Raw genomic sequence first — 67,603 nt, forward strand, 5'->3', positions numbered from 1 at the left:
TTCTTTCTTGGCCGTCAGCTCTGAACCCCCACCATCACCCCAAAAACCCCATCATTAGTGCTTTAAACGCATTAGCTAACTCAGTCCTAACAATAATACCTAGTAGGCTGTTGCAGGCTGAATTGTGTCCCCCTACCCCACATTCACATGTTGAAGTCCTCACCCGTTGGTACATCATAATGTGACTGTATTTGGAGATAGAGTCTTTAGAGAGGTAATCAAGTTAAAGTGAGGTCACTAGGTGGGCCTTCATCCAATACGACTGGGTCCTTACATGAGGAAATCAGGACACAGACACACGACAGGAACACCATGCAAAGGTGCAGGGAGAACGCGGCCAACTACAAGCCAAGGAGACAGGCTTCGGAATAAACCAACCCCGCTAACACCTTGACCTTGTACTTCTAGCCTCCAGAATTGTGAGAAAATAAATTTCTGTGGTTCAAATCGCCCAGTCTGTGGTCATCTGTTACAGCAGCTCTTGAAAATTAATACATCGCTATCCCAATTGTAGAAATGAGCAGAAGGAGGCCCAGGAAGGAGAAGCGCGTTGCCTAAAATCACACAGCCCGCATACGACAGAACTCACTTTTAGGGTTTGGTCTGTCTGCTGAGAGTTGGGACCACGACATCACTAATGGCTTATCTGTAGGCGTTTAAGCAAATAGCTGGAGGAGGGAATGTAGCCGGTCATCAAATGCCTCCCAGTCTGCGCCCAAACCGGGTGAAAGAAAGGGAAAGCCAGAGGGGCTTGGGTGAATTTTCTTTGTGTCAGGCCCTGGACCATCAGGGCAGTAGTGGCCCTAAGCGATCAGTGATTCAAATCATTCTTGACTTCATTTAAAATGAGCAACAACTTGGAGTGCCTGGGTGGCTGACTCAGTTAAGCGTCCGACTTCGGCTCAGGTCATGATCTCATGGCCCGTGAGTTCAAGCCCCGCATCGGACTCTGCGCTGACAGCTCAGACCCTGGAGCCCGCTTTGGATTCTGTGTCTCCCTCTCTCTCTCCGCTCCTCTCCCTCTCACGCTCTGTCTCTCTCTGTCTCTGAAAAATAAACAAGCATTTACAAAAAAATTAAAAGCCAACTTTTTGTTCTTAAATTCTTAAAATGTCCATTGACTTTAAAGCATGCTTGCTTGTCCAAAGATACCACAGAGTAAAAAAGACAAGTTGCAAACCGGGAGAAGACATTTGTGACAATGTCACTGTAGCTGAAAAAAGATTCGTAGGTAGAATACGCTCTTTCAAAACGGTCACACGCCAGTAAGAAAAAAGCAGACAACCCAATGGAAAGATGGGCAAAGTCTTGAACCGGCCAGCATTCCACAGAAGAGTCTATCAACCTCTTTAGCGATCTGGGAAATGCAAATCAAGATCACACGATGCCAATTGGTATGGACTGGACTACTTCTTCCACGTTAAGAGGTCTGGTGCAGTATGTTTTTAAAATGGAATTTCAAAGGAAATGGAATGGAGTACAGGTGCATGGCACAAAATAGGTAAAACTTTAAAATTGACTGGAAAGGGACACCTAGGTGGCTCAGTCGGTCGCGTGTCCGTCTTCGGCTAGGCCCGTGTCTGGCTTCAGATCCTCTGTTCCCTTCTCTCCCTGCCCCTCCCCTGCTTGTTCTCTCTCTCTCTCTCTCTCAAAAATAAATAAACATTAAAAAAATTAAATTGAGACTGAAAAAAACAAAACAAGTTGCAAAAGACTATGCACAGTGTGAGCTCATTTATCAAAAAATGAAAAGAAAAAGCTAGCAAAACTCAACAACGTATTGTTTTAGGGAAGCATGCCCTTACGACAAAATTATTTTTAAGGTGAGGAACGTTCAGGAAAGTGGTTCCCCCCGGGGTCAGAATGGAGGAGGAGATAGGGAAAGAACACAGAAGTAAATTATTAAACAGTATTGGTAATGCTCCAACTCTGGAGTTGAGTGGAGAGTGTTCAGAGCCATTTTTTTTTTAATGTTACATATTTTATTTGGTATTTTACAAATATAACACAGTATAGCGGGGGTGGGGGAAACTCCTGGCAATACGGTTAGATTGTTGACAGAAGGACTTCTTAAGAGCTGCTATGCAAAAAGACAATGGAGTAATATTCCAAAGTAATGGAGGAAAAGAACTCTGAAACTAGAATTTTATCTCTAGTTATACTGTCATTTAAATACTCGAGTAAAATAAATATTTACTCAGGGCCTCAGAAATGTTGCCACATAAAAACCTTCTTTGAAATCACTCCTAAAGAAGAGAACTGAATGCAGAAGAAAGCAATGACATATGGGGGGGGGGGGGCGGTGGTAAAGGCGAATAAATGACTTAAACAATTTTATTAGTGTCTAAAAACTTGAACTCTTCCCCACCCCACCCCCCCCAAAAATCTAAAATATCACAGATTCTAGAACTAAAACTCTAAGTGCCCTTTCTTGGTAATCAGAGAAATTCAAACAAAAGCAGCAATTAGATAATATTTTATAACCATAATATTGCCAAAAAATTAGAAACCCAAGATAATTCAAAGGGCCCATAAGGATATGGAGGAAACAGGGTATTTTCCACTAATTGCTGATGGAGGTAGAAACTGTGTGTGCTTTTGCCCTGTTTATACCTGGAGGTAGAAACTGTGTGCCTTTCTAAAAGGCAGGCCTTCTGGCTGTACTTAGTCAAATTGAATATAATGTGTGTTCTATGACTCAGCAATTCTACGCCAAGGCATAAAAATGTTCCCCCTTCTCCACCCCCATACCAAAAAGACCTCACATACAGATGAGTAAGGGTGTATATTTGAGAATGTTTCTCTTATTTTGTGTGTGTAGTTGGATCTGGAGGCAAACTGTGTAGATGATGGATGAGAAGGGGCGCCTGGGTGGCTCAGTGGGTTAAGCGTCCGACTTCAGCTCAGGTCATGATCTCCCCGTCCGTGAGTTCGGCTTAGGTCACGATCTCACAGTCCGTGAGTTCGAGCCCTGTGTCAGGCTCTGTGCTGACAGCTCAGAGCCTGGAACCTGCTTCAGATCTTCTGTCCCCTGTCTCTCTGTCCTTCCCCTGCTCACTCTCTCTGTCTCTCTTAAAAAATCAATACATACAACTTAAAAAAAAAAAAAAGAACACTGTATTTTTTTAAAGGCACATTCATTCATTCAATTATGGATTCGTTAAGTATTTTCTCATTATTTGTTATGTGAGGCACCACCCTTGACATTGGGAATACAGCAGCAAACAACAAAATTCTGGTTTTTATGGAGCTTCTATTGCAAGAAGACAGATAATCAGGAAAAATTAATGAGGTACACGAGACGGACACTGTTGATGAACAAGATGTACTGTTTTGACAAAGGGTGGCCATGAAAGTCCTCTCTGATAAAGTGACCTTTGAGTCTGCTTTGAGAGGAGGAGCCACACTGTGGCTAGGTGGAGGAGGAGAATTCCAGGCAAAGAGAACAGTAGGTGCAAAGGTCCTGAGATGGGCGTGTGTTTGACATGTTTTAGAAGCATTAAGGAGATCAGTGTGTGGCTGGAGTGGAGTGAGGGAGGGAGGTACAGGAAGTGAGAGAGGTTACGGTGGCTGGGATTTTGCTTGGAATGAAATGAGAATCCTTTAGAGGCTTTTTAGCAGGGGACTGAAGCGATCCAGCTTAGATCATCGTGGTTACTGTGCAGAGGCAAGACTAGAGGCCAGAAGAGCAGGGAGGAGGCTATTACAGTGACCCAGGACAGAGGTGATGGTGATTTAGAGTAGGGTTATGGAAAAGATGTCAAAGGTGAAAGGAAAAGAAAAGAGAAGAAAAGAAAAGAAAGAGAAGAAGAGAAGAGAAGAGAAGAGAAAAAAAAGAAGAAAAGAAAGAGAAAAAAAAGAAGAGAAAAGAAAAAAAAGCTTCAGGAGAGTATCTTTAAGGACTAGGGATAGGGAATACCTCTTGAAACAAGATGGTTTTAAAAGTGCTAGCCATAAAAAAAAAAGACATTGATAAATATGACTACAGTCTGTTCATCAAAAGATACCACAAAGAGGAAAAAGACAAGTTGCAAAGTGGGAAAAGATACACAATTTAAAAATAGAGCAGATGATTTATTAATGGGTGGGTGTGAGAGAAAGAAAAGAATCAGGGATGTGGCTGAGGGTTTGGGCCTGAACAACTGGGAGAACCGAGTTGCTCTTCACAGGATGGGAAAGACTGGGGAGAAGTAGCTTTAGGTGGAAAAGCAAGAGTTTGCTTTGGGCTGTTTGAGATACGCGTTAGATATCCAAGTGGCGCTATTACGTGGTTCGTTGGCCATTTATGTCTAGAATCTGGGGAGAGGTCCGATGATGCTCAGTTGAGAGTTGCGGCATATAGATGGTACTTACATCACGGGATCAGAGGAAGTCACCAAGAGAGTGAGGACAGACGGCAAAGAAGTCTGAGACCAAGCCCTGAGGCGCTCGTCATTCAGAAGTTAGGAAGGTGGGGGCACCTGGGTGGCTCAGTCAGTTGGGCGCCTGACTTCAGATCAGGTCATGATCTCACGGTTTGTGGGTTCAAGCCCTGCATCGGGCTCTGTGCTAATGGCTCAGAGCCTGGGGCCTGCTCGGACTCTGTGTGTCCCTCTCTCTCTGCCCCTCCCCTACTTGTGCTGTCTCTGTGTGTGTGTGTGTCTCTCTCTCAAGAATAAATAAACATTAAAAGAAGAAGAAGAAGAAGAAGAAGAAGAAGAAGAAGAAGAAAGGAAGGAAGGAAGGAAGGGAGGAGCCAGCACGGGAGATGGGGAAGGAATGGTCGCTGAGGGCAGAACTAAGAGAGGGAAGGGTCCTGGGGGCCAAGTGAGAAAGTATTTCCAGCAGGAAGGAGTGATAGGCCATCCCTCATCCTGCTGTGAATAGAGGAGATGAACAAGGAGTAGATCTGGCAAGGATAATTTCTGTTTTTATTAAAACAATTTTTTTTTAATGTTTATTTATTTTTGAGAGAGAGAGCACGGGCGGGGAAGGGGCAGATAAAGAGGGAGGCACAGAATCTGAAGTGGGCTTCAGGCTCTGTGCCGACAGCTCGGAGCCTGGAGCCTGCCTCGGATTCTGCATCTCCCTCTCTCTCTCTCTCTGCCCCTCCCCTGCTTGTGCTCTGTCTCTCTCTGTCTCTCAGAAATAAATAAATGTGTAAAATATTTTTTGTAAATCTCTTTCACTTTCAAGTGACTACCAAGGCAAGAACTGGAAAGCTGCCAAGAAGGAATAAGTTGGTAATTACATTTCTCGGAGATCAATTAAGGCATCACAGCATTCTTGAAGGGGCCCCACTAAAATTCATTCAAGAGGAGATTTTGAGCCGGGAGGGAACGCTCTCTGACAGTGCCTGGGCTGTCCCCAGACCGAGGGGTTCATATCACTAGAGATCTGAAGGTCAGTCATGTTTCTACCTGCTTCACCCAAACGTGGGCTGACTGTCAGAGTCCGGGACAGTACTATCTGTTCAACCACAGCAGTTTTCTTCTTTGCCAGGAAATTTTCTGTGCAGGGAATGGGTGTCTTGGGACAAAAGGCTACAGAGCTGACACAATGCCCCTGCTGTGTGCTCCCATCCAGTGGGCCCCAGGCCATTCCTGGAGACATTTTTGTTGGGTTACTGCACACCCACGAAGAGCTACTTGAAAAAGGGAAAAGCACAAAGCTTTACAATTAGAGGGCTATTTAGAAAAAGCATTTAAAAACTAACAGATACACAGATGCGCCTGTTACTTCTTGCAATGGACTCGAAATTGTTCTCCCGGCCTCCAGTCTCTCCCACGCCAACCCATTCTGCACACTATAGCAGGATTAGTCTCCCGAAAGCACAGATCTGATCTTGTCACTCCAATGCTCAAGCACCTTCAATGGCTCCCCGCTGCCTTTAAAATAACCACGCATTGAAGATCCTTCATACTGGAACCTCTCTTCTCTTCCCCGCCCATCTCCCACTGCTCGCTTGGACCTGTGCTAGGCTAAAGCTTCTCTGCAGCAGGGTTCTCGCTCTCTCTTTCTAAATTTCCACTCTTCCCTGGACTCACTCCAGTTCAATCTTTTGCTCTTAGTTTACATGTTATTTCTTCTGGGGAGCTCCGCTCCCTACCTATCAAACTCCGAGCTGAACTAGGTACTCCAGCGAGAGGCTTCTATAAAACCCTGAAATTCCTCCTGTCGCAAAACTGGTGGTTCCAAATTGTATTCGTCTGCTTAATTGTTTGTCTTCCCTGCTACACGGTAAGTTCTGCGAGGTCAGGGACCATATCCATCTTGCTTACCGCTGGATCTCCAGGCTCTGCTATGGACTCATGAATGCAAGCAATCAAGAAAGAGCAAGTGAACTGAACAGTCTTCCTTGACGCCCAAGTTTTTCTTTCCCCTACCTGACCATTCCTGTCCATAAAATTCCTACCCAAACCACATGTACTCAGTCCCTTGATTCATGAGAAAGTTCATGCTGCAGTAAAGCACCGGAAGAATGGTGTTCTCAAAAAACATTTCTGGGTCAATAGGACGTCTATATGGAAGAAATGAATCTTGACTTTGCCTTGCACACACACCAAAAACAATTTCAGGTGGACTGTATATTTAAATAGGAAAAGTAAAGTACTAAGACTTTTGGAAGAAAACGTATGGGAAAAAAAAAATCTTCAAAACCTTTAGGTAGGCAACGATTTCTGAAACAGGATACAAAAAGTCCTTAAACAGGATACAAAAAAGGAAAACACTGGTAAATTATCATTCACGTTAAAAACTTATTTTCATTAGGGGCGCCTGGGTGGCACAGTTGTTTAGGCGACCAACTTCGGCTCAGGTCATGATCTCGCGGTTTGTGAGTTCGAGCCCCAGGTCGGGCTCTGTGCTGACAGCTCAGAGCCTGGAGCCTGTTTCAGGTTCTGTGTCTCCCCGTCTCTCTACCCTTCCCCTGCTCATGCTCTGCGTCTCTCTGTCTCTCAATAATAAACGTTAAAATTTTTTTTTTAACTTATTTTCATTAAAACACACCAGTAAGCGAATTAGCAAGGCAGACACAATAGAGAAATAACAATCAACAGAACCAAAAGTCAGTTCTTTATAACAATTAATAAAATTGACAAAACTTTAGATGAACTAAGAAAAAAAAAAGGCTCAAATTACTAAAATCAGAAATGAAAGAGGAAACATCACTATTGATCTTTCAGAAATGAAAAGAATTAGAATACTATAAAAAATTGTATGCCAACAAACTAACTACCTGGAGGGAATGGACAAATTCCTAAAAAGACATGAATTACCAAACTGAAGAAGATATAGAAAATCTGAATAAATCTACAAGTAAAGTGATTGAATTAGTAATAGTAATTAAAAAACAACAGCAACAACTTCCAACAAAGAAAAGCCCAGACCCAAATAATCAGATGTCCTCACTGGTAAATTCTACCAAATGTCTAAATAATTAACATCAACCCTTTCAAAAAACAGAAGAGGAAACACCTGCCAACTCACTCTATGAGGACAGTATTATTCTGGTCCCAAAACAAAGACACCAGAAGAAAATTATAGACAACATCTCTTAGAATACAGATGCAAAAATTCTTAACAAAATACTGCAAAAAGGATCTAGCAACAAACATATAAAAAGGATCTTACACCACGATTGAAATTTATTCCAGGAATGGGAGTTTGGTTTAACATATGAAAATCCATCAATGTAGTATATACGCCATATTAATAAAGGACAAAAACAATATAGTCATCTTACAGATACAGAAAATCATTTGACAAAATTCAACTCCCTTTCCTGATAAAAATACTTAAGCTAGGAATACGAGTAAACTTCCTCAATGTAACGACGGCCATCTATGAACACAGCTAACGTCATACTTAATGGTGAAAGACTGGCTGTTTTCCCCCTGAGACCAGGAAGAAGACAAAGATGTCTGCTCCCAATCCCTACATTCAAAATAGTACTGGAAGTTTTAACCAGAGCAGTTAGGCAAGAACAAGAGATGAAAAGCGTCCAAACTGTAAAGGAAGAGGTAAAATGATCTCTATTCACAACGGCATGATCTTATATGTAGAAACCCTAAAGATGTTACACAAAACACTATCAGAGCTAATAAACAAATTCAGCAAAGTTGCAGGATATGAAATCAACACACAAAAAATCAGTTGGATTTCTACACACTGGCAATTAACAACCTAAAAAGGAAATTAAGAAAACAATTTCATTTATAATAGCATCAAAAACAATCAAACACTGGGATAAATTTAACAAAATGAGTGTAAGACTTACACAACGAAAACTACAAATTTCATTGAAAAAACTTAAAGAAGACCAAAATAAATGGAAAAGCATCCCATATTTATGGATCAGAAGGTTTAATAGTATTAAGATGGCAATACTCCCCAAAATGACCTACAAGCTCAATGCAGTCCCTATCAAAATCTCAGCTGCCATTTTTGAAAAATTGACAAGCTAATACTAAAATTCATGTAGACATGTAAGGGACCCAGAATAGCCAAAATATCTTGGGCAAGAAAAAAAAAAGTTGGAGGACTCACCCTTCCAGATTCCAAAACTTGCTACATATCAAGACAGTATGGTACTGGCATAAGAATGGAAATATAGATCAATGAAATAGAATTCAGAGTCCAGAAATAAACCCTTGTATTTATGGTCAATTAATTTTTGACAAGGATACCAAGTCAATTAAATGGGGCTAAAATAGTCTTTTCTTTTTTTTTTCAACGTTTTTTTTTTTTATTTATTTTTGAGACAGAGAGAGACAGAGCATGAACGGGGGAGGGGCAGAGAGAGAGGGAGACACAGAATCGGAAGCAGGCTCCAGGCTCCGAGCCATCAGCCCAGAGCCCGACGCGGGGCTCGAACTCAGGGACCGCGAGATCGTGACCTGAGCTGAAGTCGGCCGCTTAACCGACTGAGCTACCCAGGAGCCCCTAAAATAGTCTTTTCAACAAATAGCGTTGGAACAATTGTATATCCATGTGCAAAAGATGAAACTGAATACCTGTCTCACACCATATACAAAACTTAATTCAAATTGGGTCATATCATTAATTTAAGAACTAAAACCATAAAAGTCTTCTAAGAAAACATAGGAGTAAATATTCATGACCTTGGATTAGGCAGTGGTTTCTTAAATACGATACCAAAAGCACAAGTGACAACAGGAAAAAAAGATAAATTGAGTTTTATCAAAATGAAAAACTTTTGTGCTACAAACGTGAAAGTTAAAGAAAGTGAAAAGGCAACCCACAAAATGGCAGAAAACGATCGCAGATCATAAATCTGGTAAGGGATTTGTAACCAGAATATATAAAGATTTCTTAAAGGTCAACAATATTCATTTAAAAACCCCAAATAACCCAATTTAAAAATGGGCAAAGGATGTGAATAGGCATTTCTTCAAAAGTGATATAAAATGGCCAATGTGCATATGAAAAGACACCATTAATCTAAACTAAGACATCATTAGTCATTAGGGAAAATTCAGGTTGAAATCATAATGAGATACCATTCCATAACCACAAGTACGGCTGCAGTAAAATAAAAAAAAGATGGACAATAAAATGTTGGCAAGGATGTGGAGCTGTTGGAACCCTCATAGGGCTGGTGGAAACATACTTCGGAAACCAAGTTTGGCATTCTCTTAAAAGATTAAACAGAGTTATCCCATAATGCAGCGATTCTACCGCTAAGGTAAATGCCCGAGAGAAATGAAACGTCTACACCAAACTTGTAAATGAATGTCCACGGCAGCATTATTCACAATAGCAAAAAAAGTAGAAACAATCCAAATGTCCGTCACCTGGAGAATGGATAAACAAACTGTGGGATAGCCGTATAATGGCATAAAATTCATCCACCACAAGGAATGGAGTCCTGTTTCATGCCACAACATGGATGGATCTCGAAAACATTAAGCTGAGTGAAAGAAGCCAGTCATAAAAGGGCACGTATTATATGACTCCATTTATATGAAATGTCCAGAATAGGAAAGTCCATAGAGACAAAACGTAGATTAGTGGTTGTCAGGGTCTGGGGAGAGGGGACAATGGGAAGTATTTGCTAATGGGTATGGAGTTTGTGATGAAAGTTTTCTGGAATTTGATTCGTGGTGATGGCGGCACAGCTCCGTGAATACACTCACAACCACCCACTTGTATATTTTTAAAGGGTAAGCCTGATGGCATGCAAATTATATCTCAATAAAGCTGTTATTTGAAAAATGGTAACGGGGGCACCTGGGTGGCTCAGGCAGGTAAGCGTCCAACTTTGGCTCAGGTCACCATCTCACGGCTCACGGGTTGGGCTCTGGGCTGACAGCCCAGAGCCTGGAGCCTGCTTCCGATTCTGTGTCTCTCTGCCTCTCCCCATGCTCCAGCTCTCTCTCCCCCTCTCTCAACAATAAGTAAACATTAAAATTTTTTTTTAAAAATCCTACCCATTCTTCCAGGTCCTTTTAAATACTTCCTCGTTGACAGTCACAAAGTCTCCGAGATACATGTGATTGGAGGCAACTCTACCTTGTCAACATAGCACTCTGTGGACCCCTTGATCACTTAGCCTCAGCCGGAAGCATGTGTAAGGAAAGAGCGAGAGCTTTGAAGACCCGGGTCCTCGTGCCAGCCACTTCCGAGGTGGGTGGCCATGAGCAAGCCACACAGTACTTAGGTACAAGCAGCAGGAAGGGAGTGCTGATGTAAGCAGAGGAGGGAATGAGCAAGTTGCTGGAATTGCCAGAAGGCTAGAACCTTCACTGGTATGTCAGGTATGGTGCCTAAAGTCATACTAAAGAACCAGTTTGGTACAGACACCGTGGCTGCTGTGGTCAAACTAAGCTCACGTGGCCAACTCCGTGGACACTGGCCTGGACTCAAGAATGAGGCTGCCGTTGCCGCCAGAACCCCTGATGTGGCGGCCTCTCGCAAGGCCACGTGCCAACACACCAGCCCAGAGCATATGTCGCACGAGGCGTATCCCTGGATGTCACCAACTTCTCGATTCAAAGTCCATGGCGGGAGTGCCCCCGATCAGCAAGGCCTGGGCGCTGTGCCCTCACCCTAGCAGCAGGGGACTCCAGGAAAATGAGTGTTTGTCCTCTACAGCTTTAGCAGGAGGTGTTCTTGCCTCTTAAAGTAGTGGATGCTCCAAACGCAAGAATGGCCACCAAAAGAGTGACACACGTCCACGGCATCACCCAATGACAAGCTACCTCCCTGAGCCCGTTTCCTTATCCAAAAAAATAGAAATAATGATGGCTCCTACGCATGGGAGTTGTGTTTAGAGGAGCTGGTGGGTATAAAATGACTATATATATATATATATATATATATATAGGCACACACACACACACACACACACACACACACACACACTTATATACCTGGTACACATTAGGGAGGAGCTCAGTTAACGGTAAACATCATTATTAGATAGGACTTAGATTGCATTCTAATATGTCTACTTCTCTCTCAGCGGTCCCCAAACTTTGACACCTTAGTTCGTCTCGTGTTTAACAGCAGGCTTTCAAATGAGATTCCTTTTCTAATAGTTAATCAAATTAACGAGTTTCCTAACTCACAGAAGGCCTGGCAGCCCACCCTTTCCATCGGCCTTTAGGAGCGACGGCACAGTTTCAAAACAGCTCAGGCTTCCCTGCAGAACCCTATTTACAGTGTCAGGGAAAGGGAGTTCCTAGGAAAGGTATTTGTTAACTCTAAATGAAATCGAAGTCAACTCAAGGAATGTTTGGTTTGAACCTCTTTATTTTTAGACATTTTTCTTTAGATGTTTAGTATCTTTTATTGACTCCGTGGCCCAATAAGGCAGCATCTGCGCTGTTAGGAAATGCACCTGTCAGAAATGAAATAACTCTGCGGTGTTGCAAGATCCCTGTCTCGGGAGACCGGCTGCAGACTCTTTGAGAACGGGGACCATGACTTGATGTGTTTAGTGGCACCTCAACTTCCACACAGGGGCCCATAAAGGATTACTGAGTTATCTCCATTAGTTAAAAACAAAACACTAAAACCCTTTTCTTGGTCTTCCTCTTTCCTCTTTCCCTCTCCCCCCTCCTTCACTTCCAAGCTTTCATTTAGCAGAACAACATAGACCAGAGGATAATTCCTCTGGTCGGAATTACTAGATTTCACTATGGGCAGAAGAGTTTGGTTTTAGGGCTGGAACATTCCCAACGTCTTTTTTTTTTTTAAAGCAGAATATCTCTGGGAAACGTATCTATTTGGGGTTTGAGCCCTTAAGGAAATGGCTTTGCCCTGGTTGGATGCCATTCTACCCCTTGCTCCTTGGGGAAAATGTTAGGGGAAATGAGATGAGAATCTTTAGGGCTTCCATGGGCTTAGAAAGGGGTCCTTTGGCTCCAATCATGGAAGCCCAAAGGAGGCTACCAGAATGGCTTTGTCCCCGCTGTTAGTTTGGAAGCTAGATTCCTGACTTCGGCTCAGACACATGGACCCAGCCTGTCCTCCTTTTGTTTGGCTCACACTCTTGTGTTTTGAGCCAGGAGGTTAGGGAATAATTTGGTACAACAGAGAGAGAGGGACTTCGGAGTCGAAGAGACGTGAGTTTGAGTCCTGTCTTTGCAACTTAATAGCTGTGGGACTTTGGGCAAGTACCTTTCTCCTTGAGTTTGCAATTCTCAGCTGCAAACAGAAAAAAATAATACCTCCCAGGATTATTAGGAAAAATAAATCCTATGGGACAATTTATGTGAAAGCATCTTGCCAAGGACCTGGTACTTGATGGATATTTAAACACAGTAGGGACAAATGTTGTCTGGGGAGGAAGAATTTGCAAGCATTTTTCCAGACATATTCAAGCGAGCATTTTTATCGTGGGATGGCAGGACTCTGTGACCCTGGGTCAGTCTTCTTACCTTCCTGACCCTCGATTTCCCCTCAAAGGAGATTTCTGACTCCAAGAGGGAGACACTCCTAGAATGTGAGGTTAAAGGGCAGCGTGTGTTACTTTCTAGAACAGGATAAGGATTTATTACCTTGCTTCCAAGATGCCTTCAACGGTAAGATGCACAACTGGTTAAAAACCAGCTTTTTGAGAGAGAAAAAGTACAACTACGTTAACGGACCCATCGATTTTAAGACATATTCTGACTGCAATAAACAATGCTGGCTGTCATTTATTAAGCATCTGTTGGTGCTGTGCACTACCCCAGGTGCTTCACTATGTCCGTGGCTGATTATAGTAACCCCGGGGGGGGGCAGATGTCATCATTCCCACTTTGGGGTTAGCAAACCGACTATGGAGCGCTCAAGTCACTCTTCCAAGGCCACACGACCAGGGGGCAGGTCTTGGGAGACAAGTCTTCTTAATCTCAAAAATGCTTTCCCCTCTCAACAGATTGTTCTCCAGGCTAAAGAGTCGAAAAGATCAGCTCTGTGCAGAGACACGGTGTGCGAATGTGGTGCTGAGAACGTGCCCTGAATCTCTGCAAGGTGACCGGGAAGGGCGCAGGTAACATACACGGGGCTGTAATCTTATCAGTCTCTAATACTGCTCCTTGGAAGGAAGGTTTACCCGGACAGAGAGGACTGCTGGGAATCCAGATAGAGGAGAGCCAGGAAATGAGGCTGAGTCAGGCTAAACGCAGCCCCAAAGGGAGAAGAGGGGCTCTGACTAGCCCCAGACTCATTCAAGGCCCAGCGACACAGCAATAAGCTTTTGCCCTAGAGGCCATCATTCCTGGAGTTCACCCTAGTCCCTCTCGGACTCTTTACAAATGAAGTAGAAACCTTTCAAGAAGAATTTAGTTTCTCCCATAGCGTTTCTTAAAGAGGGTGAAACGTGCCGACCGGTTGTCATGAGCTAGCTAGCGGTCATCCAGTACTGGAACAAGTTATAAATTAACAAGCTGGTTTTCTGGTTAGTTAGCCCAAGTTAGTTCCCCTGTGCCTGATTAATGGGACTGAATACTTTGCTCTGCAAAGCCGTGGATATAGATGGCACTCATTCTGATCTGACCCCAGTGGCAGACCCTGTTGTACACTCGGGGGCATGCCCTAACCCCTGCCTCCTGACCAGAAGACTCCTGGGCTATCCGTCTGTCTGTCTGTCTGTCTAGCAACTGTGTTTGGGGAAGACAGCCACATCCATTTCAGTGGATTCCCAACCTGGGTCTACCTCATCAGATCGCAAAAGAATGTTCCATAGCTTTTTGTAAGGGGGGGCAATAGGGATATGGACATAGCCAGGGTGGTGCGGGGCGGGACAGGGTATAAGAGACGCCCCTGTCGACCAGAAGGAACTCATAATGAAGCTGCCAGAGGAGAAATGTGCTTCTGGGTCTTGACGGGAGAAGGCTCTTTGGATGGTGGCCAAGATAGCACCAGGGTGGGGGTCACCGAGTCTCCATGTGGACGTCAACAGGGCTGAAGGTCACAGTTGCAGGGTGTTGGCTGCTGTTGCTGTTTGGGCCCAAGGCAGAAGGGGAGGATGGCCTGGGCCCCTTGGGTTCCAGTTCCCGCCTTGTCCTCATTTTCCTGGAACGAGATACGCATGCATGTTGGAGTCTTCTGCCCCATGGACTCAATGATTTTGGCTCTGACGGGATTAACGTGGGTCATCGTTAAATCACATAGCTTGATGGCCAACTACAGAATTTTGCAAGTGGGAGGGACCTTAGACTTCAGCTCGTCTGACCCTTCCATTTTTTGTGTAACCTAGATTAGATATTTAATTGTATTTTTTTCCCCTGTTAACGAATGGTGTCAGATAGGTGACTATTCTTAGAGACGAAATGAAGACGTTATGGTTTTTTTTCTGTCCAAAGTCGTAGCGTGAGTTACATTTTGCAGTTTCATTGTGCTTCCCAAGTTTATTGCTAGAAATATTTGAGAACTTTTTACGTAGTTGAAAAGAGAATGGACTCAAAACGTATATCCAGTCTTTCATTTTATATGCCAGAAAATGCAGTGACTGGCAACAATCATTAATTCTAATGTCTGCATGAAATTTCATCTTGTTGACTTAACATAATTCTTTTTTTTTTTTTAATTTCAAATGCTCAGAAAAGTTGCACAAACAGTACAATTAGTATCTGAATATCCTTCATGGAACAATTTTCTGATGGCTAGCAGTTTGCCACATTTGCCTTCTCTCTCTCCTGCCCCCCTCTCTCCATTCACACACACACACACACACACACACACACACGCGCGCGCGCGCGCGCGCGCACGGTTGTTTTTTTTAAATCATGAACCATTTGAGTTAGTTGCAAAGGTCGTGCCACTTCACCCCTAAATATTCCTCAAAACAATGGCATTCTCGATGTAATCATCACTCAGTTATCACACTTGGAGAGCCTTCCACTTTAAAGATGACATAATCAGGGCGCCTGGATGGCTCAGTCGGACAAGCACCAGACTCCTGATCTCGGCTCAGGTCATGATCTCACAGTTCATGAGATGGAGCCCCGCATCAGGATCCTCGATGAAAGTGCGGAGGCTGCTTGGGATTCTTTTTCTCTCCCTCTTTCTTCCCCTCCCCTGCTGCTTGTGTGTTCTCTCTCTCTCTCTCTCTTCCCCCCGCTCTCTCTCAGAATAAATAAATAAACTTTAAAAAATAAAGATGACAAAATTGAGGCACAGAGAGGTTAAATGCCTTGGCTGCCTTTAAGAGACCAAAGACTGAACCCTGGTCTCTCCATTTCAGCCCAGGCATCACTGTAAACTGGTGACTAGAGTCTCCATCCAAATCACACTCCAGAAAACAGACTCAGAGCGCCAGCAATGATGGAAAGGAATGAAGGGCAGACATTGTGGTTTGATGCCACTTCCTGGTCTGGGATGGATCCAAATTGCAATACCCACCCCCCCCCCCAAATATTAATAATAACTCATTAAGTGTTATTATTACATGTAATGGTGGGAGCATTTTCTTTGAAACCACACGTACTAGCTTTGAATCCCAACTCTGTCACGGAGGGCTGAGTAGTTAGCTCATTTCCTGGTGCCTGTTTCACACCTACAAAATTGGGGGGTATAAAATTACCCCCTTGTGGGGTTGTTGTGGGGGATTAAATGAGTTAATACATACAAGGAGCTTGGAATCATGCCTGGCACATATTAAGAGATCAATATATGTTATATAATATATATGAGATATATATTATATAAAATATATACATAATATATAATATAAAACATATAATACATGTTTTATAAATAACATTAACATTATTATAAAAACAATGCATCTTGGGGCACCTGGGTGGCTCAGTCGGTTAAGCGACTGACTTCAGCTCAGGTCATGATCTCGCGGTTTGTGGGTTCAAACCCCACATCAGGCTCTGCGCTGATAGCTCAGAGCCTGAAGCCTGCTTCGGATTCTGTGTCTCCCTCTCTCTCTGCCCCTCCCCTGCTCACGCTCTCTCTTTCCTTCAAAAATAAGTAAACATTTAAAAATAAATAAATAAAAACAATGCATGTTTACACCTCCTCGAAAATAAATAAATATATGCACCTCTGCAAAAACCAACCAATGAACCAAATAGCAATCCCATTGTGCAGACACACTGGTTGTCAATACTTTGCTGTGTATCGTTTGAATGTTTCTTGAGTGTGTGTGTGTAATCCACATGTATAGTCATAACGTATACATTATTTTTGTAAACTGACGATATACTGTAAATGGTTGTCCTCATCAATAAAACTGTTCTATAATATCTTTTTTTTTTTTTAACGGCTTCCAAGTCTGCTATGATGTGGTTGTGTTTATAGTCTCTTTATTTTAATTTCTTGCCTGGAAAGAATACCTTCTAGCAAAGTTGCGACTTAGAGGTGCTAACACATAAGGTGATAACACAACATTTATTCTTTATTTAAAAACATTTTTTTAATGTTTGTTTGTTCTTAAGAGAGAGAATGACAGAGCCTGAGCAGGGGAGGGGCAGAGAGAGAGGGAGACAGAGAATCTGAAGCAGACTCCAGGCTCTGAGCTGTCAGCACAGAGCCCGACGTGGGGCTTGAACCCATGAACCGTGAGATCATGACCTGAGCTGAAGTTGGATGCATAACCGACGGAGTCACCCGGGCGCCCCAACATTTATTCTTTATGAAATCAAATTATATTTTGTCTTATTTGGTCCCAGAAAGTGGAGCTGGGGGTACAGGCATGCCAGTATTTGAAACCTCAACTACTTACGTAGTCTGCTCAACACAACCTAGCAGAAGGCTCCCTGAGAGAAAAGGATTGAAATATTCCTCTATTACTGTAAGTTACATACGAGGGCTTCCCACAGTGCTCAAGGCCATTATCATTGTCATTTTGATTATTATATGTAAAAAATATTTCTCCAGATGCAAAAATATTACCATGAGGTTTCTACAGCAGAACAGATGTCAAAAAAGGATACCCAAAGGGTTAGAGCGCTTGACGACGGACTTAGGGATACCGCTGGGCACGCGACTGGCACTCACAGTGTCAGTTCCCATTCATTCTGACATCACCGACGGGACAAGACCATCTAGAGCCCAGGGCGTCCCGTACCTGTTGTACATCTTCAGCAGGATCAGAATCACAGTGAAGATGATAATGACAATCACGACAATGGCAGCAACGATGGCTCCGGAACCTACGAGGAGAGGGGTGGAAATGGCAAACGTGTGAACTGAAATAAAGAGAAGTGTTCAGAGACTGGCAGGGGAGCTTACACAGGGCATACTGCATCCTCATTGGATCAAGGGGGGCAGAGAATGTGATGCCCTGGGACCCTGACTGCTGACCCCAGGACAGAGACATGCATATCTACAGGGGCAGAGTACCCCTACCCCCAATGGGGCTTGAGGGCAGGGTCCTCAGCACATCACCTGCCAAAATTCTGTCTCAGGCCATCCTGTTGTTATCAGTCCTAACATAGCATCAAGCTTCCTGTGTCAACAGGCAAGCAAAGCGCCTGTCCCTCTTCTTGATGGCACAAAAGTAATATGTGATTTTTGTAGTTATATTTTGAAAATATAAATACAAGCAAAAAAAAGGGTGGGGGAGGATAAAGAACTCTTCGCCCCAGGAACTGTTGATCATCTACACATATGGACGTTCTCCAGTGTGATCATGTATACGCATGTATGCATATTAAATACCTATCTACCTGGTCTTTTTTGAATAAAGGTATTAATCCTATGTCTGAAAATCCACCTCAAGGAAGTAGTCATAAAAGTGGGAAAATGTGCACTTGATAAAAATGGAACAATGTTCCATACACAGTTTTACAACACTATCCTAATCATCTTTCCATGCAGTTGCATTTTTTCCATGACTTTTGATGGTTATGTAGCACTCCATTGTTTGGACTCGTTTACCAATTCTCTATTAAGCATATTTATGTTGTTTTCAATTTTACCCTATTAAAAACAAGGCTATGGTGAATGTCCTTGTAGCTTAATATCTCAGATTCTAATTTCAATATCAATGCCCACGCCCAATGTCCACCTCTAAGTCCATGTTCAAGATCAACATGCTTGTCAGAATTGCTATTGAAAATACAAAAAAAAAAAAAAAAAAAAAAAACCACAAAGGGGGAGTCATACTTTAGGCCAATCTATTTGATTCTGGGGAGTTTATCTTAGGGGATAATCCTAAATACAGAAAAAGCTAGATGAATGACGATGTTAGTTACGATACTATTTATATTCCAGATATAGGACTGCTGTGAGAGGTCAGAACAGCAGATTCCCTTGAGCAGGTGGGGATCGTGTGGCAAGGGGTGCTGGGACTTCTGGGAAACTGGTGGTGGTTCGTTTCTTGATCTGGGGGCTGGTTACACAAGCGTGTTCACTTTGTGAAAATTCATCCAGCTGTGCACTTAGGATTCATGCATTTTTTTTGGAAGGTATGCAATGCTCTTATAAAAGGTTTACCAAACAAAAACAAAAACAAAACTACGTGCAAATATTGACAGGAAGTAAGACTGGAAGGAAAGAAAGAGGGGGTAGGGTGGGGGATCCATCATAGAATAGCTTGGTTTTTTTTCCTTCCTGTGGAGCCCAGCGATAATACTTTTAGTTCATGGTTTTTCAACCTTGTCTGGAAAATCCTTTGTTGTGGGGACTGTCCTGTGCATGGTAGGATATTTAGCACCATCTCTGCCCTCACTAGATGTCAATGACACTTCTCCCTCCCCACCAGCTGTGACAGGCAAGTGTCCAAACATCGTCAAATGTCCCCTGGTAGTCGAGTGGCCAGATGAAGTATGGAATACCTATTTAAATGAGAATTTCTGACAAATCATGAATTATTTTTTTGGCGTGTCCCAAATATTGCTTGGCACATCCTTATACTCAACAAATATTGGGTATCTTAAGTTCAAATTTAACTGGGTGTCCTGTATTTTATTTTCTAAATCTGGCAATTTTATCTAGGGGGCAAAATTGCCTAGCTGAGAGTCATCACTTTTAGTTAAATGAAAGCAGAATTATTCCCATCTTGCTGACGAAAATTCTAGCTCCCCTACATTTCCCTTGAGAACTGTTGTGAAATACTTCAGCAGGCTTCTGAAGGTCCCCCCACCTGGCATGAAGCAGGCTAATGTGGGACCGTGTCCCGAGAGTGATGTTTTCTGGGTCTCCATGGAAGAGACACATCCTGCCACTACCATGGTCTGGAGCTGTTCTTACCGGGGAAACACTTCAGTGTTGGGAGGCCTGTTCCATGTGCAGAGACATCGACAGAAATGACAGAAATGGGCCCAACTTCCCCTAATACAATTCAGTGGTGTTCTGAAGAGCGGTCATCAAGTTTTTCTTTCTGGGGACCTCTCGTTCCTGGCAGGTGTCTCCCCAGACTACTCCCAGCTTTACTCATTTACTCCTTTGTGAATTGATGGGATGTTTTCGCCTTACAAAAGTGGGATGAAAGTAGTTACGTTTTAAGGTGACTCATTTAAAGACATCTCACGTGAGAGTCAAATGTCCGTTGCCCTCTAGACCCCCAAACTCCCTGATGATAATAACAGTAATAACAGTAATGATTATAATAATACTCATCAGGTACTTTGTGTGCCTCGAGACTATTCCAAGCTCTTGACATGGATTATATTGTTTCGTCTTTCCATCTACCTCATGCGGTAGCTTCCGTGATATCCCCATCTTGCTGACAAAAACTCAGACACAAAGCGGTGAGGTCATGTGCTCGGGGTCACGCAGTGGTCATGTCGGGCATCTGGTCGAACGGAGACTGAGACCCAGGCAGTCCCATCTCCAGAGCCCATGCTCTTGACCTCTACACCATGAGCTGCCCCTGGTCCTCTTCCCGCCATTCCCTCCCCCGGTCGCCAAGCCAAGTTGACCTTACTCTTGTACAGAAAGTCCTGTTCTCTGGTGGTCACGTTCAGTGAGAAGAAGGTAGTCCCCCCCAACGGGGTGGCCGTGGTCATCTCGATCCTGGTAAGAACAAAGATGACATTTTGTTTAAAACCAGAGTGAGCTTTATAATCCCTGTACAACGCCTCTTTCGTTCTTCACCTGGATGACGGGAGAATATTCAAGCACGCGGTTTCTCCTCGCAGCAAGTAAATAAAAGGCCTTTCGCTATCTCCTAGGGAGAATTAAAACTAATGCCTGACATTTGTGAAGAACTTTATGTTTCGAAGCAGTTTAAATTAATTCAACAATATTTATTAAATGTCTCCTGGGTTTCACACAGAACGTCTAAATTGGTCTTCTAGAAACTCTGCGAGGGAGGCTATTATTGCCATCTTCCGGATGAAAGTGAAGCCCCCAAAGCTTCATGGAGCCCCAAGTTAGAACGTAACCCAGGGCGCCCGCCTCCCATGCCGGTGGGACTGTCAGAAACCCCCTACAACGCTTGAAATGATGTTCCCTGTTTTTGGAAGTTTCCAATCTAAGGAGGCGAACATAAACAAGTAAATAAGCAGAGGAAAACCTTGACTACTATTGTTAAACAGCCAGTGACATGAGCCATCATTGGGTCGTGACTGACGATTTCGAGGAAAAGCTAAATTGGAATGGGCCTTGAGGGACGGGCCCGGTTTGGGAGGAGAGGAGAGAGGACGAAGGCCAGGTGGCACAAAGCCCTCGGCAGGAGGACAGATGATGCGTGTTGAGCGACCACCAGGCTCTGTCACAGGCACCTTCACATGCTCTATCAGCTCACTCATTAATCTTCTCAAGCATCATCGCATTTTGCTGCTGAGCAAACTGAGGCTCAGGGCGGTTGAGTGACTCGACGAAAGTCCCACAGCGAGGAAGACGTGGAGCTTGGGCTCAAACATACTCGCCGAGTGCACGGTCTTATCCCCTCGCCCCGAAAGCGACAGGAATCCAAACTCACACCCCCGTGGTCTTACACTTGAGGAGTGAGCCTGGAGGTACGCGGCTAGTACCTCATACCCCCCAGAAACAAGCATCCGGACCCTCCCGCCAGATCCCTCCGGAATCGAACCCCTACTCAGTGACCGACGCTGTGCTAGGCGCTGGGAACAACACTACGAGACACGAGACAGACTCCCTGCCTCCAGAAGCTCACATTCTAGTGAGAGAGGCCGTAGGTTTGATCACGGCATTCTTGGGCTCAAACACAATTGTCTCTCAGCGCCCATACTTGCGTATCTGGCAGGACAAACCCTTCCCTGGCTGTTTCCATGCCCTCTTCCTAGCCTCTTGCCTCCTCATACCAAGCTCTGCCCAACCTCTGTGACAACGGACCGCTCCATCCTCCCCCGTCGTTCCTGGTCTTTGCGGTCGGCGGACTGGCTGCCCCAGGCTTTGGCCTCCCCAGGTCCCCCCAGTGGGCCTCTCCTGAGAGCAGCTCCCCAGGCCCCCAGCTCCTGATGGAAAAGGGTCAGTGTCCCTCCATTTGGGGGGGGGGGACAGGTCACTGCACCCAGGCTGGGGCTCTGGAGGCTGTGGCTTGCCCCGCCCCGTGGGGGCCTCAGACTCAGAAAGACCCCCTCTGCCTTCACTTTCTCTGCCCTCCTTTAAGCCATGGGGCCCTGCCTAAAACCCCCAGTTCTTGTCTGTCTCTTCCTACCAAAGACCCTAGGGCCTTAGGACCCACGCAGCTCGGGCTCTCCCGAGGAGCCCTGCAGGGCTCTGCCTGACCTTCCCGCAAGGGCCAACCTTTCTTCCTGGCTGGGCTTCCTGTCTCCTGACTGTCTGAAACAGGCCCGCGGGCCATGTTCCACTGCCTGCTCCCCCTCCAAAATGAACACATCCTTCAAGATTGAGCCCAGCCACCCCTAGGCGGACTCCCCGTCCCCCAGCCGGAATCAGCCATCTGTCCTCTGCCCCCACGGCAGCGCCCTGCCAAGAAGCCACCACGGCATGTGTCTCAGTCGCTGTGTCTGCTGGTTAACCTTCCGTGTTCACTGTCGGGGCCCTGAAGGTAGAGGCTACTCGGGGTCTTTTTCATATCCTTCTACCTCTCCCAGATAGAGCGCCTGGCTCTTCTCACCGCTGCCAGTTAGAAGTTCTGGAGCGAGTGACTGGACTTCTCCCAGCTTGGTTTGCTGCACATTTGTAAAACGAGGTAGCTTTTCCCAAGGGAGCTGAGGGTTCGAGGTTAAGTACGGAAAGTGCTTTCAGTGCTCAATAAATGGTAGCTCTCAGGATTGTAGTGGGTATTAGCAAACATTTGCCGAACTCAATGAGAAACAGGTGGATCTGGAGGTCAAAGCAAGAAAAAATTCTTTTTCCAAAAATACACAGGGACCCGTAGGGGAACATGGGATGAAAGTCTTCCCCCACCCCCTGCCCCCCCACTCCCACTCCCAGTGAGAGGCACCTGCCCCCGCCTCCCCCACTCCCCGTCCCATCGGAAAGAGTTTTATTACGCTTTGCCTAAACCTTCTGCTTCTATCCCTACCAATATCAAGCTGAGAAGATTCACCAATAATCCTTTCTTCGAATTCCTTTTAAAAACAGAAGAGAAGCAAATAGGTGGCCACAGATCAAGGATCGCTTAGTGACAGAGACATGGCGTAATCCCTGGACAAGCCAACCCCTGCCTGTGGACACATCTGCCATTGAAACAACATGCACAAAAATGACAGAAGCCATTATCCAAGTGCCTGCTATGTGCCAAGACCTTTTGCCAGGTTTTTGTTTGTTTGTTTTTTAATCCATGCCTTGATTCAATTAGCAAATGCATTGCAAAACAGGTTTTCCTCTTGCCTTGATCAAATGAGGGCCCCAAGGCTTGGGGATATCAAGCTCTCTCTCCCTGCTTATACAGCCTGGAAGATACAGACCTGGCATTTGCACCTGGCCCTGCAAACTTCAAAGCCTGTGTAATTCCCACGGCATCAACCTGCTCTTGGCACCTGGGCATCTAGAGGGGGTCATGACAGGTAACTACAGAAATATGCACACGTGCACATGTACACACACACACACACACACACACACACACACACTGACCAGTAGTGCAGCTGCCTAAGGCCACCAGGACACAGATTCCTCTGCAGGCCCTTCAAGGTGACCTCGGGGGTGCCCAGTGCTGGGTGCAGACCTCCTTACGGATGGGCCGGCTACTCTTCCTTCTGAGGGAACAGTGAGTAATCTCAGGGCATTTCTTGCCTTATGTCCGGACCGGAGGCTCTGAATGACATCTCTGTTCCTGCCACATCAGAGAAGGTGGGAGGGAGGGTGGTGGAACACTGATGGCCAAGGATGTGGGTGTTTTCATGTGTGGGACCCAGTGATTCTTGTTAACCAAGTGAGGTCCAGCAGGGGGATTTCAGTGTCAAATGTGTCTGTGACCAGGTTCACGGCCATAGAAAAGCAAAGAGGGTGCAGGGAGGGGGAGAATGGTTTTCACAGACAGAGGTTAATTTAATAATAATAATAACAATAATAATAATAAATCGTGTGCCAGGCATGGTGCTCAGTGCCTTATGCAGGGAGGTCTCATTCAGTCCCCATACCTATCAGGTAAGGAGGGCGCAATTACTGCCCTTTCTACAGATGAAGAAACTGACACTCACAGCAGAGAAGCAATTAACCTAAACCCACAAGGCTAATATGTAGCCAGGCTCAGAGTCAAGCCAGGGGCTGTCCTATTCTGCACCCCCTTCTCCATAAACCCGCACTGGACTGCCTCCGAGGGAACGCACAGGACACAAATGGCCCAATACCCAGGGCCTAAATCAGCGTAACGCTTTGATGAGAAAACTCACACAGGCTGCAGCTCAGCCCTTGCCCCAGACCCCAGACCCCTGACTGGTCCTATCTCCTGGCCCCTGCCCTTGGGCACACTCTGAACCTCTGTCTTCAGCAGAACCTTAATCACATTTACAGAATCTACAAGGAACTGTTGTTCCCTTGGGTTGTTTACAAACGGTCCTGTGTGGGAGGTTGGTTTGGGAAGTGACGGAAGGTCAGGACCATTTACTCTCTGAGTCATTCCTCTCTCCCTAGCCCTTGGTCAAGTGTTAGAGCCATATCTGGAAGATAAACATTGCCAGATCCCACTGGTCCCAAATATTTCCCCTACTCCTCTGCCTCAGTGGTACCCTCTTTCCCTCTGGCCTGGCCTAAAAGCTCCCTCCTGGATAAGATGACAAAGACACGACCAACACTGGCAGACCGCTATGCAACTGGCCAATGGTAACTCAGAGTAGGTCACCCATGAATGTCCTACACCCACCAAAACACTGGGATCGATTTCCCCCCACCTCCTGAACCATGGAAAACTCGGCATGACGTGGTTTCTTGCACAGACTTGAGCCCCACTACTCCCAAGTAGCCTCTTGAGTTTGCGGGATGTTTTTTTCAGAAAATTAACCTTCATGTTGAAACCAAAATATCCCACCTTGTAATTTTCACCCATCAGTCCTAATTCTCTTCCCACGAAGGTAAATGTGCTACCTCTTACACATGACACCCTGAGGGGTTTAAAAGCACCTCTATGGGGGTTCCTGGTGGCTCAGTCAGTTCAGCACCCAACTTTAGCTCAGGTCATGATCTCACGGTTTGTGAGTTTGAACCCCACGTCAGGCTCTGTGCTGACGGCTCGGAGCCTGCTTCAGATTCTGTGTCTCCCTCTCTCTCTCCCCCCACCTTGGCTCGCGCTCTGTCTGTCTCTGTCTCTCCCTTAAAAATAAATAAACATTAAAAAAATAAAAAAATAATAATAAAAGCACCTCTACGTATGAACGGTGAAACTCAAAACTTCAAGGATAGAACAATGACAGCAGCCGATATCAGCACAGCAATTTTACCTCCCACCAATAGGTGGCGATAGCAGTTGGCTACAGTATACCCTGTTTAACCCCACCCAAAAACGGTTGGTAAAAGTCCTGCGAACCCAATCTGTTTTTAAAGGAGCCTTCTGCCCTTGGACACGGCAGTGATATGTTCTCTGGTTATTTTTTTCCAGGATAAATATTCTAAGCTCCTTCAAACAATCTTTATAATGACAGTTTCCTTCATGGTTTCCTCATTTCGCTGTGTGTCAATGTCTCCCTTAGACAGAGCACCCCAAACGGGACACATAACTCCAGAGGGGGCCTGAAATGTCCAGAATGACATTTGTCTTGATACTTATCAGACCTGAGTGTGAATTCTAGCTATGTGGCCTTGGTCGACTTTCTTTACCTCTTGGTCTTCTGATCTGTAAAACAGGAGTTGCAAGCTCCACGGGGTCCGCTGTGAGAATCAACAGAGATAAAACATGTAATATATTTGGCACAGTGGCTGTGCACAAAGTCTGTTGAGATTACCCTGGGTTAATGCAAACAAATAGCTCATTATCGGCAATCACCGCATACTGTTCACACACCCCCCTACTGATACAACCCCAAACTTTTTTCGGACTTAGTCTTATGCTCGTTTCCAGTCAGTCAAAGCCCTGAGGTTGGTAAGAGGAAAGGCTTTCTAAACTGCAAAGTGCTTTGGAAATAGAAGGCAAGAGCAGCTGCGTTGCGATGCGGACGATATTATGATCCGCTGCTGCCCAATAACCAGGTCTCCACTACGCTCTTGTGCAAATGTCATTTTGAGCTCAAATACAAGACTTTGCATTGGCCCCTGGTAACCTTGATCTTGTTGATGTGGGCCCTCAGCTCCTTCTGGGTGGCTCTTGAGAACTTGTGGTGCCCTGTCATAACAGCGCACGTTGTCTAGGAGCTCATGACCTGGAGAGGGCTTTGGGGTCAGGTAGATCTGGGTTTTGATCTTGGCCTCATTGCTGACCAGCTCTATAAGCCAAGGCAGTTTTGTGGGCCTTGGTGTTTCCATTTGTAAGACAGGGATGACACCCTTTATCCTGTAAGGTTGTGAGAATCAGTGAGATATAATTACCCAGCAGGGTGCCTGGTGGATGGTGGGTGAGCGGTAAATGTCAGTTCCTGGCCCCCCTTCTTTTTTTCTTCTGACATCAGTCTGTGTTCTCCCTGCTCTCCTTGGCCCTTGAGCCCCGAGTCCTCTACCTGGTCAAGTGTTTGCTGCATTTGGCCAAACTGAAGTATGAACAGGGAGGTCAGAGAATCAAACCATGAATATGGTGTCCCAGGGAGGGGAATGGAAGAGGGATTCACTAGACTTCTGGAGGGTTTGACCTGCTCTTGCATTTCCACTGAGGAACAGTAAAACCTCTGCCAGGAAGGCAAAATCCTAAAGGGACTGGTAGAGCATGAGGGTTGCCAGATGGGGTGGGGAAGCGTGTGCCACAGATTCGTAACTTGGGGTGAGAACCAGGAGACCAGGGCTTCCATTGCCACTGACTGGCCATGTGACTCTGGAAAGTCCTCTCCCTTCTCTGGACCTTGGTTTTCCTGTCTATAAAATGACCCAATGATCATTGGGTCCTTTTCCTGTCTATAAAATGACCCCCCTTAGTGATCACTAAGGGATTTTCAAATCTGTGGTTCTATTTATTACACTGCAGCCATTCATGGCTTATCTTAAGAACCAGTGTTTTCCAAAAGCCCGTTCTTCTTTGCAGATATTGACTCTGGAGATGTTAGGAGAGAGAGGAGAGTGGGTGCAGTTCAGGCTGGAAGGCAGGAATCCTTCCTCGAAGGCAGCTGAGACTGGGAACAAACCGAGGAGAACACAGAGGCGTTCTGACTTGTCAGCAGCATTGCGTACAGGATGCTTAGGAATGAGCCTTCAAACATTCTGTTGACCCAAGTCTAGCTGAACCCTAAATGGCCACCACCTAGACTCTCCATTCCTGTTAGGTTTTGCATCATCTCCCCGACCCCGCCTGCCCTATCTGCATGACTCTGTCCCATTGTGTGTCACAGCTCCCAAAGGTGGGGTCTGAATTGGCTTAACACTCTCCTGAATTTGGGGTCATACACAATTACATGCTGAATCCTTCTGGTTGGTTCCCTGAAACTAGGAAGCAAATTTCTTATGTCGTGTATTTATCCATTCTTTTACCCACTCATCCACTCATATACCCGGCCACCCACCCTCTACTATAAACACATTCATCCTTCCACCTGTTCGTCTGTCCATTTCCCCTGTCATTTATCCAACCAGGCCCACCGTGTACATCGCGCTAAGAGGATTCAAAGAAAAACCATGGGGATCACGTCTCCAGAGCTCAGACACAGAGGATGAGAATGGAATTATTTCCTTTAAGAATCTTTCCTCCAATCAGTATTTAGTGGGGATCACCCCCCCTCATGCTTCGCCCAGCACTGATCACTGGGGTGTCTGATCAATATCATACGAAAGTCCTAAGGAAAAAGCGGTGAGTAGCCTTTGGATCTGGAAGTCTGGGTTTCAAGCCCACCATATCTTTTAAGTCTTTTTTACCCATCCTGCCACATTCTGGCTCGAACCCCCTTCCTTTTTGATTTTTGTGGCCCACACTGGAAAGAAAGGTGTCCCAAGAGCTTCCAACCAAGACCTACAAGCCTGGGAAGTTCCATGTACGAAAAGTTATAAATAGAAATCCCAGAGGAAAGGGGTCACAAGGCGGATTTTTGCCTCGGGCCAGAAGGGCAGCACGGGCCGTGCCAGGAGTCAGCAGGAGGGAGACCTGTGGGCGTTGTGGTGGAGACCGACCTAGAGCTGGAATGTGACCCGTGGCTTCCATTTGCCCCTCGGTCGTGGGGCCCAAGCCAAGGGCCAGCTCCCAAAAGCCCTCAAACCACGTCCGAGCCCTCATGTAAGTCTCCGTGTGTCCCACTGTCCCGAAGGGGGAAGAAGTTTAAAAGGTTAGAAAGTTTATGCCCCTACATGAATACGTCAGAGGGAAGTAATTAATTCCCCCTTGACCTTCTAGTCAGGAAGGGAAGGGAACGACCATTTAAGGGGACACCGACAAAGCGCGAGGCACCGGGCTTCCACGCGTTTTCTCATCTGATCAGTACAAGGCAGGCCTTCTCGTCTCCACTTTGCTGACAGGAAACGGAGGCTCAGAGACGTGAAGCGACTCGCCCGAAGTCTTACAGCGAGCTAGTGGAGAAGCTGCGTCTCAAACCCACACCTCCCACCTTGAGGCTGCCCGTGGCCGCCAAGCGTCGCAGGAGGTAAGCAATATTCCTGGGGACACTCTGAGGGGCACCTGCCCTGTGCTCACTCTTCTTTCTACTCGTTAACAGTTGGGCCCAAGAGCCACAACGAACCTTCAGCAGATGGCAGGGCTCCTCCACCGTGGCACGGTTTACATTCGACAACTCTTTGTTGCGGGGGCTACCCGGGTCTTTGGCCGGCATCCCCGGCCTCTACCCACTAGATGCCAGCAGCACCCTTGGGGTGTGAGAGCCAAAAATGTCTCTAGGGGCACCTGGGTGGCTCAGTCGGTTGAGCGTCCGACTTCAGCTCAGGTCATGATCTCGAGGTTTGTGAGTTCGAGCCCCGCGTCGGGCTCTGTGCTGACAGCTCGGAGCCTGGAGCCTGCTTCGGATTCTGTCTCCCTCTCTCTGACCCTCCCCCACTCATGCTCTGTCTCTCTCTCTCTGTCAAAAATAAATAAACATTAAAAAAAAAAAATGTCTCTAGACTTTCCAAACATCTTCTGGGAGGCAGATCGCCCCAGGCCGAGAACTACCGGAGTCGAGCGATCGGCCCGCGTCTTGACAGTTCCCTATCCTTGAGACCCAAGAAAGTCCAGGCAACAAGGGAAATGTCCCGTCTGTACTTACGTCTGCGGACAGACGCTCAGTGGTGACGACGACGGTGACGATGACCACAAACACAACAGCTGCCAGTTCATCCAGGGCTTGCTGTATACCCACTCCCACGCCGAGGACTTCCCATGTACTTCCTCATGTATATTACCTGTGTCTTCCAGACGAGGGACCTGAGGCTCAGAGAAGTTAGGCAACCAGCCCACGGTCTCAGTGCTAACATATGGCCGATCTAGGTGTTCGTTTCCTAGGGCTGCTGTAAAGAATTACCACAAAGGAAGTGACTCAAAACAACACAGGTTAATTTTCTGACAGCTCTAGACATCAGCAGTCTAGATCAGTCTCACTGGGCTAAAAACAAGGTGAGGGCAGGGCCGTGGTCCTTTTGGAGGCTCTAGAGGAGAATCTCGTTTCCTAGTCTTTTCCAGCTCAGGCAGGTCACTGGCATTCCTTGGCCCTCCAGCTCGACCCTCGGTGGAGTTCCCTCAAGTTCACAGTGTAGCATCTTCCTGTCTCTCTGTCCCTGACCTCTGCTTCCATCATCTTGCCTCCTTCTCTCTGGCTCTCCTGCCTTGCTCTTCTAAAGACTTTTGATTATATCGGCCCCACCCAGGCAATCCAGGATAATTTCCCCACCTCATAACCATTAATTTATTTAAAAATTTATTTATTTATTTATTTATTTATTTAAAAAATTTTTTTTACGTTTATTTATTTCTGAGACAGAGAGAGACAGAGCATGAGTGGGAGAGGGGCAGAGAGAGAGGGAGACACAGAATCCGAAGCAGGTTCCAGGCTCCGAGCTGTCAGTGCAGAGCCTGACGTGGGGCCCGAACTCACCTCGAACTCACAAACCGGGAAATCGTGGCCTGAGCCAAAGTCAGTCGCTCAACCGACTGAGCTACCCAGGCGCCCCTAAAAATTTTTTTTTAATGTTTCTTTCTTTCTTTTTTGACAGAAGAGACAGAGTGCGAGCAGGGGAGGGGCAGAGAGAGAGGGAAACGCAGAATCTGAAGCATGAGATGAATCATGAATCATGACCTGAGCCGAAGTTCGATGCTTAACCGGCTGAGCCACCCTGGCGCCCCTCATAACTGTTAATTTAAACTCCTCTTTGCCATGTAAGGGAACATGATCCCACATTTTGGGGGGTAGGATGTGGATCCCACGGGGGCCATCACTCAGCCCAATACATAGAACTTAGACTCTCATCTCTCTGGCCCCAAGGTTTGTACTCAGTCTACTCCTGCCTCCCCTCCTGTGCCTGAAGAGATGTACCTAGCCGCTGTGGGGGATGTGGAGGTGGGTCACGTAGCCAGAGATTGGTGGGCACCAGCACACATCGGGAAGGAGTATGTGAGAAATGCTTTGGAGAGGAGCAGACCAGGTCCTGGGGACCCTGGGTCAGCGGGGACACGGGCGCGGATGTGGGCTCAGGTGGGCAACTCCCGCCACGCAAGCCGATTTCCCATAAGCCTCAGCACCTACCTCCAACCTAAGCTTCAAATACATCCAGCTGTAGTTCGTCTGTCCCGAAGGACCCCCCCAGCCCAGCCCCTGCCAGCTAGGATTCGGTCCCATCTGCATGATTTGTTTGCCCAGTCAACTGGCAACCATTCTCAGTCTGTCCTTGCCAAATCTCCCCCCTGCCAAGGGCTTCGAAAGCCTTCAGTCTTGTATAATCCACTCCCTGCCCTGCTCTGATGTAGAAACCACCCTGAGTGGGTGAGCCAGGCTCTCTCGCCCCAGCCAGGCAGAGCCTTTGACTTTGTCCAGCAGCTCCCAGGCTCTGCAGTGACTTACGGATGGGTTCTCCAGGCTACCGAGCGTGACAAATCTCTTGGCCCATAGGAAACGACAGGGAACAGCCAAATTCAGCTCTGCATTATCCCGGGAGAAACAAAGCCTGGGATCTATTTTTATCTTTCAAAAACTGCAGACAGGGGGTGCCTGGCTAGCTCTGTGGGTAGAGCACGTGACTCCTGATCTCAGGATTGTGAGTTTGAGCCCCACGTTGGCTGTAGAGATCACTTAAAAAAATAAAATCTTAGAAAACAAAACAAAACTGCAGAGGGCCTTTCTGGTTACACATAGCAGATGGAGGGAGAACAAACATTCATCTCTGCGTCCTCCCCAAACCCCCATGGAGGACAGGAAAGGAATCAAATGTGTATCCACACGGCCGAAGGGAAAGGCGAGAACAAGCCACATTGGAGAGAGGCCGACCCAGGTTTGAAAGCTGGACGAGCTGATGACTCTGCAGCTGGAAAAGGCCGAGGTGGCCCAAACCTGCAGATCGGGGGGAAACCGACAAAAGAAGCTGAAGAAGCTCAGGAAAGCTCACGAACAGGTGGCAACGAGTGCCACCAAAAGGCAGGGTGCCAAATGGGGCTCAAAAGAGAAAGATGAAAGTTTCAGCTCCAGCCCCGCTCCCCCATCCTCCCTGCCACTGGCCTCTCTGTCCTGCACAGTACGGTGAGACCTGCACTGCCCTAGGTGACAGCCCCCTGTGGACACCCAAATTTAAATGAAAACCAAGTAAAGTTCAATAAAATCACAGCTCAGTGCCTTGGTCGCACCAGCCACATTTCAAGTGCCGAATGTGCACTGTGGCCCCCTACTGGTGGGTGCAGGGTCCACCGGTGCACACAGTGTATGGGGCAGCACTGCCCTAGACCCTGGCTTCCCCAAACATGGCTGGTGGGTCAGCGGCATCGGCAACTCTGAGGACCTTGGCAGGACTGCAGAATCTCGGGCCACGTCAGGAATACTGGATAAGAACCTGGACATGAAACCACCTTTTACAAGATCCCTAGGTGATTCAATGCACATCTGACTTTGGGACTCAGAGGAGAGAAACCTAGGGCTGGTGGTGGTCAATTCCTGGCTGACAAGGGAGCTAAGGGAAAGTCTAAATCCTGAAGCGTGGGGCTCACTCAGTCCCCTTAGCTCCTTGGGCCAGAACTCTGGACAATCAGGCTTAACCTCCAGGCAGGAAATTAGAGAGGGGCTGGGGAGCCTGACCAGCCAAAGAGAACAGACACAGATACTGCCTCAAGTTACAGGATCCTCCAATGAAATGACCAGGTTCCTGCCAATCAGCCAATGGCGTCATGAGTTGAAAAGCCCACCCCCACACCCAGAGCTTCTCATGATGTTTTCTTTTTTTTTTTTAATGAATTTTTTAGGGACACTTGGGTGGCTCAGCTGGTAAAGCATCCAAGACTTGGTTTCGGCTCAGGTTATGATCTCACCGTTGGTGGGATCGAGCCCCACTTTGGGCTCTGGATTGCCAGCTCTGAGCCTGCTTGGGATTCTCTCTTTCCGTCCCACCTCTCAAAATAAATAAACTTAGAAAAAAATAAATGAGCTTTCTAATGCTTTCTTCTTAAACAAAAACAGATAGTTAAGGGTCTATAGACCTTTGGGGGAAACAGCCTCAAACGTGATTGAACTCAGTAAACAAAACAAATGAACAGCTGGAGGCATTTAAAACAAGCAGACGGGCGCCTGGGTGGCTCAGTCGGGTAAGCCTCTGACTTCGGCTCAGGTCATGATCTTACAGTTTTTGAGTTGGAGCCCTGCGTCCGGCTCTGTGCTGACAGCTCAGAGCCTGGAGCCTGCTTCAGATTCTGTGTCTCCCTCTCTCCCTCTGCCACTCCTCCGCTCATGCTCTGTCTCTCTCTCAAAAATAAATAAACATAAAAAAAAAAAAAAAAACCAAGCAGGCAATACAAAGGGCAGAAGAAAACTTCCTTGTCTTCAGAGAGATAAAGACACTACATCTATAAAACAAGAACAGGGTGCTATAAGAAAAGAATATTCTGAGAACAAGAAAGGGTGCCAAGAAAGAAAAATATGACAAAACAAAAACTTCAATAGAAGGGTTGAAAGAGGGGAAAATCTCTCAGAAAGTGGAACAAAAAAGATAAAGAAAATAGGTGAGAACAGATTGCTCCTGGGGGCCCAACATCATGTTGGTAAGAATTCCAGAAATGTTTAAAAAAAAGAAAATCGAGAAGAGGAAATTATCAAAGAACACCTGAAAGCCTCCCAGAAATGAAGGCCATGAGTTTTCAGAAGGACAGGCCCCTCTGAGTCCCCAGAACAACGAGTAAGTAAAGCAGACCCGCCACCATAGGGCTCATCGTTGTGACCTTTCAGAACACAGGGCCTAGAGACAATATCTCATACATGTCTGTGGGTTAAAAAAACAATAATAACAAGGTCGAATACAAATAAGAGGCCCAACAATCAGATGAAATCAGAGTCTGACAGCAGCAATACCGGGAGCTCTGAGACAAGGCTCCCAAGTTCTGAGGAAAAATAATTTCCAGCCTGGAAGGGTACAGTAAGCCAAACTAAATATTGAGTGGAAGGGTAGAAGAACGACATTTTCTGCCGTGCGAAGCTTCAAAAAAAACCCACCCCACCCCGGTCACCTTTCCTCAGGAGCTCCTGGAGGACAGGCCCCGCCGACCGGGAGGAACAAACAAGGTGTGAGAAGGACACGGGATCTGGGAACCCGGGGGAGCCCAGCGCGGTGCCCTGCAGCAGCCTGGCGGTCACCTGTCCTACTCGGGGGAGGACGGAGGTGTAGGGGGTTCCGCCAGCCAGAGAAAGGGCAACTGGCCGCTTTTCTGGTGTGTGGGTCCAGACTGAAAGGAAATCCACTCTTCTCTGGGAGAGTTTGGGGAATGAATTTATGATAGAAAAGCTTCCCCAAAGGGCTTGGGGAACCAAACGCCTCCCTTCCAACCCCCGCCTCTATTTCTCATTCACCCCTCCCCACACCCCTGGGGTGGTCCTGTGGGGGGCAACTCCTTGTGGTCGCAGGACCCCACGGAAACCAGCCTGAAAACGACTGGGTCCGCGGCCCTCTCCTCACAAATGAAGAAACTGCGGGCCGGTGAGCCACCAGGGGCACGGAGACAGGAAAGTCCGTGGGTAGTTCATGTGGTATGTTTTCGAACAATCTGGACTTGTCCCTAATACCAACCTTTCAATGGTCTTGCTTTTTTTTTTTTTCTCTTCTTAGAGTGTTTCTTTTTGAGAGTATGCAAGCAGGGGAGGGGCAGAGAGGGGGGACAGAGGATCCGAAGCAGGCTCTGCGCTAACAGCAGCGAGCCCGATGTGGGGCTTGAACTCGCACGAATTCTCACTGATCTCACGAACCGTGCGATCACGACCTGAGCACAAGTCGGACGCTCAACCGACTGGGCCACCCAGGTGCCCCTCAGTGGTCTTGCTTTTGGTTCTCTGCCTTTCCCAAGGGCCGGGCTAACCTCAAAGTGTTTGTAATTAATGAGTTTAGGATGTAAACTGCATCTGGAGTATCTGTACGTTCACATGGAATTCTAGGAAACTCAGTCCTTTGTAATTTTAACAAGTGACACTCTCGCCTGGTCCGTGGAGCTCACCACCTTACCTATTTAACAGAGCCACCGGCGCCTCTCTGACAGGGACGCCTGCCGCGGCGGGTGGGGACCCTGGGCTGGAAGTCACGAGTTCCTCTGTTACGCACTTGCTGCGTGACCTTGGGCAAGTCGCTTGTTCTGTCTGGGCTTTGACTTGTTCTCCCGCAAGACGCAGAGCGGGGACTCGGTGACCTCCCTCTCCCTCACCTTCCGTCTTGTGACTCGCGCAGTCTCCCAGTTTGGTTCAGGACATGGCCCCTCGGCCTCTCCAACTCTTGTTTGCCTCCCACACCCTCCATTCCAGAGGGAACACCCCTGCCCTTTCCTGCCCAGGCTCGGGCCTGGCAGGCACTGGCCTGCAGAGGACAGGAGGCGAGGAAACCACCCCGGCCGTTTAAGCCGCCTGCGGTGAGAGCTGGCCCCCGGCCTGTCACAACAGGCCTTGAGATACAGAGGCGCATTTGTCCGGGGGACCCATGGTTTCGTTCAAACCTTCACTCTGGCCTTTGGCCCAGGGCCTCTCTTTCCTCCCCACCCTCTCGGGGGGCAGTACCAGCCCCCAGCTTTGCTAGTGGACGCTGCACAGACCCGAGCGTCCCCTCTGTAGCTGGGAACACGGGCAGACGGAGGTTGGGAAGGAGGGCAGGGGAGCCATACGCGCGCGCCGGGTGGCCGAGGTGAGGGTGGCACAGTGGGGGCGAGGGTGGAGGCAACGGGGCCGTAGGCAGGGTTCGGGAGGAGAGGGCTAGTCCCCGACTCCCTCACCGACAAGGCAAGTGACCGCGAGCAAGGCACTTCCTTCTCCTTCCCAGGCCTCAGTTTCCGCAGCTTTCAAATGGGAGGGACTGTCCCACCCTTCTGCCGTGGGGACCGAATTAAGTAAAATGACGAACTTGCAAATAGTGTGTTGTCACGAAGTAAAAGCGTTTGGACTCAGGTGGACCCAAGCCCACATCCCACCGCTGTCACCTCTGAGCTCCCTGTCCCCGGCAACTCAGTGACCCTTTGTGCGTCTCATTTTCCTCCTCTGAGGTAACAGAGAGAGGTGTGTGGCTGGACCAGAGCTTAAGGCTTGAACAAGAACTGACAGAAAGTACCCTGCCCGACAAAAGCATCCGAACGAAGAATCAGTCAGAGCCGCGTCATGGCTTTTGTGGGTTCCCCCCACCTCAGAATAAATTTTCATGGGCTCTAAATATTTTCCAAATCTTCCTTACCTGATGTGAGGAAAAAAATTGGAAACATTTTCTTTTGCACTCAAAGTTGGTTTTCTTTGCCCCCCACCCCGATTTAAAAAAAAATTTTTTAACATTTATTTATTTTGGAGAGACGGAGAGAGACAGAGCATGAGCACGGGAGGGGCAGAGGGAGAGGGAGACGCAGAACTCGAGGCCGGCTCCAGGCTCTGAGCTGTCAGCACGGAGCCCGATGCGGGGCTCGAACCCCCGACCCGTGAGATCATGACCTGAGCCAAAGTCAGACACCTAACTGACCGAGCCACCCAGGCACCCCAGCCCCCACCCCGATTTTAAAAGAAATTAAAATATTTCGGGAGTCCTTACAAGTTTCATGAGCCTTGTGTCTGTCGTGCCCAGTGGGTAAGCCAGCCCGATATTGTTTCAGGGTTCTCTCGGTGCTGACCTGTCCCGGGTGCTGTCTCTAAGGCCTGAGGGCCCCGGTGTCCTCTCTGAAGAGTCGCCCGCGGAACTCAGAGTCCTGGAATACCAACACCTCATACCTCACACCCACAGAGCTGAGCACAGGGACCCCCGTCTTTGCAGGACCCCCTAGCTTCAATGCCGGGTGAGCCCTGTCCTGAGGCTGACAACCTGGGAAGACCACAGGCGTGCAGGCTGCAAGAATCCAGGGCCTTGGGTGTGTGCGGGGGGCCTGGGTCCCCAGGACGGGGGTGGCGGATGGTGGCCACTTAGCAGGCAGTCATGACTGCTTCTGTTGGGCCCCTCCCCTGTGCCCAGCTCTGTACTTAGGCCTTCACGCTCACAGTCTCATCTAATCCGTATGGCACCCATTCTGCTTTTCACCCAAGGAAACTGAGGCTCAGAGAGGCCGTAACCCACCCGGAGTCGCAGAGCTACCAGGGCAGGGTTGGGGCCTGGTCTTCTGCTTCCCAAACCAGACACCTCCCAGCACTCGCTCTGCCGTCCTTGAAGTTGGAGGGAACGTGGAAGAGACCTTTAGGGCGTGCAGAAGAGGCAAGGCAGCGTGAGTCTGGGGTCCAGGGAAATACACAAACGAGCAGGAAGGATGTAAGGGGTTTCCAGGGGCACCTGCAACACTCCTGGGGGTACTGAGCTGCACGGGGCAGGGAGGCGAGTATGTGAACACGTGCCTCCGTGGGCCAGTGTGTCCCCAGGAGACCCCGAGGGAGCTAGGCCAGGTGGGGCTGTTGCTAAACACGCTAATAGGTGCTTCGCTTCCTTGCCCAGCTGCCCAGAGCCACATCTGTTTACCTACAAATTACACAGATGCCGTGCTCAGCCAAAGCCTGCCCTGTTCAGGGACCACTGATGGCCTCGGGAGAGACAGGCTGAGTCACAGAAGTGGCTGATTGCGGGGGCGGGAGCCTTGGGCTCTGGAGTTCAGCAAGGGAGGGGGGATTCCTAGTTGGGGAGAGGGCCCGATCTTCCCCTCTCGGGTCACACCACAGCCTGGTGGAGTGAGATACGCCCTGAGCGCGACCCTCCTTCCCACAGCGGAGAGGACAGAATGGGCCTGTCCACTCGCAAAACCATCTGCTGCACAGCCACCCGAGGCAACAGATCTGACCCTGCTGTCCCCTGCCTAGACCTTCAGCGGCCTCTCATCAGCTAAGACGAGTGAAGTCCGAACTCCTCAGAAGGTTTTCTTACTGCCCGGCAGCATTTAGACATGTGCTTTCCAATGTGGCAGCCACATGTGGCTACTGACTTCTGGAAATGTGGCTGGTCTGAATCGAGACGTGTGGTGCCTGTAAAATAGCCATGGGACCCCCCAGGACTTAGTACAAAGTAAAAAGAATTGAAAATATCTCAGTAGGAATTTTTAAAATTTGATTACCTGTTTGATACTATTTGGAATATACTGAGTTAAATAAAATACATTCTCAAAATGTATTTAGCCTGTTTTTTCTTCTTTTTATTTATTTATTTATTTTTTTAGTAATGGTTATTTATTTTTGAGAGAGAGAGAGAGAGAGAGAGGCAGAGAGAGAGGGAGACACAGAATCTGAAGCAGGCTTCAGGCTCTGAGCTGTCAGCACAGAGCCCGACACGGGGCTCGAACTCACAAACCATGAGATCATGACCTGAACTGAAGTTGGACGCTCAACCGACTGAGCCACCCAGGCGCCCCTTCTTCTTTTTTTAATGTTTATTCATTTTTGAGAGACAGAGAGAAACAGACGCAAGCGGGGGAAGGGCAGAGAGAGAGGAAGGCACAGAATCAGAAACAGGCTCCAGGCTCCAAGCTGTCAGCACAGACCCCGACGCGGGGGCTCGAACCCGTGAACTGCAAGATCACGACCTGAGCTGGAGTCGGACGCGTAACCGGCTGAGCCACCCAGGTGCCCCTTAACCTGTTTCTTTTTACCTTTCATCTTTTTTTACTTTTTAAATGTGGCTACTAGAAAATTTAAAACTACATGAGTGCTTCACATAACACTGCACTGGACAACCCGTTCTCTTTGCTGCCTCCCCTGCCGACACTCACTCACTCATTCCTTTGGTCGTGCACGCATCCACTCCGCAAATACTCACTAATCGTGTGCTATGTGCTAGAGGTGGTGCTCAACAGTGGAGACGAAGAGGAAACGACACAGGCCCTGCATGTGAGCCCACACGGAGCTGGAGGACCACACTTTAAAAATGCCAAAGCCGGGGCGCCTGGGTGGCTCAGTCGGTTAAGCGTCCGACTTCGGCTCAGGTCACGATCTCGCGGTCCGTGAGTTCGAGCCCCGCGTCGGGCTCCGGGCTGACCGCTCAGGGCCCGGAGCCTGCTTCCGATTCTGTGTCTCCCTCTCTCTCTGTCCCTCCCCCATTCATGCTCTGTCTCTCTCTGTCTCAAAAATAAATAAACGTTAAAAAAATAAAATAAAAATGCCAAAGCCTTTGTGCTGTACACGCCTCATAACGTTACTTGTCTCTCTCGTATTTGTGCTTCTCTCTAGGGTGACCTCCTAACCCCGTCTGCCTGGTGAACTCCTACTTACACTTCAAAACCAAACCTTCAAATACCTCGAAAACTTATGTCCCATGCTCCCCATCCCGCCCAAAAAAATGCTGCTTCACGAGTTTGTTGCGCCCGCCCCTCTTCCCCGCTGGAGTTCTGAACTACCACGTGGTTATGCAATTTTATGACTGTGTCAGTTTCCATGTCACTCTTCTGAGATGTTCCCTTTACCCTGCCCCCAGAAATCATCTCACTTACCCCCGTGAATTTCCTTCACCAGCTCTGTCTTGTTTGTGACCCATCCATCTCTCCAGACCCTAAGCTGTGCAAGAGTGGGGAGCTTGTCTTTTTCACCCAGAGGTGACATCCCAGTGCCTGGAACGGTTCTTGGCACCCTAGGAAGCACTTAGGAAATGAAGATGATGCCACATGGGCAGCGGTGCAGGATGCTACAACGGAGGCTCTGGCACCAGACTTCCCAACGGGTCCCGCCTGCTTCCGCCCTGCAACCCTTCATCATGCAGCCACAGCCGTCTCCAAAAACCTCAAGGCTACCCCACTCTAGAACTTACAGTGGTCAACAAGTCTTCTGTACAGTATCTGGATCCTGTAGACCTTTCCACTCTCCTCTCTATTAGGCCCTCCCATCCCTGCCACAGGGCCTTTGCACGTGCCAAGCACTCTTTCCTCACCTACTGACACATCTGATACTTTACCCCAAGCATCACTTCAAATCCCCGTGTTGCGCACTCTCACAACGCCACGTCCCTCTCTCCCCACTGGTTAGTTAGCATCTTCCGTTTGATGGCTGTTCATGTCCCATGCCAGATTCAGCTCCACGAGTGCAGGGGCCGTGTCTGGGTTTTGATTTTTACCTTTTGAATCCTTAGAGCCTTGAAAACTGCTTGGCACACCGCAGGTGTGAACACATAGTTGCTGAATGAAATAAACCACTGGCTTAGTGAAGGGACTGAGGATGTTCAGTAATTGCTGGCTGAATGGCCCTATCGAGCCAGGATCAAGCACAGATCATCTGGCTTGTGCTTTCCTGCCACATGTGGCTGCCACGGTGATGCAGACGAGACACGAAGACACAAGACAGGCTGTGAGTGCTGCGGAGCTCAGAGAAAGGGCACTGAGGAGGGTGCGGGGTGGGGGGGAGGAAGGCAGCCTGCCTGGGAGGGTGGAGTTTGAGTGGTACTATGTGGTCACTAAATTCTTGGGTTGGGGCAGGGGGTACAGAGTGACCTGGGCCTGAATCCCAGTAATGTAATAGTAGCTGACATTGGTTCTAAGTGCTAGGCTCTCTACTAAGTACTTATGTTTCTTTGACTGTCTCATCCACCAGAAGTGAAAGCATATTACCATCTAAATTTTGTATATGAAGAAACCGAGGCCAGGGTGCCTGGGCGACTCCGTGACTCGGTTGCCCAGGTTGAGCATCCGACCCTTGATTTTGGCTCAGGTCACGATCTTGCAGTGGTGGATCAAGGCCCATGTCGGCCTCCATGCCGAGCGTGGAGCTTGCTAAGGATTCTATCTCCCTCTCTCTCTCTCTCTCTTTCTCTCTCTCTCTCTCTCTCCCTTTGCTCCCACACTCTTTCTCTCTCTCAAAATAAATAAATAAACATTAAAAAGAAAAAAAGCTAAAGTATGTTCTTTAAAAAAAAGAAAGAAAGAAAGACACCAAAGCCCAGGGAGGTTAAATAACTTTGTCCAAGGTCATCAACTGAGATGGGGCACGAACCCAGGCAACCTGACTTAGCGTCTGTTCCATATTTTGAGGGTTCAATGTTAAGAATAAGCATGTAATGATCGCTTAGTATGTGCCAAGCAGTTTTCTAAAAACTTTATAAGTTTTATTATTATTGGTATTGCTATTATATTTTACTGGGATTTTTTTTAAATGTTTATTTTTGAGAGAGACAGAGCACGAGTGGGGGAGGGGCAGACAGAAAAGGAGACAGAATCTGTCAGCACAGAGTCTGACGTGGGGCTCGAACCCATGAACTGTGGGGCCATGACTTGAGCCAAAGTTGGATGCTTGACCGACTGAGCCACCCAGTCGCCCCTACTGGATTTTTTTTTTTTTTAATGTTTGTTTATTTTGACTGAGAGAGGTAGAGAGAGGCAGTATGCACACAAGTAGGTCAGGGGCAGAGAGAGGGAGAGAGAAAATCACAAGCAGGCTTCTTGCTGTCAGCACAGAGCCTGACATGGGGCTCGAACCTACAAACTGTGAGATCATGACCTGAGCTAAAACAAGAGTCAGATGCTTAACCAATTAAGCCACCCAGGCGCCCCTTTTACTGGGATTGGGAGAAGCCAGCACCCTGCTCTCTCAAGAATCCCTGTTACATATCCGTGTGAGAGGTTTGAACCCCAGAAGCATCAAAGCCAGATTGACCTGGCTCTACTGGCTGCCCTTTGGGAAGTTACTTAACCTCTCTGTACCTCCGTTCCTTTCTGTAAGATCAAGGTAATGAATGGGACCTTCTGGATAGGGTTGCTGTTTTGGGGGGAAATGAGATCATGACTACAGAGCCCCTGGGGTAGGGTTTGGCACAAAGCAGAACTTGAATACATTCATTTCTCTCCCCTCCGCCCCATGTAGGAAGATCTCCCCAAACCCCCCGTCTCACCAGAACGAGGCTAAAATCAACAACTGATCTAGAACCACCAAGATCCTGGAAATCCGAGGCCAATAAGACGAGGGAGGGAGAAGAAGAGAGGAAAACGTTAAGCTAGTCAGTTTCAAAATGTGTCCGAGATTGAGAAAAATGAGTAATTATAATGTATTTCCTTCTTCCTGCTGTGTCAACTTGGGGTTATATAACTGAACCTCTCTGTGAGGTACCCCTTGGGGGCCTCCAGGAGGCAGGGTTGGCCGTGACATAAATAAATATTTCTGTGCTCTCTGCCCTGGGCTCAGGTTCTGAGCAAACACCACAGCCTGCAAGGGAGGCCGAGACAGGGAGGAAACTGGGTGTGCAGTGAGTTCTGGGCTGGGAGTCAGGAGACCCGTGTTCAGGGCCTGGCTCCACGTCAGAGGACGTGGACATTAGCTTTCATGGGAGAGTGACCTGGGAGGAGAGACTCCAGTATGGGCTGGGAGCCACAAATCCCTCGGTCGGTTCTCTTTGCAGATAGAATAAAGGCCCCGCCCCTCCCCTGGCCTGGCATTCAAGGCCCTTCACATCTTCTCCTGCCCCTTCTCCCATTCCACCTTGGCACCCACACACCCCGCAGCTTGGCTCTTTGGGACTCTCGAGTTTTCCTTCCCACAAGGTTTTTCCCCTCTCTTGGCAAGTACTCTGGTCCCTGTGAACTGGCAGTGTGCTACAGTGGGCAGACTTATGGGTTTTAGAGTTAGGCCAGAGGTAGGGGTTTTAGAGTTCCCCCGGGCTTGGAATCTGGCTGAATGGAGTCACCTTGGGCTTGTGACTGAACCTCTTTTGAGCCTGTTTCCTCCTATGCAAGCTGGGCTTTGTGATTTCTATCTAATTCCTGGTTGCAACAGTCAAATGAGATAATAGTTGTTCATAACAAGTGCCAATTTAATTTCTTTTTAAATGTGTATTTATTTTGAGAGAGAGGAAGAGCGTGAGAGGGGAGGGGCAGCGAGAGCGTGAGAGAGAATCCCAAGCAGGCTCCACGCTATCAGCACAAAGCCCGACGCAGGGCTCGATCCCATGAACCATGAGATTATAACCTGAGCTGAAATCAAGAGTCAGACACCTAACCAACTGAGCCATCCAGGCGCCCCTCGAGTTCAATTTCTATCCTTTATGAAGGACCCTCTAGGCTGGTCTTGTGGGACCCCCTCTGGGTCCCCAGACCCAGCCCACCAGCATCAGAATGAAAATAGAAATAGTGGAATTTCCAGGATGGCCAGTGGTTCATGAGTTGGACTTACTTGCATAGTACCTGGCCTGGCCTGGCCAAGCACCCAGCATACGATAACCATCCAACAACTGCCCAGTGGATTGAGGGCAGAGTGTTTTTCACTCCGTCACGGGGCTGGGATATGTCACTGCGAAGGAACAGAAGCCACCAGCCTCTTCCCTGGGGACCTACTTGTTGCAAAAGGAATTCAAAGTGTAGAACGGCCAAGACCTTAGTCTTCTGCACGGGGTCTCTCTGCCGTTCCGATACCATAGGTCCCTTCTGACTTAGTCTTGGCACCCGACATCTTCCATGAACTTTTCTCAGTCTGATCCGCCAGCACGGATCTCCTTCTTTCCTCCTGCCCCAGGCAGAATGAGCCACTTCCGTTCTCCCAAACTCACGGGTGCTTCCCAGGATTCCCGGATTCTGGCTGCGCAGTTTTCCATCCCACAAGATCTCCAGCAATGTCTCCTGGCCACTCGTCCCACCAAGAGGCAGAGTCTACTTGTCCACTCCCTGGAATCTAGGCGGGCCCTGTGACAGCTAACACCACTGGAATATGGTGGGAGTGACCCTGGCAGTTCTGGGTACAGCCCTTAGGTGCCATCGTTTGCTTCCTGCGTGTTTGCTCCTGGGAACCTCCCTCTTGGAACCCAGCTGCCATGCCGCGAGAAGTCCAAGGTACACGGGGAGGCCACAGGTAGATGCTCTAGGTGACAGCCCCAACTATGTTCCCAACTGGCAGCCAGGGTCAACAGGTGGCCATGCACATGAACCACCTCGGATACCCAGGCCAGTCGCCTGAATATCTGCCCGCAACCTGGTGAGAGATCCTGAGCGAGAACCTCCCAGCTCTACAGCGCCAGGAGAAAAAATAATAAATTGTTGATTTAAGCCACTAAGTTTTGGAGCAGTTGGCTCCCCAGGAACACGTCTTCCCAACTCCAGCCCGCTAAACCTGCCTCGATCATGAGACCTAACCGCCCCCTCCTCCCCAGGTCACCTTTGCCACCTCTGACCTCTTTTAATAAGTGTTTACACTAATCATGATGACTTTGTATTGAGATTCCGGGACCTACTTTTCCTTTGAAATATGTTACCAGTTTATTTGAAACAGAAATTTCCTATCACTTCTGAAAACAGAAAAAAAAAAAAAATGTCCATTGCCATCAACAGAAGGTAACAAAATAAATTAGATGAAGCAGATCAATGTCGTTAAGTTCCAGCTTTCTAGCTGGACAGTTACCTCCCAGTGTCTGAGCCCGGGGCTGACCCTCTCTTTGTTGAAAAGATGAGCAAGTTTTGTCGGTAACACTGGAGCCGGACTCTGAGTTCCAGGATCTGGGCAGTTACAGCAGAGCAGCTTCCAGACCCTGGATCGCACGGCTCTGGCCACTGTGTCCTTAACTTCAACAGTTAGGGGCGGCTTTGGGATTCTCTCACTTTCCCGATCAGAGCAGGCACTGTATGTAGCTCCCTGGTCTGGCCAGTCCGTCGTGTCGTGGCATTCTCCAGTCTTTCCAATATGTTTACAGACCCTCTTCCCACCTAAAATGCTGAGGACCACCACCCCTGCCGCTTGCACTCAGCCTGGCCTGAAGCACCGACTCCCCTTAGCTCTTGCAGCTTCTCCCGGATTTGTTTCTTTCATTATTGAAGTATCTCCTCTAAGAAGATTTTCAGTGTGGGTCTGTGTACTTCCCCTCCGGCAGTCTTATTTACCTAGGAATATTTTTATTATGACCTCATGTGTGAGTGACAGTTCGGCTGGCTTTAAAACGCTGGATGGAAAGAGTCCTTCTCTTTCAGTTGTTAATAACTTTGTGGCTTCCTTTATCAAGAGTCCATAGTGAGGAATAGAATGGCCATCAGAATCTTGGCTCCTTGGTAAGGGTCATCATCTCTCTCTCTCTCTCTCTCTCTCTGCTCTTCCTCTTTGTCTTTCATAGTCTCAATTTCACCCCCATCAGTGTGGATTTTCCCTAATTTCTCCCGTTGGCTCCTCTGGGAGCCCTTTTAATCTGAGTTCATCCATGTTTCTTTAATTCTGGAATGTTTACTCTCCATCATCTGATTCCTTATTTCCCCTCTCCATTTCTGTTTTCCTCTCCTTTGGGGACTCCTGCTCCTACTTTCCATCTCTCTCTGCTTTTCTTTTTTATTTGTTACCTCATCATCTTTTCCTGCTCTGGGGGGGATAATTCTCAACCCGAATTGGCTCTTGACTAGTGAATTCTTCAGTGGTATCCATCCTGATACTTATACCGGTCTATTCGGTCCTTTATTTTAAATAGCTCATGTTTCCACTTGGTTCTCACCTACGACTTCTTATTCTTGCATCGTTTTACAAATGTCTGCTCTTATCTCCTTAAGTATTATGATCAGGTTTTACTTTAAAATCTTGGTCCCAGGGCACCTGGGTGGCTCAGTCGGCTAAGCATCCCACTTCGGCTCAGGCCGTGATTTCACGATTCATGAGTTTGAGCCCGCATCGGGCTCTGTGTTGACAGCTCAGAGTCTGGAGCCTGCTTCAGATTCTGTGTCTCCCTCTCTCTCTGCCCCTCCCCTGCTTGCGCTCTTTCTCTCTCTCAAAATAATAAACATAAATTTTTTTTTTTTCAAATCTTGGTCCCTCTGCTTCAATAATTCTGCTTCAGATGGAACGTGTAGCTTGGTTTATTGTCCTTCTTTTACAGTAGCTGTATTTCTTAGGTGTCTAATTACTTTGTCAGGTGAGTTCAAGTTCCCCTGGGGGTACCAGCTATCTGGCTGTAAATGAACCCCGGGGAAGGGCCAAAGGCCTAACAGGAGAGGAAAAAAGATGGGCCCCAGGGTGGAGAGCCACACAGACACCCTCGGCCATCCCCTTCCTGCCGCACTCTTCCTGCGTGACTGTCAGGCTGCACCTTTGAGTTCCTAGCTGGGCAGCGGCCTGGGCGAGGGGTAGACTCTCCCAGTGGGATTCCATAGGCTCTCGGAGAGCGCGCAAATGTGTTAATTATTGTGGTTGTTATTATTATGACCAACGATATTGATTTCGGGGCTTAGGCAGGAACTTGGAGCTATTTCTTTTTTTTTCTTTCTTTTTTTTTTTTTTTTACTTGGAGCTATTTCTAAAAAATAAATGAATCCCCTTTGTCCTCTGGGCAAACCAGTTCTCCTTAAGGTCTGTGACTGGAGAAAAGCCCCAGCTAGGGCATCTGGAGTTTTTGAGAAGGAGGATTCAGCGGGCTTGACCTTTAAAAAGTTTTGGTCAAGGGGCACCCAGGTGACTCAGTCGGTTTAGCATCCAACTGCGGCTCAGGTCATGGTCTCACAGTTTGTGGGTTCGAGCCCCATGGAGGGCTCTGTGCTGACAGCTCAGGGCCTGGAGCCTGCTTCGGATTCTGTCTCTCTCTCTCTCTCTCTCTCTGCTCCTCTCCCACTAGTGCGCTCTCTCTCTCTCAAAAATAAGTAAGTAAATAAATAAATAAATAAATAAATATTTTTAAAAATGTTTTTAAAGTTTTGGTCCAAAACCAGCAAGGCAGGGAGGGGGTTGAAGGGTGGGGGGGGGGCGGGGGTGTGGGATATACGAATCAAGTTTCCTTTTCCAGAAAGAACTATTAATACCACTCCAGGTGGTACGGTTTCAGATAACCAGTCCTTTCCCCCAGTTCTTTGTTCATTTTTTTTTTTTAACTGCTAAAGAGCAGCGCAGGGAGGAGTTAGAACTTCACAGCGACCCCACGGGCGTCGGCTGGATTTCCAGGCCTATTAGCTCTGGGGCCAACGTTGCCACTGGGCACAGGAGACAAAGCTCCAGGGCGCACAAAAATGTTTCCATTTCTTTCAAAACAGAAGAAAAGAACTTCTAGGTTGAAGAAAATGTTTTAATATACCCATGCAGTGGGGCATTGGGGAGACATGGGGAGACAGCGGGCTCCCCACTAACCAACAGGTGGCTCAGTCGGTTAAGTGTCATCTTGGTTTTGGCTCAAGTCATGGTCTCGCACCTTCGTGGGTTTGAACCCCGGGTCAGGCTCCACACTGTGCGGAGCCTGCTTGGGATTCGGTCTCTCCCTCTCCCCACCCCTCTCCCACTCACGCTGTTTCTGTCTCTCTCAACATAAATAAACTTCAAAACTGTATATTAAATATATATATTACTTAAATATAGGTTCAGTTAAATATTAAATATATTAAATTTAAAAATTAAAAGTTTGAATTTAAAAATTAAATATTAATTATTTAATTAAGTATTAATTAATTATTCAGTGCAGTCGTAAATAAAACTTTTGATATTTTTATGGAGGAAGGGGCCCTTGAAGGCAGAACCGCCTAGGAAAGTCAGGATGCGTCACTGGTTACCTCTGTGACAACCGGAAGGTCGCACATGTCTCCGAACCTTGGTACGGAACTAGGGAATTCTCCTAACTCGCTTCCTGGGATGCTGTGGGTGTTACAGGGAGGGAGGCATGCGGGGAGCATTTAGCACCGTGTGGGCGCGCCTTTGTTTCCCTCTGTGACCTGCAGGCTGAAACCTTAGAGAATCTGGGGGAGGGGGATGATGGGATGAGGTACAGCAGTGGGGAACTAGTTACACAATTGCTTTTGACGGCACAAGAAAGAAACTGAGGAGATACCCCAGGTGTAGGAATATACAGAAGCTTCCGAGCAAAGCCAGGGTGCTGTGCTGGGGGGTCTGCAAGAAACCGGGGGTGTGTCTGAATCCCCAGTGCAGGCTGGGGGCGTTGGTAGCCCTGGAGAAGTGGGATGAGTGAATGGTGTGTAAACTGTGCAGGAATTCAAAAATTCGGAGGCTCTTTGCCCTCCAGGTTGGCTCCACAGTTCCCAAGACACAAGTTTCTTAAAAGGGGAAGAGAGGGGCTCCTGGGTGGCTCCGAGGGTCAGGCGTCTGACTTCCGGCTCAGGTCATGATCTCAGGGTCTGTGAGTTCGAGCCCCACATCCGGCTCTCTGCTGTCAGCACAGAGCCTGCTTCAGATCCTCTCTCTCTCTCCCTCTGCCCCTCCCTGCTCCCCTCCCAAAAATAAATATTTTAAATAAATAAATAAAGGGGAAGGGAAGCTAATATCTATTGAGTGACTGCTGTGGATGGTTTTCTAATAAATTAGGGAACTGAGGCTCAGAGAGGTGTCATGGCTTAAACAAGACCCCACAACTCCAAAGCAGAGGTCCAAGCCCTTGCTCCTTGCCCAGGTCTGCTGCTGACTTCTGCCCAAGGCTGGCCTGGAGCAGGGCGCACCGGCTCTCCGGGGTCTGCACCACCTGCCCCGCTTCCTCAAGGCCCCCAGCAGCCACCATAGGATGTGGCAGTCCCACCAAGGGCCCCAGCGGCTCAGGAGTGGTGGCCCAGGCAGGAGGCCGCTCACAGCAGGCCCTGAAGCTGGCCGAATTACAGGCCTCTCTGTCTGAGAGACTGGCACACCCTCTTTTCCTTCCTTAGGCCAGCCTGCAGCCACCACTCCCGGGAGTTCAAACCACAGGAGAGGTTCCCGCCTCCCCTGCCACACCTCCCTCAGCCTTACCTACACCCCAGCCCTGCTCAGGAATCCACAGCCGCTCTCTGCCTTGGCTCAGTCCCCCTTCTTCCTACCTACCTCCTCCTGCCTGCCTAGGATCTCTGGTTCCAATAAGTAATTTGTTTGAGGGAAAACAAAGAGGGATCCATCCTGCCAGATCCCAAAGCAAAGAGTGGGATGCCAGAAGCCAAGATGCCAATGACTGCATCAGCAGGCTGGATGGAGGTGGGGAAGGTGATGGGGCAGCACGCACAGGGCTTGGACATTGTCCAGGAGAAATAAACAGGCTGTGGCTTCGAGGCCGCCTTCAGGGGCCCTTCGAAGGCAGCCTGCAAAGTGTGCATCTGCCCAGGTCCATCTGACAGCAAGAGTTCAGCCTAGGGGGTTGCCTGGGTGGCCTCTGCTTCCACACCTTTAAATGGAGGGTGCACTCTTGGGGCGTCTGGGTGGCTCGGTCGGTTGAGCGTCTGACTTTGGCTCAGGTCTGATCTCACAGTTCGTGAATTCGAGCCCCGCATCGGGCTCTGTGCTGACAGCTGGGAGTCTGGAGTCTGCTTCGGAGTGTGTGTCTCCCTCTCTCTCTCTCTCTCAAAAATAAGTAAACATTAAAAAAACCAAATTTAAATGGAGGGTGCCCTCTGTTACTGCCAAGGGTCCCCGTAGCCCTCACACACTGTGACCCTGTGTCCCAGGAGCAGTGGGGAGGGGATCAGCGTGGGTGTTGTTTTCCTTCTCTTCGGACCCCCGCGGGTCTCTGGGGCACCGATTTGTCCAGGGCAAATTGTAAATTGAACAAATGATTATGGAAATTATGGAAAGCGCTATGAGAAGAAGTTATGAACCCGGCTCTTTCGAGGGGTACAGTGCCTCTGATCTGTGGATGTGTTCCCCCCCAAACTCTCCCCTCTACCTCCGACCTTTGCCTCTTACATCTTCCTGGTCACCCCGGGGAGGTGGAAACCCAACATCTGCCTTCCGGGACTTCAGAAAAGAGAAAGGCCCTTCACTTCACTTCGAGTGGTTCTATTCCCAAAGACACAGTTCCTCCCGGCCTGAGGCTGGATTGGCCACAGTCCATAGAGCGACAGGGAGCACAGGAACTGGCCTCTAGGATTAGCCGTTGATATAAAACTACTACAGCAGATTCCCCTAAAGTCACAGCACATTCCTCTAACCCAGCTCACTGTGTGCCTGGCTTGTCACACACACACCCAGCGGTTGGCCTGCTTGGCACCACACTGCCCCCTCTGACCACCTCACCATCGGCGGCACAGACACCAGCAGGGTCAAGGTGAGGAACGCCCCACCCCCATGGAGGGGTCCCTGGGGGCTCCTTTCCCTTTTCATCTTCTACTCCCATCAGGTACCCATGGTCCTTTGCTGTCTCTTGGCCCCCTTCCTTCCTTTACCCCCATAACTTTGAGATGGTCACTGAGAGGACATGAGAAAGGTATTTGACCTACCCAGACTTCCAGCTCCTTCACCTATTACCATGTGGCTCCTTCACCAAATCCGTGTGGGATTTGGGATTCCAGGATTTTGGGTGCCCTTCCCTACCTCTATGCTCTGGATATGCTAATCATGTTACCTCTCCTCCCCATAGGAAGCAGGGATCCCGGATCTATTATTTTGGGCTTTGGTTTACACTATTCCGTCCGCTTAAACCATTGTCTTCTATATCCATACCCTCCTGTTGGGATCTGGCCATTTCTAAATTCACTACTATTTGCTGACTACTTACCACGTGTCAAACAGTTACTACATACCCATTCATCATTCGTTCATTCAAAAAAAGATGTAGTGAGACCTACTCTATGCCGATATAATGGCAAACCGAACGGACACTGTGACATTGTCCCTGTCCCCCAGGAGCTTCAGTCTAGTGGAAATTAATAGCTTATGTTTGTGGAGCGCCTACTATATACAGACCCTGTACTGAGTGCTTTATATGGATTATAGTACTTAATCTTTCGGAGAGACAGCTTCTTTTAACGAGTACATCAAACTGAACCACAGAGGAATGAAGGCTTTGGCCCAAGGCTAAGTTAGCCTCCGGCTAAGGGGCGCTGCAGGGATTCCGACACCCAGGTTGACTGATTGCAAAGCACCGGCCCCCAAGCACAGTGCTTTCAATCCCATCTCCTCCGGGAAGCCTTCTGGATCCTCCTCCCAGACTAGAGGGCTTCCTTGGTCCCCCTAAACCAGCCCTAGTATTTGTGACACACCCATCTCCTCCTCCCACCCAGGTCCCCAGGCGGTTGAACAGCAGCCCTGCCTGCCTCTTTCCTCTGGAGCAGCTTGTCAGGCGAGCCACCCAGCAGCTGCTGCAACGTGTCTACTGAACTTGCTGATCCGAACCCTAACGTGGCTTTTCATCTCCTAGAATCGCAGACCCTCCTCCCGGAGGGGTGGGGGCCTCCGCATAGGGCCCACCCACCAAGACGCCCATTTCACAGATGAAGCAAACACTGGTCCTGAGCGGTTCAAAGCCCCTTCCACCTCCCGGCCGGCCAGGTCAGCTCCCCTTTCTTCCGGGGAGTCTCAGGCTCTCCGCAGAGGCGTGCTGGGGGGGCGGGACAAAGGACCGACTTGCTTCCTCCATGCCGAAGTGTCAACCCCCCAAACGCAGTCCAAGGGGGCTTCCCTGCTCTCAGTTGAGCTTGTCTGGCACTCCGGGCACCTTTACGCCTGCCCCATCCCCATCTCCAAGCCCCACGGGAGATGATCAACTTTCCTCCCACCAGCCCTGACCGCTGCCCCCGCGCGCACACTCCTGGCCCTCCCTCTAACGAAAGTGGGGCGACACCCGGAACCCCTCACTCCCCCCACCCCCTCCGGGCTCTCCTTCGCCCAGGGCGGCCGGCAGGTGGACCGCGAGCCGCCGCGCCGGAGCCCGGCCGCCCGTGTGCCCCCCGCAGACCCGGGTGCGTCCCGGTGCCCCTTACCTGCCCGGCGAGCCGCCCGCCCCGCGCCGCCGCCCGCTCGCCCTCCCGCCGGCGCCGGCGCCGCCGCCCGGGCTCTTCCCGCCGGGGATCCCGCCCCCGGCCCCGCCCCGCCCGGCGCAGGTGATCCTGGGGAGGGGCCGAGCTCGCCCTTCGGCCCCTCGGCCCCACGGCCTTGGGGACCGCCCCGGGGGCGCCAGGGCAGGGACGCTGGAGTGGCGGCGCCTCCCCGTGGTGTCCTCGCGCCTCTCCCGGGCCTGGGTCCTTTTTGGGATTCCAGTTCTGGCTCCTCGTCCGGGGCGCGCAGCCCAGCCGGCCACCTCTTCCAGGTCCGTTTTCTCCAAGGGCGAAAGCGGGGGGGAAGGCACCTGACAGATACCGCAGGCCGGATGGAGGGATCTTTAAAGTGGGATTGTGTTCATCTGATTGGAGGGTTTGGGGGCAGGTTGGGGTTTAGACAGCCGCCAGGTGTTACAGCAGGTTTGATAACTAGCAAGGGTCAAAAACTCTGCCCTGGGGAACCTGCCCCGTTTCCTCGATCAGACCGGCTCGCTGCCCTACCCCCGGCACTCTAACCCTGGCACACCACAGGCCTTCAACCAACATGTACAGAAAGAGGGAAGAGGTCTTAGGAGAATCCCAAGCCCTCTCCTTTTCTAAACAGGGAAACTGAGGCCTGGGAAGCAGAGGCGAGTGGCCCAAAGTCACATCGAAGGTTAGTGACAGAACCAGGAGTATTTACAGAGAGTGCTGGGTTACGGGCCTACTGGCTTTGCCACGGGCCGCCTGTGAAATGCCGTCCAGGCCTTGCCCACTTCCTCCCAGGTTGGCCGAACCGAGTCCACCGTGTTTTCACAGGAAACTCCAAGTAGTATTTATTCACAAAGATTGAGAAGAGTACATTCTGAGGGGCACCTGGGTGGCTCCGCCAGTTGAGCGTCGGACTTCGGCTCAGGTCAGGATCTTACGCTTGTGAGTTCGAGCCCCGCGTGGGCTCTGTGCTGACAGCTCGGAGCCTGGAGCCTGCTTGGGATTCTGTGTCTCCCTCTCTCTCTGCCCCTCCTGTGCTTGTGCTCTGTTTCTCTCTCTGTCTCTCTCTCTCTCTCTCAAAAATAAATAAATGTTAAAAAAAAATTTTTTTTAAAGAAGTATAATTCTGAGATTCTGCTTCACCAAAGAACTGAGACACAACCCTTGGCTTCAAAGAGCTTCACTGTGGCAGGAGAGGGGGACCTGTCCACAAAGCAGGGGCCATGAAGAAGGGAGGGGCACCCAGTGACAGTCTGCTCAGGCTCTGGGATCTGAGATCTCTACGGCCACTTCCAGATGCTGCCAGAAGCTCTTGCTGGGATGTGCATGGGGTCAAGGGCTCCAAAGTCAGTGGTCTCAGGTTCTGATCCTAACTTCATTGCAAGACAGGATTTTTTAATTTAAAAAAAATTTTTTTTTTAAATGTTTTTAGTTTATTTATTTTGAGAGAGAGAGAGCAAGCAGGGGAGAGCAGAGAGAGAGAGAGAGGGAGGGAGAGAATCCCAAGAAGGCTCTGCGCTGTCGGCCCAGAGCCAAACGCGTGGCTCAAACTCATGACCTAGCCCAGAGACAGGTCCAAGAGACGCTTAACTAAGCCACGCAGGTGCCACGATAGGATGTTTTTTCAAACCTTTCTGAGACTCAGTTTCTTTTGGTTCGATGAAGATAATATCCTTACCCCAGTATAGTTCTGATGAGGATTAAAACTGAGATGATGTTGGGGCGCCTGGGTGGCTCAGTCAGTTAAGTGCCCGACTTTGGCTCAGGTCATGGTCTCATGGTTCATGGGTTCGAGCCCCACGTTGGGCTCTGTGCTGACAGCTCAGAGTCTGGAGCCTGCTTCGGATGCTGCGTCTACCTCCGTCTCTCTGCCCGTCCCCTATTCGTGCTCTGTCTCTGTCTCTCTCTCTCAAAAATAAACATCAAAAACAATTAAAATAAATAAAGTAAAAAGTGAGATAATATTTATAAAATGCTGGATACATGGGAGAATTACTATGCTAAGTGATAGGGGCTGGGGACGGGGATGTGCTAACACAAAGGGGACCTTGACGTCTCTGGGTAGGTCCCCCCTGCATGGGATTTGGTGGTCTTCAGCCATCTGCCATCCATGGCTTGACGCCCCCCCCCCCCCCCCCGCCTTCTGCTTTCTCCCTTAACCCAGACCAACCAAGTCATAGGACACCTGCTATACCAGAATGACTTTGCACATACTTCTGTTCCTAGATTTAGGAACAGAACCCCTCCCTTCACCAGCCTCCTCCATAAAGAGTGGACCAGGGTCAGACACCTGAGCCAAGCCCAGAGAGGCAGAAGCATGGAAAGGCTCTAGGTAACCTTCATCTTTCTGGGGATGCATTCATTAAGTCCTCCTGAATGTTCACTACAGGCCAGGCACTCTGCAAGGTGGAGAAGAGTCAGCAGAGGTCCTGCCCCACCCTGTAGACCTCACTTTCCAGCGGAGGTGGGGGAAACAGCTGATACTCAAGCACAAAAAGATGGCAACTGTGAGAGAGAAAGACAATCTATGAAAAGTCCTTTGAAAGAAATAATAACATGCTGTCGTTGATCACTACAAGTAGGAGGCAGGGGTCCCTTCAGGGGAGGAAGGGTAAGGACCACCTACCAGGAGAAGACAGGTGAGCTGAGCCTGAAGGATGTTAAGAAGAAAACCACAGGCCCAAGATGGAGTCACTTATGCTAGGCCAAGTCACAAAACTCAGGATTAAACCTAATCTAATTGCAGTTTCAACCTCCCCCAGAAATGTAGCCTTCAAGGATCAGTCAGGAATTTTCTGGTCAGCACCAGTGACGTAATCTGTCACATGGGCCCTCTCTGTACTCCAAAGAAAGATGAGGTAATCTGCATGATAAAACGCCCTGTTCTTCCCTTCCCCTACAGGGAAAATGACCTTGCCTGAAACAATACCTTATCTTTTTTGCTAATAACTTCCTTTCCCCACCCTCCTTCCTATAGAAACCTTCTGTTTTGTGTGACTTCTCAGAGCTCCCCTCTACTTACTAGGAGGGATGCTGTCTGACTCGTGAATCCCTTAAGAAAGCCAATTAAATCTTCAAATTTACTGTGTTGATTTTTTTTTTTAACTAGGACAAGCAAGAAAGTACAAGGAACACTAGAGCAGGAGAGCATTCCGGAAGGAGGGAAAGTCCAGAAGGCCAATGTGGTTGACCAGAGTAGGGGTTGAAGGCAGAGTAGACAGGATAAGGATAAGGTCAGAGGCAGGCAGAGATCAGATCTTGTGAGGTGGTCAGATTTGGGAGATATTCTGGAAGACGGGCAGACTGGAATTGCTAACGGGGAGGAAAGATGCAGAGAAGGCCACCGGATGGTTGCTGATGAGTCCGTTCATGTCCTGAGCAGTGGAGGCTTCCACAACCAGAATCACTGACCCTCCTTTTGACTGAGCTGGACACAACTCAGACACCTTCCAGTCTCCCTGGGGTTTTACATGCATAGAGCCTGAGCCCAGGGCGGGCAAGGAAACATGCCCCTGTCCTGGGTGGCTCCCAGTACAGAGCTGGCCTGACCACGGGCTTTCATTTACTTGTTGGGCAAATCAGTGGTGAACTGGAATAAAGGAAACCTCATGTGAAATGGAGTCGGAAGGCCGGAAGGGGCAGCTCTTACCCTCTACCACTCCTTATCGACTGCAGAATCAAGAGAAAGGGAATACCTTATGTTCCCCACAGAAAGAAGCCTGCACTTTAGTACCCCAGCATTAGGAAGGAAGATATTCTCCTTGCCTGGCAACAGCCCAGCCAATGAGAGACTGGCACAACTCAGCCAATGAAAAGCCATTACATTTGAACTCCTAGTTTCCTCCAATGAAATTTTTGTCTATAACAGCCCCTCCCAACTACCCCCTTCCCTCTATAAAAGGAAGTTCTTCTTTGTTCACTGGAGTTGCTTATGGTTTTGCCGTAACTTGCATGTCCTGAATTGTAATTCTCTGCTATTCCTGAATAAGCCTATTTTGCTGGTGAAATAACTGGCAGTTTTATGTGTAAGGTTAACACCAGGAACAGGGCATCTAAGGTGCTACATCAGGCAACAGGAACAAAATTACCAAGTGATATTCCACACGTTGTAAAAACTAGAAATGACTACAATTCCAAGTGATGGAGAACGGCCAAGCCGATTGTGCTTCATAACAGAGGCACCAGGCATACAAATACTATTTGCAATTTGTGGAGATGTGTGGATGTGATGTTGTGATCTATAATAAATATATATTTTGGTTTTTGTCCATGGTTCCTGGCTCACAGCTCCCCAGACCCTTATAATTTCCCGATGAGAGCAATAGTGACATCTTTCGTTACAATGGTTGGCTTTTGCCCTCATTCCTGAAATCGCTTCAGAATAATAGGGGTGAAATGGGCGTCTTCCGTTATTCATAACAAGCCCCTTCCAACCACACCTGAGTTTATTTTAATGAAATTATTTTTGGAAGGTCTCTAGTTCACCCAAGGGTGGAAACTTGTTGCCAGAACCAGCCAAGTGATTACAGAGTTGGCATTTTATTGTCCTTCCCCATCCAAGGGGGGAAGAGGCCTGGAGGTTGAATCAATCACCAATGGCCAGTGGTTTAATCAACCATGCCTGTGTAATGAAGCCTCCATTAACATTCAAAAGGATATGGGGCACGTGGGTGGCTCAGTCAGTTGGCCTCTGACTTCAGCTCAGGTCATGAAGGTTCATGGTTCGTGAGTTCGAGTCCCACATCAGGCTCTCTGCTGTTAGTCCAGGGCCCGCTTGGGATCTTCTGTCTCCCTCTTTCTCTGCCCCTCCCGCACATATGCTCTCTCTCTTTCAAAAATAAACAAACATCTAAAAATTAAAAAAGTAATAATCCAAAAGGATAGAGTTTGGAGAACTTCCAATTTGGTGAACACAAATATGTCCCTGTTCCAGGAAGTGTCACACCCCACACTCCATGGGGACAGAAGCATCTGTGCTCAGGACCCTTCTAGACCTCACCCTATATATTTCTTCACCTGGCTGTTCATTTGTATCCTTTAATATCCTTTGTAATAAACAGGTAGTCTAGTAAGTAAACTGTTTGCTCGAGTTCTGTGTGCTGCTTTCGCAAATTAATTGAGCCCGAGGAGGGGACCATGGGAACCTCTGATTTATACCAGTTGGAAGCAGAGGTAACCATCTGGACCTATGATTCACAACTGAAGGTGGGGAGAAGGAAATAGTTTTGGGGGACTGAGTCCTTAACCTGGGGGATTTGATGCTAACTCCTGGTAGATAGTGTGAGAATTGAGTTACATTAGAGGACACCTAGTGGGTGTGGCAGAATTGCTTGATGTGGGGACCCCACCTCCCCCCAGCACACATACGGTGTCGGAAGTGTCGGAAGTAAAGCAATTTCTTGAGAGTAGAGGAGACACAAGAGTGTGTTTATCCATTAGAGTATAGAGGTAGAGAATGAAAATGGCACACACAAACTCTGACGATATAAAATATACGTCCATATGCTGATTAAGATGTGAAGGGAGGGGCATCTGGCTGGCTCAGTCAGTGGAGCATACAACTCTTGATCCTAGGGTCCTGAGTTCAAGCTCCACATGGGGTACAGAGTAGAGATTACTTAAAAAAAAACAAACACTTAAAGGGAATTTGGTGGGATATAAATGTGGCCATCTTCCATGTTCTTTTCCCTGTAAAGATGATAATGTTGATATAAAACAGTTTCATCAGTCAATGAAAATTGCTTACAAAATTACCCAACAAACCACCCCTGTTTCAGATGTACCATATGGATTCTTAGCTGCTTGGAGATTTAAAAATAACAAAAAAACCCTGCTCTTTCCACATGGAAAATACTCAAATGCTCCAACTCATCCTTTCTTTGTCAGCAGAGGGTATTTTGCCACAAACTAGCCTCCTGAGCACCTGAGATTTTTTTTATTTTTGTATTTTTTTTAAGTTTATTTTTTAAATAGGCTTTTTAAAACCTTTTTTTTAAGGTCTATCTATTTCTTTTGAGAGAGAGAGAGACGGAGAGACAGAGCTCGAGCCAGGGAGGGGCAGAGAGAGAGGGAGACACAGAATCTGAAGCAGGTTCCAGGCTCTGAGCTGTCAGCACAGAGCCCAACGTGGGGCTCGAACTCACAAACCGGGAGATCATGACCTGAACTGAAGCCATATGTTTAACTGACTGAGCCACCCAGGTGCCCCTAAATTTATTTATTTATTTTGAGAGAGCGAGAGAGAGAGAGAGCATGCAAGTGTATGAGAGTGGAGGAGGGGCAGAGAGAGAGAGAGAGAGAGAGAGAGAGAGAATCCCAAGCAGGTTCTGCACTGTCAGCACAGAACCCAAACTGGGTCTCAATCCCATGAACCGTAAGATCGTGACCTGAGCTGAAACCAAGAGTGGGATGCTTAACTGACTGAGCCACCCAGCTGCCCCTGAACACCCGAGATCTTACCTCCCAGCCAAGACTGTGCAGCTCTCACTTCTCCCTTCAAAGCCTTAATCTGCTGTTTATGGTTTTTGAGATGGTTGCTGGGGAAACCAGACAAATGTCATGTAGGATTAGAATGCAATTTCAGGGGCAAGACAAAGCGCAGAGAATCATGAACTCAGACAAATCCAGATCCACACTAATTAGTTCAGTCCAAAAAAATAAAAACAAAAAAAGAGGAAGCAAACATACCTAGACCAACTGGTTTTGAAATCAATTCCTTGTCTCGGAGTGCCTGTGTGGTTCAGCTGAGCGTCCAAATTCAGCTCAGGTCATGATCTCATGATTCATGGGTTCATGCCCTGCACTGGGCTCTCTGATATCAGCGTGGAGCCTGCTTCAGATCCTCTGCCCTCCTTTCTCTCTGCCCCTCCTCTGCTCACACACACACATACACACACTCTCTCTCTCTCAAAAATAAACAAACATTTAAAAAAATCAATTTCTTGTCTCTCAATCAAGAGGTGGAGAGAGTAGCAAAGTCCAAAAGACTCAGAAGTTGTAGTTCTTAATTAATTACCTACAGGGCATAGCATGATTTTCATGTGACTGTTTCCCCAGATAAATGTGGACCGTGTAGTACCCAGGGATGCAACTGTGAAACGGAATAAAGAGAACTTCCAATGAAATGGAGTCGGGAGGCCAGAAGGGACAGTTCTCACCTCCTACCAGAGGCCTCAGTTGCAGAACCAACAGGAAGAGACCTACTTTGCATTCCCAACAGGAAGAAGCCTGCACTTTACCACCCCAGCAGGAGGAAGATTTTCTCCTTGCCTGGCAACAGCCCAGCCAATGAGAGACTGTTCCAACTCGGCCAATGAAAAGCCACTACACTCTGAACTCCCAGTTTTCTCCAGTGGGCTTTGTGTTTATAACAGCCCCTCTTAACACCCTCTATAAATGAGGGTTCTTCTCCGTTCTCCCGACTTGCCTATGACTTTGCCATAGTTTATATGTCCTGAATTGCAATTCCTCTGCTCTTCCTGAATAAGCCTATTTTGCTGGTAAAATAACTGACAGTTTTATCTATAAGGTTAACAAGATCCAGTGGAGGTAGGCATCCCTTTCCATGAACTGTTGTCCTGCATTTGGGTTAATTCCCATTTTACCTCTGGGAGCATCGGGGTGATGGACAGTGAGGAAAGAAGAGAGTTATGGGGCCAAGCCAGGCGTCTGTAACCCCCAGCAAGCCACCTGATCTCCCTGGGCCTCTTTTTCATCTGTAAAATGGCAGGCTGGACTGTTTGGTCTCTGAGGGCTCTTCCGGATCCATGGTAAGTTTGATTATCTTAACAGCCGTTTTGTTTTGTTTAATGTTTATGTATTTTTGAGAGCAAGAGAGAGACAGAGTGTGAGCAGGGGAGGGGCAGAGAGAGAGGGAGACACAGAATTGGAAGCAGGCTCCAGGCTCTGAGCTGTCAGCACAGAGCCTGACGTGGGGCTCGAACTCATGAGCCGAGAGATCATGACCTGAGCCGAAGTTGGATGCTTAACCCACTGAGCCACCCAGGCGCCCCTGTCTTGACTGCCTTTTTAGACAGCCGGCTCAGGTAATCACCAGGCAGTTTCCTCATTTTGATGCTATGTTTTTTAGGAAGCCCATGACTCAGTGCATTAGCACAAATCGCTTGCAGGTGATTACAAGGGAAAACTGTTCCCAGGATGAAAAAGAGAGGCTGTAAATGAAATTAAGCCTTTGGCCATCAGCAGAAGGTGCTCTCCCTCCCCTTGGCAAAGAGCCTGCACTTTTATCTTGAGGGTTCTGGGAGCTCTTTCTGGTGGCAGTTAACTCATCTTCAGCTTTCTCAACTGCCGAATTCCCCCTCCCCTGGTACCTCCAGGGTCCACTCGAATACCACAGTCACCCTGGGAAACCTGAACAAGTGTAGACAGAGCCATAAGAACACACAGAGACAAGATGCAGTTCAACAGCTACTCCGTGTACTTGCTGTGCGACCTCAGGCAGTCTTCTAACCTCTCTGGGCTTTAGTTTATTCTTCCATGGTTCATTTTTTTTTTTTTTTCAGTTCAATTTTTTTTTTTATTATTTATTATTATTTTTAAATTTACATCCAAGTTAGCATATAGTGCGATCATGATTTCAGGAGTAGAATCCAGTGATTCATCCCCTACGGATAACACCCAGTGCTCCTCCCCACAAATGTCTTCCTCAATGCCCCTTGACCATTTAGCCCATCCCCCCACCCACAACCCTCCAGCCACCCTGTTTGTTCTCTATATTGAAGAGTCTCTTATGTTTTGCCCCCTCCCTGTTTTTATATTATTTTTGCTTCCCTTCCCTTACATTCATCTCTTCTGTCTCTTCAATTCCACATGAGTGAAGTCATATGATATTTGTCTTTCTCTGACTACTCTTCTATGATTCATTAATTCATTCAACCAATATTTACCGAGTGCCTGCTATATGCCAGCAGCGAACAGAAGAGACAGTAATCCCTGCCCTGATGAAGGTTATGTTCTCATGTGGGGAAAGCAAAAATAAGCCAATGCCAGGCATGTTGGAGGGCGGTGAGTGCTCTGGGGAGAAATAAAGGGGGAAGGGAATAGTGCTATCTGCCCACTGCCCCCCCACAGATTGTGATGAGGACTGAATGAGTTCGTGTCAGTACAATTCCTTCATTGGACAGTAATGCGCTATGCGAATTTAAAGAGTAATTACAGGGGCACTGGGTGGCTCAGTCAGTTGAGCGTTTGACTTCAGCTCAGGTCATGATCTCACGGTCTGTGGGTTCGAGCCCCACATCAGGCTCTGTGCTGACAGCTCAGAGCCTGGGGCCTGCTTGGGATTCTGTCTCCTCCTCTCTGTCTGCCCCTCCCCCACTCATGCTTGTGTGTGTGTGTGTGTGTGTGTGTGTGTGTGTGTGTGTGTGTGCGCGCGCGCACGCGTGCGCTCTCTCTCTCTCACTCAAATAAATAAAGATTAAAAAAATTTTAAAAAGGGGTGCCTGGGTGGCTCAGTCAGTTAGGTGTCCAACTTTGGCTCAGGTCACAATCTCATAGTTTGTGAGTTCAAGCCCTGCATCAGGCTCTGTGCCGACAGCTCAGAGCCTGGAGCCTGCTTCGGATTCTGTGTCTCCCTCTCTCTCTGCCCCTCCCAGCTTATGCTCTGTCCCTCTCTCAAAAATAAATAAAAACATTTTTAAAAAATTTCAATGTATAGCCTTCCAGTCTTTTCTGTGTACAAATATGGGTTGTCTATTTTATAAAAATGAAATCCTATCCTACACATTTTATAATTTAAAGCTAGTTTCGTTGCACTTTTCATGTTTTTATTATTGGAATCCTAATCTCTTTAAAAATTTTCTTTAAAAGGTTTGCCATCCTGCAGAAGGGCCTGAGCTGTAAGCAAACAAGATTATCTTAAGTTACCCATAACCAGGACCAAAATACAAACGTCTTTTTTCCTGGATAAGAATGTCTTGTAAACATTGACACCCCACTGATTCTTTTCACCTTCAGTGTCAGCCTGACTCTGTCTGGGGGCATTTCCCACCTGGCTGACTCTCTGGAGTGACCAGGGAAAATACAGGGATTTATGGAATCGGAACAGGATGAAAGACAATCTCACCAATCTGAGTCTTGCTCCAGGGAAAGCAAGATATTTAATCATTGCGGGGTGCCTGGGGGGCGCAGTCGGTTAAGCATCCGACTTCAGCTCAGGTCATGATCTCACAGTCCGTGAGTTCGAGCCCCGCGTCAGGCTCTGTGCTGACAGCTCAGAGCTTGGAGCCTGCTTCAGATTCTGTGTCTCCCTCTCTCTGACCCTCCCCTGTTCATGCTCTGTCTCTCTCTGTCTCAAAAATAAATAAACTTTAAAAAAAAAGATATTTAATCATTGCATATTTTCTGGTTGTATTTTGGCTATAAAAAAATGTAGTCAAGGAGTAAAAATACAAACCAGTCTAACTGAAAGAATTTTCACTGGAGGCTCACTCTTTAAAGCTGTGGTTCTCCTGGGGCGCCTGGGTGGTTCAGTCGGTTAAGCGTCTGACTCTTGGTTTCGGCTCAGGTCATGATCTCATGGTTTGTGAGTTTGAGCCCCACGTTGGGCCCTGTGCTGACAGCATGGAGCCTGCTTGGGATTCTCTGTCTCTCTCTCTCTCTGCCCCTCCCAACTTGTGCTCTCTCTCTCGCGCTCTCTCTCTCTCTCTCTCTGTCATTCATAAACAAACAAACATTAAAAAAAATGTGGTTTTCCTGTGACCAGTTTAGGACTGGACCTCCCTCACAGGTCAACTATTAAGAAAAAATGACACATGCAATGATTTCTCAATAAAACAAGGGAAAAAACATTAAAAAAAAAAATGACACAAGAAGAGAGGAAACATTTAGCAAGCATGACTGGTCAGTGTCAAGATGCCCAAGCTTGGCCTGAGCCCCTGAGCACGGGCCTTTCACCATAATGGAGTGAATGAGCCCTGTGGGCTCTACAAATGCCACAGAAGCAGAGAAAACCATGCAGGCTGACATGGTTCCTTCTGCTCTGTGACTAATTCAGTTCTCCTTGTAGAGAGGGATAGAGAGGGGATAAGATGCTCACCCACACAATCCTCTAACGTGCCAGTTCTGGGAGCAAGCCCCAATCACAATTCTGTGACCTTCAGCACCCTACATGACCGGATCATTTCCACCTAATCTTCTGGGTGCCTGATAAGTAAATCCCAGAACAAGAAGCAGCCAAGTCTTTGACACTGGGAACAGGTGGCACTGGGAAATCAGTGCCCAGGGGCTGCTTCTCATTTGCAAAGGAGAACAAATCTCTGTTCCAGACTTTCCAACAGTTGCTAGAAACTTCTAATGAATAATCTGGGAAAATGACCAAAGTTATCAAGGAAATGAGCAATAGAAGACGAGTAAATTTGGCCTCTAAAATACCTTTCATTCAAAGGATTCACTCAGGCAACTTCCGAGAAATCATTTTTGGTCTGATTACTTCCTTTGGGGCCAAGAGGCTTCGTAAAATCTCCTAGGACAGAAGATTGCAAAATTTTCCATTAAAGATCTTAATTATTCAAGCGAAATAAGTCAGTCAGAGAAAGACAGATATTACATGATTTCACTCATATGTGGAATTTGAAACCCTTAACAGATGAACATAGGGGAAGGAAAAAGAAGATAAAAGGAAAAAGAAGATAAAAGCAGAGAGGGAGGCAAACCATAAGAGACTCTTGAATACAGAGAATGAACTGAGGGTTGATTGGGGTGGGGGGTGTCGGGGTGGGTTAAATGGGTGACAAGCATTAAGGAGGGCACTTTTTGGAGGAGAACTGAGTGTCATACGTAAGAGATGAATCACTGGGTTCTACTCCTGAAGCCAAGACTACACTGTATGTTAACTAACTTGAGAATGAATGAATGAATGAATGAACATTTTAAAAAGGTGGAAAAAAAAAACATGTAAATACTTTTTTAAAGTAAAAAAAAAAAACAAACACCTCAATTATTCAAAACACATTGAAGGAGGATAGCACCAGACCAAGAATTATCTTGATTACTTCTTTGAAGCAAAAGGAAATGGTGACTCTAGAGTCAAACCACATGCAACGCTTATTCATTTGGAACTCAGAAAACAGTGAATGATAGGTGTATTTTTTCCCACCACATGGGAATAGAATCTAATAAGGAATCTACGTAACTTAGTTGGAGTAAGCATTTACATGTACACATCTAGCAACAGAATAGGTGGTACCTGATATTTTTCTGAAATATTTATCCTAAAAGGCATAGACATCTCCAATGAAAGCTGCACTTTACCTAAACAAATCACAGCAAAATAGTTTCTTCTAGAGCAATAATAGAAATAGCACACAAATTTAAACTAACCCTGATGTAGAATCAAAGGAGGAAAAAGAGAGGTATTAATAGTTTTTTAATGACTATGTAAAGGTTATATAAAGTCTAGTAATAAATCAGACTTCTTAGTTCACAGCACATCATCATCACTGATCCATATAAGATGCCTCTTATGTATTAGTATGTACGTATGTGGTTAACGTAGATCTTTTTATTTGTATATATTCTTGCACAGCACAGTACTATCTTCGTATTTTAATTTACGTGACTCAAGTGTTACACACATCTCACTGATGACTTTCGTCACGCGGTCTAGCATCCATGTAGCTGGGTAGATGGCTACTCTGTTGTATGCTTCTCCGTGGGGTCGATTTCCCAGAAGGGGACAGCAGCTTGCTTCCATAAATAATGGTGCAATAAACATTCTCATTGTGTCTCCTTCCGGACCCATCTGAGAATAATACCTTTGGGAATAATACCTTTGGGATATTCCCGGAGCAGAGCTGCTGAGTCAAAGATTTTGTTCTTATTGAAATGACTAAGTACTGCCACATCGTTCCTCAGAATAACTAAACCAGTCAACACTCCCACCTGTGTTACATTGGGTTTCCTGTATCCGCACCCTTTGGCTAGACTTGGCATTATTTACTTTCTACATTTTTGAAAATCCAGTAGGTATAAAGTGGCATCTTGTCGCTTTACTTTACACATATCTGATTACTGGGTTTGAGGGTCTCTTGCAGGCCCCCTTTACTTTTCTGTCAATTGCTGTTCATATCCTTTACCCCATTTTCCTACTGGGATGCTTTTCCTTTGGATTTGCCAAAGCACCTCATATATTTATTTATCCCGTATTTGGATTGCAAATATCTTCTCCCTATTATCTGTCGACACTGTCCATGGCATTCTTCACAGACTAAATCATTAGTTCTGATGTAATCAAATAATTTTAACCTTATAGCTTATGCTTTTAAAGTTTGATCAAGTCTTTCCCTTCCTCTAGGTCACAGTGGCATTCTCCTACAACCCATTCTATTAACTCCATAGTTTTACATTCTATATTCTGGTCTTTAAGCCATCTGGAGTCCATCTCTGTATGTAGTGTTTGACGGGGAACCAAGTTTTATTGACCTACCTATACTAAACCTTTTCCCCCAGCACCATCGACCAGGCAGTGTAGCCTTTCTCTGTTTATTTATGATGCCTCTCTATTGTATATTAAAATCTTCTGCAGGGGCGCCTGGGTGGCTCAGTCGGTTAAGTGTCCGACTTCGGCTCAGGTCATGATCTTATGGTTTGTGGGTTCGAGCCCCGCGTTGGGCTCTGTGCTGGTGGTGCGGAGCCTGCTTGGGATTTTCTCTCTCTCTCTCTCTGCCCCTCCACCACTTGCACTCTCTCTCAATATAAATAAACTTAAAATTTTTTTACATTTTACGTAGACACTGGTCTGTGTCTATTCTTCTTTTAAAAATTTGACTTTTCTTGTATCAATCTCATGTGACTTTGTAGGTTGTCTGAATATTGTTAGGGCAACTCCTGCATCTTTTTTCTTTTTAAGGTTGTCGTAACTGTTTTTTTTTTTTTATTCTTTTAGAATAAGTTTAATGAGTGTAGTGTAAAAAAATATATAGCTGGAATTTTGACAAAGATTCCATTGCATTTATAATTTGGAAAAAATTTGACATTCCTAAAATATGAAGTTATCCCACTTAAAAGCAGGTACTTAAATTATCATGTCCTTATTAGAGTTCGAAAGTTTGTTTATGCTGATGTTTTGTTGCAATTATGAGTGTTATTGCTTATATATTGGTCATTGATGGTGTAAGGAAATGCTACTGGTTTTTCTAAGTTATTCTTGTATTCTCTGCTGAACTTTTGTAGATTCTAATAGTTTTATCAACTTGGTTTTCCCATTTATTCAATCAGGAAGGCCCTTCTGCTACCCCAACCTCATAACTGTCCTCCTTAGAGAAATTAATAAAGAAATTTTAATTCACAAAACTACCCTTTAATCAGACTCCATGTCAAGATTTTAGTAGAATGTTTCTCTAAATGTTCCCCGGACAGCAATGCAATGAAACACTTCTGGGCAAAAGGGCTCTGTCGCTAATTAGATTTGAGAAACACGGTATATCCTAGTTCAAATTAATTTGCACTCTCTCAAATTAAATTAAAATTAAAAAGTTCCTAGAAGCATGGCAATACAGAAACTAGTCAACTTTCCCAGGCATTTTGACCATAAGCTTTTCACAAATAACATAACTATCTAAATACTTAATCTACAACTAACTTATAGTTATACCTTCTATGTCTTAGAAGACTGGGAGATGTTTAGGAAGATTTGAGATGTTGCTCATGTGTATAAGAATTTTAATCCTTTCTCCTTCTAAATTAGAACCATATTGTGATGTGTTCAGAAAAGGCAGCGGGAATTTCTGCCCACTCCTGCTATCTAGTTCAACATGTGTCTTGGTGATAATTGGACTCTGACACATACACTGTTGAATTTCACTTTTAAGTCAGTGTATTTTTTTAAATAAAAAATTTTTTTTTCTAGGGGTGCCTGGGTGGCTCAGTGGGTTAAGCGTCCGACTTCGGCTCAGGTCATGATCTCACAGTCTGTGAGTTTGAGCCCCACGTCGGCTCTGTGCTGACAGCTCAGAGCCTGGTGCCTGCTTCGGATTCTGTGTCTCCCTTTCTCTCTGCCCTTCCCCTGCTCATGCTCTGTCTCAAAAATAAATTAAAAAATTAAAAAAAATTTTTGTTTTCTAAATGTTTTATTTTTGAGAGACAGAGAGAGACAGAGCGTGAGCAGGGGAGGGGCAGAGAGAAAGGGAGACACAGAATCCGAAGCAGGCTCCAGGCTCTGAGCTGTCAGCACAGAGCCTGATGTGGAGCTTGAACCCACAAGCCATGAGATCATGACCTGAGCTGAAGTTGGATGCTCACCGGACTGAGCCACCCAGGTGTCCCAAGTCAAGTCTATTTTCATGAGGTAAATTACTTAAACCTTTATTCTTCTATTTTCTATTCTGCATTAAAATAATCATTTTATCCTCAGGTTATCTGCAGTGGTTCTACAAGTTGTTGTTTCAGCCCAGGAATCCTTAGCTCAAGTGCAATCTCATGCTAACGCCATTCTGCACAAGGAATGCAGGTGGGTCTGAAGCAGGGTGCAAGGTCCCACTGACTTGGGAGCTTGGCTCCCCCTGGAGGCAGCCCTGAGGAACACAGCTTGAAAAAACATCTGTTTAAAGGAGAACCGTTGGGGACTAATCCGCTTTTAGTTTTACTGAAACAAAACACTTAACAATTTTAAGAGGCTTTGAATCCTAATTCTTCCAAAAAAAACCAAAAGATTTCAGTTTAACAGAGTAGTGGAGCATGGTCCACCTGGAACGGAGGCAGGAAACTATGGTTCTAGTCCCAGGTTGGCTACCACCCAGATGTATGAATTTGGCAATTCTTCTTGGGCATTTACTCATAAAGACGCATGCGTGGGGATGTGGCAGCCGCTGGACAGACTGGTGTTTGGGACTGTTCTGCTGAGCTCTCCCAGGGGCTAGATACCCTTCTGGTCCTCACTTCTCCCTCAGTCCCTTCAAAGGGAGCAGCTGTTCACCTTTGTTTGGTAATCAGTTTTACATTACACTTTATGTACGATTTCATTGGAACAAAGAATAGAGCTCTATGGCTGAAGAATTAAGTATATAGTGAAACAATCACTGCACTAGATAAGCTTTACAGTCATTTTTAGCTTCAGCATTTGGATTTGGAGGGTTTTTGGTTTTTAAACCAAGACAGAAAATAAGCCTTTACCTGGAATGAATCATTTTTAACTGAGGATAAACCCAGGTAAAAAAACTTTTCTTGGTAAAGAACTCAAACCATCGTGGTTATTTCCAGAGTCTGCAGTGAGTTAACACCTTTAACTCTGGCACGGCACAGTACTAACGTTCAACTGGAATCTACTAGTTAAAGTAGGTTCCACACCCGACATGGGGCTCAAACTTAACAACCCCGAGAGATCGAGAGTTGCCTGCTCTACCAACTGAGCCAGCCAGGTGTCCCAGTGTAAATGACAGTTATTAACAATAGTACAAGAACTCAATCCAACGGATGGATTAAAAAAAAAAAAACCTCATTTTATTTTTATTAGCTTTAAAAACAAAACTTGTTACAAGTAATCACAAGGATTCCAAAAAAATTACATTCTGCTTTTGTCACTTTGATAGGACAAGGAACGTTTACATGTCC

At 47.4% G+C, this 67,603-nt stretch overlaps 1 protein-coding gene across 2 annotated transcripts; it reads right to left on the bottom strand.

The window, feature by feature from the left end:
- Positions 1-11,736: 11,736 nt before the first annotated feature.
- Positions 11,737-51,103, bottom strand: NCMAP (non-compact myelin associated protein). Of its 2 annotated transcripts, none has more exons than XM_060625704.3 (4): positions 51,011-51,103; positions 20,315-20,403; positions 17,513-17,597; positions 11,737-14,505 (listed from the first exon to the last, which is right to left on the bottom strand). In XM_060625704.3, the coding sequence occupies exons 2-4, from the start codon at positions 20,394-20,396 to the stop codon at positions 14,364-14,366; spliced, it is 309 nt and encodes a 102-aa protein (XP_060481687.2). In that variant the 5' UTR covers positions 20,397-20,403; positions 51,011-51,103; the 3' UTR covers positions 11,737-14,363. The 2 variants fall into 2 exon arrangements, with proteins under 2 accessions (XP_060481687.2, XP_060481685.2); XM_060625702.3 differs by lacking the exon at positions 51,011-51,103 and adding an exon at positions 23,401-23,574.
- Positions 51,104-67,603: the final 16,500 nt, after the last annotated feature.

The sequence above is a fragment of the Panthera onca genome, chromosome C1 (assembly GCF_046562875.1).
Source record: "Panthera onca isolate mPanOnc1 chromosome C1, mPanOnc1 haplotype 2, whole genome shotgun sequence".
Taxonomy (NCBI): domain Eukaryota; kingdom Metazoa; phylum Chordata; class Mammalia; order Carnivora; family Felidae; genus Panthera; species Panthera onca.

What these genes read in the sequence shown, in the direction of transcription:
- NCMAP (XM_060625704.3), bottom strand. Translation starts at nt 20,396, where the DNA reads ATGACCACGGCCACCCCGTTGGGGGGGACTACCTTCTTCTCACTGAAC. An exon ending in ACAGGACTTTCTGTACAAGA is followed by an intron (nt 17,598 to 20,314) that starts GTAAGGTCAACT and finishes CTCTCCTCGTAG; the next exon opens with GTTCCGGAGCCATCGTTGCT. An exon ending in CTGCTGAAGATGTACAACAG is followed by an intron (nt 14,506 to 17,512) that starts GTACGGGACGCC and finishes ATCTCGTTCCAG; the next exon opens with GAAAATGAGGACAAGGCGGG.